Source organism: Gorilla gorilla, chromosome 18, assembly GCF_029281585.2.
Source record: "Gorilla gorilla gorilla isolate KB3781 chromosome 18, NHGRI_mGorGor1-v2.1_pri, whole genome shotgun sequence".
NCBI classification, from domain to species: domain Eukaryota; kingdom Metazoa; phylum Chordata; class Mammalia; order Primates; family Hominidae; genus Gorilla; species Gorilla gorilla.
This window is the reverse complement of record NC_073242.2, coordinates 86,891,591-86,961,144: the sequence shown is the minus strand read 5'-3', so window position 1 is coordinate 86,961,144 and position 69,554 is coordinate 86,891,591. Positions and strand designations below refer to the sequence as shown.

Below are 69,554 nucleotides of genomic sequence, written 5' to 3'. Positions count from 1 at the left end.
GATTTGTGGAAACTGCCCTGGGTGAACCTTGTTCAGGTGAATGGGCCAGCGGGTCAGCCAGGGCCCTCAGCTGTCTGGCCTCAGCCCTCACCACGTCTCCGCAGCCGGCAGTGGCCTTGGACGTAGAGCCAACCAGACACTGAGATGTGGCCTGTGGCCATGGCCCAAGGGAAGCTACTGGCTGCCAAGTCACTGAAGTGAGACCCTGAGCTCGCTGATGCCAGGCTCCCACCAGCCACAGGCTGTTCACGGCTTTGCTTCCTTTTAGCTTTTCTCTTGTGGGATTGCTTTAGTCTGATGCGGACCCTGAATGAGAAATGACGGGGTCCATGCTTTCTGCACGCTCCTTTCCTGAAGTGACTCTTGTCACCTGAGTCCTTATTGGCAGCTGGCATAAAATATTAAAGCCTAACTGAGCGTGTGAGCTGCAGAGCCTTCCTAGCAGGCTCTGGTTTCACAGTCCCAAGGCAGCAGCTGCAGGGAGGGTCTGCAGCAGGCCCCAGTGTCCCAGCGCAGCACCGTGTGGAGCAGCCCCAGACGCACTTCTGCTCAGCAGCCACATTCTGGGAGTCCGAGGTCCAGAGTATGACCACGGTGAGAGGTATGTACTCTAGTGGCAGAATATGATCAGGAATCTGACTTTTGGAATCAGAACTGAACTCCACTGTGTGTCTCAGAAGAACAAACTGGCAGCTTCCTCTGTGATGACCAAATCAAAACACTTACGCACACAGGGAAGTGATGGTCGGATACAATTTTCATGCACCTGTTCTCTTCCTCTCTACCAAGACTTCTTAATGTGCCATCTATGAGCCTCCCTCTAGTAACTGAATGCAAAATCATCACATAGTTTATTTTGTTTTGTTTTGTTTGTTTCTCGAGAAAGAACTGGTATTTTACATGAAATTTTCAAAAGAGTGGTGGTTCCCAACCCAATATTTTTTAATGTTTAAATTTAAATTTAAACATTTAAAAACACTAGCAGTTCCACTTTTAGGAATAGTCACTACCACCTTTAATGAGATAAAAGATCTAGGTACAAGGACATTCTTGGAAGTATGGTGGTCACAAAAGACTAGAAATAACTCAATTACCGGTTAATAGGGAACTGGTTCAATCAGTTGGGTCCACTCTTTGAAAAAAGTACAACCATAGAAGGACAAGTGTGTATGCATGATGTGGAGAGCTTTCCAACAGGGTGAAGTGTGAAAAGCAAAGCACAGGATAGCATGTGAACTGTGCTCTGGACTCCCATGGTGGGGGAAGCGGGCATTTTGGGGTGTGGGCTTGTATGTGGGGACTATTCTGGGGAAGGACCCTCCAGCCACTGGTGGCAATGATTCCCTCAGAGGAGGGAGGCAGAGGACGGAGGTTAAGGGTGAGAGGGAGACTTACTTTTCACCATAGTTTGCACTGTTTGAACATATATGGCTTAAAAACAGTTAAACAAGAAAACAAGCCAGGTGCAATGGCTCATGCCTGTAATCCCAGCACTTTGGGAGACCAAGGTGGGTGGATTGATAGCTTGAGTCCAGGAGTTCGAGACCAGCCTGAGCAACATGGCAAAACTTTTCTCTACAAAAATTGAAAAAATTAGCCAGTCATGGTGGTGCACACCTGTACTCCCCCAGCTACTCAGGAGGCTGAGAGGTGGAAGGATTGTTTGAGACTGGGAGGTCAAGGCTGCAGTGAGCTGAGATCATGTCACTGCACTCCAGCCTGGGCGACAGAGTGAGACCTTGTCTCAAAACAAAACAAAAACAAACAAACAAACAAAAAACAAAAAAGAAAAGAAAACAACCTCGGAATTGTTTTCCAAAGAACCTAAGTAGATAGAGGCATTTGAACAGCAGAGCTGAGGCTGAACCTGGGGCAGCTAATTTGGGTGGGCAGCTGCCACTCTAAATTAGGAAGGCGGCCAAGGTCAAAGCCTGACTCACAGCTGGCCCCACAGTGGCCTCAGGGGTTGAATGGAGTGGCGTCCTCCTGGCATGGTGTTTAACAGCCTGCTGCATCCAAGCTTATATCCTTGTTATAATCACACGTATCTATGCTTTCATGAATGGAGCCAAAAGTCCATGTGCAAACCCCATTTTCCCTTTGAGGCTGGGGTCAAGCCAGAGACTTGCTTTAGCGCAGAAGCTTGGCATTTGTTGGGGAGGGACAAAGAGAAGGAGCCTGGCCAGTGACTCATGAGGACTGATGGTGGTGCCTCTCCTCCACCTTACTTAGGTGTGGGACTCGCTGCTTAGCAGGTAACAGGAGGCAAGTCCCTCAAGAGGTCATCTGTGTTGCAGAGCAGCCTGGGATTCCCCAAGGGCTGGGCAATCTACTTGCTAGGAGGGCTGGGCCGGGGTGAGTTGTGCTGTAGGCCACATTCCTTGGTTGTGAAGTGCCCTGTTGACATCCATCCATCCATCTCATTGGTTCTGGCCGCAGTGATATCTGAGTAGGCTTGGGAGGCAGGTTAACTATTTGATGAGAGAGGGCCTGGTCGAGAGGTGCCAATGGTGCTGGCTCAGATTGGTCATCCCAGCACTTTGGGAGGCCAAGATGGGAGGATTGCTTGAGGCCAGGAGATCGAGACCAACCTGGGAATAGAGCGAGACCCCATCTCTACGAAAAATGCTTAGAGAAAGGTACCAGGGGTGCAGGGCTGGCCTCCCCACCTTGTTCATTGCACCTACAGGGCCTTAGTAGTGATTTCAGGCAAAGGGCTACATGGAATCTTTTGTTTTTCTGTTTTTGTTTTTGTTTTTCTTTGAGACAGGGTCTTGCTCTGTCATCCAGGGTAGAGTGCAGGGGCACCATCTTGGTTCACTGCAACCTCCGCCTCCTGTGCTCAGGCAATCTTCCCATCTCAGTCTCCCAAGTAGCTTGAACTACAGGCATGCACCACCACGCCTGCCTAATTTTTGTATTTTTTGTAGGGACAGGGTTTCATTATGTTTCCCAGGCTGGTTATGAACTCTTGACCTGAAGTGATCCACCTGCCTTGGCCTCCCAAAGTGCTGGGATTACAGGTGTGAGCCACTGCACCCAGCCCTACTTGGAATCTTGTTCTCTGCAGTGAACATCTCATTTTGCCAGAAAGCCACTGGCCCAGCTCTTGCTGGGTGGGCTGAGATGTCCAGTCTGCCCTCAGCCTACCCACTACAAGCCTGCCTCTGGCTGGTGGTGCAGACTCAGTGGCTCCCCCAAGGCAGGGAGCCTCACTGGACCAACAGAGGTTCCTATGCACCCAGATCTCCATCTACAAAGCTTGCCTGGAATTAGGCTGACCGACCATCCTGGGAGTTTTCCAGCATACAGGACTTTCAGTGCCAAAACCAGGACAACCCCAGGCAAACCTGGACGGTTGATCACCCTCCCTGGAAGCCTGCCACCAGCAAGACGTGCTCTCCCTGCCAGGACTCTGGAAGGGCAGGAACCATGCATTTCTTTCTTTCTTTTTTCTTTCATAATCGCAGACTTTATTCTCGCAATTTTTCTATAGATTCCTCAAGTATTAATAGTTTAGGCTGGGCGTGGTGGCTCACACCTGTAATCCCAGCACTTTGCAAGGCCCAGGCGGGCAGATCATTTGAGGTCAGGAGTTTGAGGCCAGCCTGGCCAACGTGGTGAAACACCGTCTCTACTAAAAAAACACACACACACACACACACACACACACACACACACACAAAGTAGCCGGGTGTGGTGGTGCACACCTGTAACCCCTACTCAGGAGGCTGAGACAGGAGAATCGCTGGAACCTGGGGGGTGGAGGTTGCAGTGAGCCAAGACCACACCACTGCACTCCAGCCTGGGCAACAGAGTGAGACCCTTGCCTCTGAAATTGTTTAAGAGTACAGTACATACATAATGCCTCTTAACCCTTGAATACTTCACTGTATGTTTCCTAAAAACAAGAAATTCTCTTTTATAACTGTGAACCCAAAGTATCTGAGACAGGTCTCAATCGATTTAGAAAGTTTATTTTGCCAAGGTTAAGGACATGCCCATGACACAGCCTCAGGAGAAGTGCCCAAGGTAGTCAGGGCACAGCTTGCTTGTATACATTTTAGGGAGACATAATACATCAATCCATACATATAAGATTTATGTTGGTTCCATCTGGAAGAGTGGTGCAACTCAAAGCAGGGGCTTCCAGGTCATAGGTTGATTTAAAATTTTTCTGCTTGGTAATTGGTTGAAAGAGTTATTATCAATAGGAAGAAATGTCTGGGTTATGATAAGGGGTTGTAGAGACCATGGTTTTATCATGCAGATGAAGAAGAGATTGTAAAGGTTTCTTATTAGACTTAAGGTCTGTGTTGATGTTAATGCTGGTCGACTTTTGAATTCCAAAAGGGAGGAAAGTATAATGAGGCTTGTCCAAACCCTCTTCCATCATAGTCTAAACCAGTTTTTCAAGTTAACGTTAGAATGCCCTTGGCCGAGAGGAGGGGTTTATTCAGATGGTTGGGGGGACCTTAGAATTTAATTTTTGGTTTACATAACCAATATACAATGATCAGAATCAGGAAATTAACATTGAAACAACACTGCTACCTAATAATCTACAGACTGTATTGGGATTTTGTCAATTGCTCCAAGAATGTCTTTCATGGCAAAAGGAAATCCAAGCTCTGTGTTGCCTTCAATCTGGAACAGTCTCTGAGTTTTTCTTTGTATTTCATGACACTGGCATTTTATTTATTTTATTATTTTATTTTATTTTATTTATTTTTTGAGATGGAGTCTTGCTCTGTCGCCCAGGCTGGAGTGCAATGGTGTGATCTCGGCTCACTGCAACCTCCACCTCCTGGGTTCAAGCCATTCTCCTGCCTCAGCCTCCTGAGTAGCTGGGATTACAGGTGCCCGCTGCCACACCCGGCTACTTTTTGTATTTTTAGTAGGGACGGGGTTTCACCATGTTGGGCAGGCTGGTCTTGAACTCCTCAAGTGATCCGCCCGCCTCAGCCTCCCAAAGTGTTAGGATTACAGGTGTGAGCCACTGCGCCCAGCCACATTGGCATTTTAAAAGAGGACAGGCCAGTTATTTTGTAGAATGAAAGGCCCTCCAGCAGGGAGTGCTCCCATGTATTGAGCAGCTACTGTGTTCCAGGATCTTCCTGTACATGATCTCATTCATCTCTTCAACAACCCTTTGAGGGACAAGTGATTACTTTTGCACAGAAGGAAACAGGCTCAGAGAGGTTAAGAGGCTTGCCTGAGGGTGCTCAGCCCCGAGAGGTGCTCCAAGCTTAACTCCAGATCCCATTTTCTTAACCACATGGGCATTGTATCTTGGGGAATTTTCTTGTTTTACTTGCAGTTTTTTGTTTTTGTTTTTGTTTTTATTTTTGAGACAGGGTCTCACTCTGTCACCCAGGCTGAGTGCAGTGGCTCCATCACAGCTCACTGCAGCCTTGATCTCCCAGGCTCAAGTGATCCTTTCACCTCAGCCTCCTGAATAGTTGGGACCACAGGCATACACCACCATGCCAGGCTAATCTTTATTTTTGGTAGAGACGGGTCTCACTCTGTCATGTAGACTGGAGTGCAGTGGTGGGAACAAGACTCACTGCCACCTCGTACTCCTGGGCTCAAGTCATCCTCCCACCTCAGCCTCCCAAAGTGCTGGGACTATAGGCATGAGCCACCATGCCCACACAGATTTTTTTTTGTTTTTTTAACTTCTGGAATTCTGAGGTTAGCAAAGTGTTGTTATGGTGCTCAGCTATCTCCTACCTATAATAGCACCCCTCCCCGACCATGTACCAGTAGAGATAAGAAGGTTGACCTTTATACTTTCCCCAGGCCTACAAGAAACAGCGGGGGCAATTAGTCTTCAGCACTTAGGAAAGATTGCCAGCAAATGGGCACAGAGGATTGTAGGATGAAAGTTCACCTTTGAGTCTAGAAATCACTGCTTCCTAATTCAAGTCCTCGTTATAGGTTGGGGCAGAAGATGGACTAATAAACTCTTCCCTGTTCTGGTCTCTCTGGTGGTAGCTGTAGCTAAAGCAGCAGAGAGTTACCTGGTTTTCCTTCTTCCTTCCTGTCCCTGCGCAAAGCTACAGCCAGAGACAGAACATCCTTTTGCAAGGTCTGGTCATTCTCCTCCAGGAAGTCCTCTTGGCTTGATGCCCAGCCACCCCTCTTCGCTCTCCCAATATTTCCCCAGCTTGTACCTGGGTCTGCATCTCCCAGACCACTCTCCTTGTCATACCCAATGGTCAGCCCAGTCTTTTGCCGCCAGGCTTTGGGTTATTTATCTGTGACTCCGTAGTCCTCCCTTTTTTTTTTTTTTTTTTTTTTTTTTTTTAATACAGAGGCTTGCTGTGTCACTCAGGCTGGAGTGCAATGGTGTAATCTTCGCTCACTGCAGCCTCGAACTTCTGCTTCAAGGGATCCTCCTGCCTCAGTCTCCTGAGTAGCTGGGACTATAGGTGTGTGCTACCTCACCTGGCTAATTTTTTAAATAAACATTTTTTTTTGTAGATGCAGAGTCTTGCTGTGTTGTCCAGGCTGGTCTCAAACTCCTGGGCTCAAGTGATACTGCTGCCTCAGCCTCCCATAGTGCTGGGATAATAGGCATGAGCCACTGCACCTTACCTGTATTCTCTATTGAATTCATTCATTTATTCATTCAACAAATATCCACTGAAGACCTATGTGGAAGCACTGTGCTAAGTGCTGGAGTCAGCAGGGAACAAGACAAAGTCCTTGCCTCTCGTCTTTCTCTTGAGAGAAAGACGATTAAGAAGCAAATGATAAATAAACAGGGTAATCATAGGTTTTGCTAAGTGCAATGAAGGAAATAAACCAGGAGGTTAAGGTAGAGAATAACTGGGAGCCATCAACTCTAAGATCACTCTGGGCTGGGCACAGCGGTTCACACCCATAATGCCAGCACTTGGAAGGCTGAGGTGGGAGGATCACTTGAGTTCAGGAGTTCAAGACAAGCCTGGGCAACAAAACACAGTGAGGCCTCATCTCTACAAAGAATAAAAAAATTAGCTGAGTGTTATGGCGTGCACCTATAGCCCCAGCTACTCAGAAGGCTGAGGTGGGGGAATTGCTTGAGCCCAGGGATTCGAGGCTGCAGTGAGCTATGATCACACCACTGCACTGCACTCCAGCCTGGGTGACAAAGTGAGATCCTGTCTCTCAAAAAATAAAAAATAAAGTCACTCTGAAAAGTGGACAGCTGAGCTGCATGGAGTTCAAGGAATGGCATCCCAGGCAGAGGAAACAGCGAGTGCAAAGGCCTGGTGCCACATTTTAAAGTCAGAAGGTAGCCGGGTGCAATGGCTCATGCCTGTAATCCCAGCACTTTGGCAGGCAAATCACCTGAGGTCAGGAGTTCGAGACCAGCCTGGCCAACATAGTGAAACCCCATCTCTACTAAAAATACAAAAAATTAGCCAGGCATGGTGCTGGCGCCTGTAATCCCAGCTATTCAGGAGACTGAGGCAGGAATATCGTTTGAACCCAGGAGGCGGAGGTTGGAGTGAGCCGAGATGGTGCCATTGCACTCTAGCCTGGGCAACAAGAATGAAACTCCATCTCAATAAATAAATAAAATAAAAATAAAAGGGCCGGGCACGGTGGCTCACGCCTGTAATCCCAGCACTTTGGGAGGCTGAGGCAGGCGGATCATGAGGTCAGGAGTTCGAGACCAGCCTGACCAACATGGTGAAACCCTGTCTCTACTAAAAATACAAAAATTTGCCGGGTGCAGTGTCAGGTGCCTGCAATCCCAGCTACTCAGGAGGCTGAGGCAGGAGGATCGCTTGAACCTGGGAGGCGGAGGCTGCAGTGAGCGGAGATCACGCCATTGCACTCCAGCCTGGGTGACAGAGCGAGACTCCATCTCAAAAAATAAATAAATAAATAAAATTTAAAAAAATAAAAAATAAATACAAATAAAATAAAGTTTGAAGGTGACAATCTCTCCTTTATATGTTAAGACTTCTCTGGCTGCTGTGTGCTGGTGTCCAAACAGGAGATATCTCGGAGTCCAATCCTCCTGCTTGCGCCAAGTCAGGTACCCCACTCTTAGGCTCAAGCCGTCCTCTCTCCTTAGCCTCCCAGGTAGCTAGCACTACAGGCACATGATACTGTGCCTGGCCAATATTTTAATTTTTTGTAGAGACAGGGTCTCCCTGTGTTGCCCAGGCTGTTCTTGAGCTCCTAGGCTCAAGTGATCCTCCTGTCTCGGCCTCCCAAAGTACTGGGAGTACATGCGTGAGCCACCATGCCCAGCCAATAGTACGGATTTTGTGGGACCCTTGTGAGCATTCAATGTGAAGACACTGGACCATTCTGGAGCTACGTCTGGGGTGGGGCTGACAGTGGGGCTGTGCCTGTATCTCGTCCCTTCTTGGCTGGGAGCAACTGGAGGAACAGCACCTGCCACACCTGCTACTGTCTCCCCAGACTCCGTGGCTCAGCTGTGAGCTGTGAGGGCCCCCTGGATTCTTGGATTTTCTCCACATTGTCACTGCTCAAATAGCTGGCCTTGCTGCTGGCAGAGAACAGACAGGGGATGAGGAGCTGATATTTGAGGAGGTAAATTTAAGCAGCAGGCTTATAATATGTTTTATGAGCTTGGCAGGTGTAGCTGAAGTGGGTGTTATCAGTAAACACAGCAATGGCATTGACCACGCTGGGCAAATAGCCTCGAGGGGCTTACAAAGCCTTGGAATGTTCCCACGAGGTCTCCATTTGGAGCCTACATAGTGCAGTATACTGGATCTGGGGTCAAAAGACCTGCCACTCAGCCGGGCTGGTGGTTCACACCTATAATCCCAGCACTTTGGGAGGCCGAGGCAGGAGGATCCCTTGAGCCCAGGAGTTTGAGACCAGACTGGGCAACATAGTGAGATCCGGTCTCTACAAAAAAGTAAATTAGCTGGGCTTGGTAGCACACACCTATAATCCCCGCTATTGGAGAGGCTGAGGTGGGAGGATCACTTGAGCCTGGGAGGTCAACACTGCAGTGAGCTGTGATTGTGCCACTGTACTCCAGCCTGGGTGACAGAGGGATATCCTTTCTCAAAAGAAAACCAAAAAGACCTTCCTCTTGTTAGCTATATGACCATGGATACGTTAATTAATGGAGCCCACTGTTTCCTTACCAACTGTTTCCCAAGCCCCTCAAGGTTGTGTTGGCAAGAAGAAAATGTAACAATAGACCAGGCATGGTGGCTCATGCCTGTAATCCCAGCACTTTGGGAAGCTGAGGTAGGCAGACCACTTGGGGTCAGGAGTTCGAGACCAGCCTGGCCAACATGGTGAAATTCCATCTCTACTAAAGATAGAGGTGGAGGGTGCAGTGAGCAGAGATCACGCCACTGCACTCCAGCCTGGGCAAAAAAGCGAGACTCCGTCTCAAAACATAAAAAAGAACAAAAAAAAAAAAGAAAGAAAGAAAATGTGACAATGGCCAGGAGAAGCTTTGTAAGTGATGAAATGCTAAGCTTCTGTGAGGAGATGGTGATGATGATGATGGTGATGGGTGAGACAGTGTAGTGTGGATTGTAGAATCAGAGGCTGGGTGATTTCTGGCAAGTTGCTTAACCTCTCTGAGCCTCTTATCTGTAAGATGAGGATAAAAGCAATATCAGTCTTATTAAGAAGATTACACATGGTATATTGAGTTGAATAATGTTCCCCCAAATTTATATCCACCTGGAACCCTGGGAATATGACCTTATTTGGAACCTTTTTGGGCCTTTGCAGAGGTATGCAGAGGTCATACTGGATTAGCGTAGGCCTTAAGTCCAATATGACTGGTGTCCTCCTAAGAAGAGGGAGATTTGGACACAGAGACATAGATAAACAGAGAGAACACCATGTGCAGGTGGAAAGAGACTGGTGTGACATGCCCATAAGCTGAGGTGCACTGAAGATCGCCCGCCTCCAGCAGAAGCTGGAAGAGGAAAAGAAGGATTCTCTCCTAGGCCTTCAGGAGGAGTGTGGCCCCACCGACACCATGAGTTTGGATTTCTGGCCTCTAGAGCTGTAAGAGAATACAGTCCTTTTTCTTTTTCTTTTCTTTCTTCTCCTTTTTTTTTTTTTTCTGTTGAGACAGAGTCTCTCTCTGTCACCCAGGCTGGAGTGCAATGGTGCGATCTCAGCTTATTGCAACCTCTACCTCCTGGGTTCAAACAATTCTCCTGCCTCAGCCTCCTGAGTAGCTGGGACTACAGGCTCCTACCACCATGCCCGGCTAATTTCTGTATTTTTAGTAGAGACAGGGTTTCGCCATGTTGGCCAGGCTGCTCTCAAACTCCTGACCTCAGGTTATCTGCCTGCCTCAGCCTCCCAAAGTGCTGGGATTACAGGCGTGAGCCACCACGCCTGGCCGAGAGAATATGTTTTTGTTGTTTTAAGCCATGCAGTTTGTGGCAGTTCGCTACGGCAGCCCCAGGAAATGAATGCATGTGATAATTCAGAAGAAGTGCTCCATGCCATGGTGCCCGGCATGTAGTGAGTGTGAAGGGTTAGCCGTGATTATTATTGTTATCATTCTTAGTATTATGGTTCAAGGTCGGTTGTGATGGCCACAGATTTGGTCACAGGGAGACCCCTCCAACCTCCCTGGCCTCAAGTCTTGCTGGGGGTGGGATGGGTTCCCTGGTCTTGGTTTCCCATGAGCTCCTGCCTGGAAGGGGTGGCCGTCCCTGTGGCAGTGGCTGACTTCCACGGATCCCTGAGGGGAGAGTTCTGTTGAGGTTGGTGGGGGTGCCCTCCACGACTCCTGGTTGTGGGGAGGGGTGGAGGCTGCCTGGTGTGACAGCTGCCCAGGGCTGGTTTCTGGAGCACAGCTCAGCAGATGCCTCAGGAACCTGTCTGGCAACAACATTCCTCCGCCACTCAGAGCAGCCAGCTGTCACTCGCAGCCCGTGTGGTTTTGTAAGGCGCAGACAAGGAACGTCAGCTGCTTCCCAGCAGGGCCCGTGAGTCACTTCGGCAGCTCTGAGCCCAGAGTTTCCCCTGTGGTGGCCAAAAGCCTTGTCTCTTGGCCCAGCTTCTGTCCTGCGACCAAAGGCGGGTCTTCTGAGGCCTTCCTCAAGAGGAAGCCAGGAGGGGCAGGCCCCAGGATCCTGAAGACACACGGGAAGACAGATCCCACCGGACTTCCTTACTTCCTCAGGCTTCTGGGTTTGGGGCAAGGAGTGTCGTGATTTGGGTTGACACTTTCCGGGCCTCGGTTTTCTCACCTGTGAATGGGGATGTTGTGAGAACTTGATGAACTATTAGAAGTGGGAGCACCCTCCCCTTTCCTCTCCCCAACAGCTCAGGTAGCAGGTCAAATGGTTCAGAGCCACTGGTAAGAGGATTTGACCACATCCTTCCTGTGGGTACGTGGATGGCCACTCACTAACATCAGGACCAAGGAGGCCTCAGGAGGAAAAGGGACAGCACTCCTGAAGACCCTCACCCCAGGTGAAGTTCAAGAATGTAAAAGCCTGTTTGTAGCAGGGGTGACCCAGCCGAGTTCATCCTCGAATGGACCCCGGGGTATCCAGGCAGCACTCGCCACAGGGCACAGACTTAACTCAGGCACCAAGCACTGCATGTGTGCCTGAGGTGGGGAGTGGCAGGAAAGGAGTCTGGGGGTGTTTGGAGGTGTGTGTGTAGAGTCAGAAGAACTTGGTGATCCCACGGACCCAGGCAACTTGGCCGTGGGACAAGCCATGGCTGGGTGGAGTTGAGGGGGTAGACAGACATTTGCTCCCCTTCTCCCAGGCCCCGAGTGGAGTGTTTAGCAGGAATAGCCACTTCACTTATGTTTTTGGAGCCTCCGTTTCCAACATCAGGTGCAGCAGCCATGTGGGGGCACCCCCAGCCTCCCTGGTGAGGGTGACTAAGGCATCAGTGTTGGTCTTGGAGGGCATCCTGGTAGAAGGGTCAGGCCAGGTGCTGATGTGGTCCCAGATCAGCCAGGTTGGGGGTGATGGGCAGAGTCTTGTAAGCAGCCCCTGGGGCTTTGGAAAATGCTTGGAGGGGATCCTAGAAAACACATGGCGGTGGTGGGGTGCGGTGTGGATCGCTAAGCACAGAGATGTACCTGTGGCCTTGAGCTAACAGAAGCAACCCGGAGCTACTCTGGTTACAAATGAGCACAATTCTGCCTCCAGTCAGCCTCCCAGGACCCCCACAGCCTTGGGCACCATTTATCCAGGTGGCTTGTTTGCCACCGGGCTCTGTGCATTGCAGGACTTGTTTGGGCAGAGTCTGTTTCTGTGGGTAGAGACAGGGCTGATGTGAGAAGCAAAAGGAGGTCACCCCAAGTCCCCAGCCACAACAGACTGCCAGCATCAGCCTCCAAAGATGGTATCACCCCAGCCTGGACAGGGCCAGGCCTGCGTGTTCTAGAGCATGTGCAGAACTCTGTTTCTGAAATTCCTTCCTACCTAAGGCTGGTTCCAGTTCCAGCCATATTTGAATTTTGCTGAGTTTGAGTGTCTGCTGTGCACTAGGTTTTGTAGCAGACAAAAGAATGGCAATAATAGGCCAGGCATGGTGGCTCACACCTGTAATCCTAGCACTTTGGGAGGCCGAGGTTCGTGGATTGCTTGAGCTCAGGAGTTCAAGATCAGCCTGGGCAACATGGTGAAACCCCATCTCTACTAAAATACAAACAATTGGGTGTGTTGGTGCATGCCTGTAGTCCCAGCTACTTGGGATGCTGAGACACGAGAATTGCTTGAACCTGGGAGGCAGAGGTTGCAGTGAGCTGAGATCGCACCACTGCACTCCAGCCTGGGTGACAGAGCATTTGTCTCCAAAAAAAAAAAAAAGAATGATAGTAATGATAATGATGGTAGTCCTAATGACAGTGACAGTTTCTTCATCTGTAACATGGGATAATTATAGTGCCTGCCTCATAGGTGCTGTAAGGATTAAATGGGATAGTGCATGTAGAGTACTTAGCACATAGTACCTGGCACATAGTACGTGCTCAATAAATATTACCTGTTAATGAAGCAACTGAGGCTCAGAGACTTACCCTAAGTCACACAGCATGGGAGCCTGAATCAGGGACCTCCAATCTAATGTAGGAGACTGACAGTCCCCCACAGTTGTGAATCCAGTGCTAGGTGAGCTAAGGGAAGGGGAGGTGGTCCTGGGGGACTTCTGACTAGGTGGTTTCAGGAGTCCCCATGGAGGAGGTGATGCTTCCATTGGGCCTCACAGGCAAACGGCTGCAGGTGGGGATATTGGGGTGTGGGCAGAGCATATGAAAAACTCAAAGACCAGAAAGAGGGTGCCTTGCGGGGTCAGTGGGAGAGAAGGCTGGGCAGGGCAGCTGGAGGCAGATGGTGAAGAGCCCTGAGTGCATGCTGAGGAATGACCCACAATGACAAGGGCCCCATTGACTGTGCCCTTGAGAGGCAGTGTGGTGCAGTGGTTCAAGACTTGGACTCTGCAGCCAGCCTGCCCCAGTCAAATCTATAGCATGGAGACAGTAGCGGGATATACAGGAAGAATAAGCAGGAGTGACTGCACAGCCCCTACCCCGTGCCAGGGTAGATCCCTTCACCTCTGCCTACCTGTCTACCAGGGACCGCATGGCTTTTATGTCCAGGAGAGCATGGGGTTCTGTCTTCAGGCTGTGACTCTGGAGATGCCTTGAGTCTCCCGAGTCCCCGGGTCTCTTCCCTCTGAAGGCACGTGCTGCAGAGGCTGTGAGGATGCCAAGCCCACCTGCGTGAGTGGTGGCCGGGTGCAGGGAGTTGCTGGACACACGCAGGATGCCAGGTGGGAGGTTTGCTTCAGAGCATAGGAAATCCTAATTATTGTCATGCAGGCACTCGGCAGGCATGCAGGTTTGACCCCAGGGCTGGGATTCTCAGAAGGTGGTTAGAGTCTCCATTTGTTCACTTAAGACAGGGGCATCCAGTGCCATTTACCCCAGGAGGTGGGCATGAAGAGCATAGGACAGGGAGGCGTGGAGGGGGTGGAGTGGCGTGGGGGCAGTGCGTGCTTTCTGGGCTATCTGGAGATTTAGACAGGGACACTGTGCCTCCAAGATCCTCTGGGTTCTCCTTTTCCTTTCATTTATTTATTTATTTATTTATTTTATTTTGCGACAAGGCCTTGCTTTGTTGCCCAGGCTGGAGTGCAGTGGCACAATCTCGGCTCACTGCAACCTCCGCATCCCGAGTTCAAGCGATTCGCCTGCCTCAGCCTCCCAAGTAGCTGGGATCACAGGCGTGCACCACTACGCCCGACTAATTTTTGTATTTTCAGTAGAGATGGAGTTTCGCCATGTTGAGCAGGCTGGTCTCGAACTCTTGACCTCAGGTGATCCACTAGCTTCGGTCTCCCAAAGTGCTGGGATTAAAGGTGTGAGCCACTGTGCCCGGCCAGGTTCTCCTTTTTCAACAGCAAGTTGCCCAAACAGTACAAGTGGAATGAGTTCCTGCCTCTTATTGGCCAGTTTAGCCCTCGTGATGGATCCCTTGCACCTGTGCCCCTGGCTCAGCGTTAGGTCTAGTCTGGGGTTGCCTCTTGGGCAGCTGCATCTGCCTGTGCCCCACGACTGCCAAGCAGACATGGCTGGACCAGTTCGGGGGAGCCCCTCAGGGGCAGCAGGTATTCCTTACTCATACTTTCCGGAGTGTTAAGATGTTTCCAGGCAACTGAGAGCGCCCTGGCCAGCCCGGTGTTTCGGTGTTTCCAGTCCAGGCTTTGTTTCCAGGCCCTCCCTGTCTGAGCAACACCTCATCTCACCCTGACTCATGGGGTCTCTCCTGCTCCACCTCCAGCCGTTTTCTTGCCACCCTCCCCACATTCCTTCAGGTCCACACACACCTGCCCTTTGATTCATGGCTCTTTCCGCTCTGAGGAGGGCAAGCACCAAAGGCCAGGGCCCCATCACACTCGGTCAGCAGCTGGGGCCACCGCCTGCCACTGGGTGTCTTCACACACACCTTTCCTGGACTCTGGAGTGAGGCTGCTTAGAGGGGGATGATTGCAGAGGGGCTGGGTGCTGAGGGCCCTATTCCTAGAAGGCAAATCCCAAAGGCAGCTCTGGCCTGACCTCTTTTTTTTTTTTTTTTAAGAGATGGGGGGCTGGGCGCAGTGGCTCACGCCTGTAATCCCAGCACTTTGGGAGGCCGAGGCGGGCAGATCACGAGGTCAGGAGATCGAGACCAGCCTGGCTAACACGGTGAAGCCCCATCTCTACTAAAAATACAAAAAATTAGCCGGGCGAGGTGGCGGGCGCCTGTAGTCCCAGCTACTCGGTAGGCTGAGGCAGGAGAATGGCGTGAACCCTAGGGGATGGAGCCTCCCGTGAGCCGAGATCGCGCCACTGCACTCCAGACTGGGTGACAGCGAGACTCCGTCTCAAAAAAAAAAACAAAAGAGAGACGGGGTCTCGCTCTGTCACCTAGGCTGTAGTGCAGTGGTGTGATCATAGCTCACTGCAGCCTTGAACTCCTGGGCTCAAGTGATTCTCTGGCCTCAATCTTCTTTTTTTTTTTTTTTTGAGACGGAGTCTTGCTGTCACCTAGGCTAGAGTGCAGTGGCACAATCACAATCTCGGCTCACTGCAACCTCTGCCTCCCAGGTTCAAGTGATTCTCCGCCTCAGCCTCCCAAGTAGCTGGGTTTACAAGCTTATGCCACCATGCCCGGCTAATTTTTGTATTTTTAGTAGAGACAGGGTTTCACCATGTTGGCCAGGCTGGTCTCGAACTCCTGACCTCAAATGATCCACCTGCCTCAGCCTCCCAAAGTGCTAGGATTACAGGTGTGAGCCACTCCGCTTGGCCCCATGCCTCAGGCCTTCTAAGTAGCTGGGACCATAGGTATGCACTCCACACCCCGCTAATTTTTAAATGTTTTTGTAGAAATGGGGTCTTGCTATGTTGCCCAGGCTGGTCTCAAACTCCTGGCCTCAAGTGATCCTCCCTGCTCTGCCTCCCAAACTGCTGAGATTATAGGCGTGAGCCATCGCGCTTGGCCTGACCTCTGTGTAGGTCTCTTTCTCTCCTGTCCTCCCTCCTTCCTTCCTCCTTTCTCTCTAAAACGGCTTTATTGAGATATAATTATCATACCATAACATTCCCTGTTTAAAGTGTACAATCCAATAGTTTTTAGTATATTTACAGAGTTGTACACTGTCACCATAAACTAACTTTAGGACATTTTATCACGCCCCAAAGAAGCCCCATTCATAGTCACTCCTCATTCTCCCTCCCAGGCCCTGGCAACCACTCAACTACTTTCTTTAGTGAAGTTCCTTGGAGAAGCAACTGTGAACAGTGAAGCCAACCCCAGGTACTGAGGTGGGATGCTCCTGCCCTTGGATCAGGCTTTCAGCAAGCAGAATCCCAGAATGAGGAGCATCCCTTCCAGCTGGCCCACTCACTTCCTTGTGGCTGTAGCCCTGAGAAGGTCACCAGTCCATCCTCCTCCTTTACCCAGGGAGGGGCATGAGACCCAGAACAGGGAGGAAATCTGACCAAGGTCACATCGTGTGTTGGAGACACAGCTCCTGCTGGCGGTACCCACCGTCTCCGGCACTCCAAGCTGCCTTCCCACAGCAGCCCCTACACATCCATAGGCCTTGCACTGGCCTCAGTCTCTCCATCTGTCCAATGGGAATAATAACACCTACCACACATGTTGTTGCAGGGATTGAATGAAAGCAAAGGCAATCCTGTGTGTAAAGAGTTTTTCCCTTTGCCTGGCATGAAGCTGTCCCTCAGCCCATTGCTGAAGTTGAATTAGATTAAATTCCCATCCTGGCATTCAGGGCCCTGCACATTCTGGTTGTCTGGGGTGGATGGAAGTTTGTCCCTCTCCTCCCTTGGAAGGTGGCAGATGGAAGCCACTGGAACCGCAGGATCCTTGCTGCTGCTTCTCGGTCACCTGGAAGCTGGTGGTGTCAGCGGGGCGGGCGGGAGGTTGACACTGGTGGCGATGACTAAGCATTGAGAGCTGTGGGAGTCTAGTTAATCAGCAGCGTCAAAACTTCCTGTTGCTGTTTGCAAACAAGGGCCACCCCCAGAGGAGGAGGACCAGAGCTAGGGGAGAGGCTGCGCACCACAGAACCTCAGCAAAGCGAAGCTACAGTTTAAAGGCAGCAGCAGCAGTGGTGCTAAGAGTTCAGCAGGTGGTCAGGGGCTGTGGCTATGGCTTTCCAGGAGCACATGGCTTCCCTTATGGCCCCTGTCCCCATCTCCCCACCCAGGAGGAATTTTTTTTTTCCCCCAGGAGTAGCTGATTGACTTATTGCAAGGAGCCCCAGTGAAGTGCCAGGGTGTGAGAGCAGGAATCATGGTGGTGGCACCAGATGAGACTCATCCGTCTAGGATGGGCCAGAGTGTTGGACCGAGGGGTACTGAGGCGTTCCAGGACTGACCTCGGAAGATCTCTGAGGGCTTAACAGCAGGCAGGGATTGGGAGCACTGAGTCAGTGCTCTCAGCCCCACCTGGCCTGGCCCAGCATACAGAAACACTCCCGGCCTGAGCACCTGGCAGAAGAACCAGATACGCCCCTCTGGTGACAGCCATCGCTCAGATATCTTTATATATGCCTCATGCCTCCCAGGAGAACCAGCCAGGGCAAGAATTCCAGATCCAAGAGAAAAACTGTAAATTAGCGTGAAAAGTAGTTCTCGTCAAAAAATGCTGCCAACGACAGTGTAAATTTGGTACAGGCCTTCTGAGGGGCAATCTGGCAACATGTTTAGAAAGTGAAAAAAAAAATGCTCAGACTCTTTATTCAGAAAGATTTTTTATGAAATTGACAACCTCTCTTCTCCCTTCCCTCCCCACACCAGGGAATGAACGGGCTGTGTGGGTGGCAATGGTGACAGCAATGCTGTTTATAAAAGTGACAAAAATGGGAGCTACTCAAATATCAGACCCTATGGAATGGCCAGCTCAGTCAGGGCACAGGCTCTCAGTGGAATATTATGCAGCCATTTAAAATAGTTTTTTGCTGGGTGCAGTGGCTCACAGCTGTAGTTCCAGTACACGGGAGGCTGAGGTGGGAGGACTGCTTCAACTCAGGAGTTTAAGGCTGCAGTGAGCTCTGATCATGCCACCTCACTCCAGCCTGGGTGAGAGAGCGAGACCCCAACTCTAAATAAGTGAATAAATAAAATACTTTTCAGCCATTTTTATTGAGTGCTAGGTGCGCCCCAGACACTGGAACCTCCATTCTGAATGTGACCTTGGCTTTATCCTATGATGTCTGCACTTCAGAAAAATGTAGGCATTAGTAGGAAAAAGTGACATGGAAAATGCTTATTATAATAATTAAAAAAAAATTTAGAGATGGGAGTCTTGCTATGTTGGCCAGGCTGACCAACTCCTGGGCTTAAGCGAGCCTCCCACCTCTGCCTTCCAAGAAGCTGGGACTACAGGCATGAGCCACCACACCCAGCACTTACATGATTCAAAGTAAGAAAAGGCAGAGTAAAAAATTCTATCCAGTCTTTGCCTCCCACTATAACTGCAGCTTGTGTTTGCAGAAACGCCAATTGTGTGCCAGATGCTGGGCTGAGGGTGCTATGTGCTTGCTCCAATTTACATCTCACCATAACTCAATGGGTTAGACACTAGCCCTACTCTCATTTTCACAGGAGGAAACTGAGGCACAGCGGAAGTGACTGAGCCAGTGAATGAGCTCAAACCCAGGTCTGCCTGGCCTCAGAACCACCTTTAGCCATCTCTCTATACTGTCTCTCCTTAACACAGAAATGACATCAGCTCAAGGTCAGACACTGGAAAGAAAAATCTGGGCCAATGACAATAAGTGAAGGGTGGTGGGATTTGGTGTTTTAGTTTTTGTGTTTTTCCTCTCTCTCTTGATTTCTATTAGATTTGTGCAGAAAAAAAAAAATTTAAGTTCAAAAACAAAAACTGCCACCTAGAATTTGCAGCAGGTGGGGAGAAGTGAATGAGGAAGTGGGGAAAAATGCGAAGGATGTTAATAACGCATGTGCTGGTTTAGAACCCGGAGCTAGAACAATTTAGGAGCAAGGAGAGAAGCGGCAGACCACTTAGCAAGGAGGAGGCCGGCGGCTTCTGGAGGATAGTGGGAGGATCCTCGGGCTGGGAGGCGGGCCGGGGGCGGGGCTTATTTGGCCCATGCTACTCTCAGGGCGGTTATTGCTAAATCTTTTTATTACCTGGTGCTTACGTCCATTATCTCCTCAATGTTTGCATTCCTCTCATTTTTTTAAGACTACAGGAAATGATAAAAGGGGGAAAAAAAACTCACAAAGCCTTGGTTTGCTTTTAGCCTTGGAGTGCTAGGAGGGAGGGAATCTCTGCCAAATTCCTCCTTGAGTCATAAAGAGGTTTTAGGTTCCCCTAAACTGAGAGTTAGGGGAGAACTGTCGAGTTCAGTCTTTTTGGCCAATGCAGAAAGGCAGCCACCATTTGGATTTTAAAGCAAGGTGGTTTCCTTTTTATTTTCTAGTCCTTTTAGAAGGTTTTTTTTTTTTTTTTTTTTTTTTTTTAAGACAGGATCTTGCTCTGTTGCCCAGGCTGGAGTACAGTGACATGATCATAGCTTACTGCAGCCTCAAACTCCTGGGCCCACGCCATCCTCCCGCCTCAGCCTCCTGAGTAGCTGGGACCACAGGCCTGTGCCACCGCGCCCGGCTTGTTGTTTTGTAGAGACAGGGTCTCAGTATGTTGTTCAGGCTGGTCTAGAACTCCTGGCCTCAAGCGATCCTCCTGTCTCATGAGCCACTCTGTGCCTGGCCGGCAAGGTGATTTTCTTGGGGGAAAGATTGCCTTGGTTCTCTGAAAATGGGAGAACTGTTTTCCCTTGTTAATACAGCTTCTAGAAAGGAAGGGACACAGGGAGCAGGAAGGTGAGAGGGAGAGAAAAGAGTGAGAAAAGTACCATTAGTTTAAATATCACTTGAACACCTAATGCCTGCTGAGCTGGGTCTAGAGCAGACAAGGATGAGAGGAATTTACAGTCCAGTCAAGGGACATCCAAGACCACCACCTCTCCATGCCCACTGAGGAGCCTGGCTTCCTGAGAGCTTGCAGCTGTGAGCCTTGTGCCAGACCCCCTGAGGTGCTCAGATTGAGTCACGTGCCCAAGACCTGCAGTTGGTGACATGCAAAGCTGGAAACCAAATTCATGCTTATGGGGCTGGGTGCAGTGCCAGGTTCTTCGCCTCCAAGAGCTCTTCCACAGGGATTTTTTTTTTTTTTTTTTTTTTAGACAAAGTCTTGCTCTGTTGCCCAGGCTGGAGTGCAGTGGCATGATCTTTGCTCACTGCAACCTCCACCTCCTGGATTCAAGCAATTCTCCTGCCTCAGCCTCCTGAGTAGCTGGGATTACAGGCGCCCACCAGCACATCGGGTAATTTTTGTATTTTTAATAGAGATGGGGTTTAGCCATGTTGGCCAGGCTGGTCTCGAACTGCTGACCTCAGGTGATTGCCCGCCTCAGCCTCCCAAAGTGCTGGGATTACAGGCGTGAGCCACCGCGTCCAGCCTCCTCCGTAGTTCTTTCTGCGGTGCTCATGATGAATGATTTCAGAGGGATTGGAAGATTGGAAGATGTGGATTCAAAAAAGCAGCTAATTGGGTCAGGATTACTTAATATGCGGCTCACTCCAGAATGAGTTTCTCCAACTTCAATAAATGTTCTGTTACCCAGAAGCATGAAAGGACACACTTTTCACAGCTGCAGGGCACTCCTTCCTGACCACATGGAAATAATTGCTAAGGAGCCTTCTCTTACTTCCTTTTGGTAGAAATTATCATTACTTCACATGGGAAGAAAGTCTGTTTGGGTACATTTCACGCACCTGTTCTTCCCTTCCGAATTCTATGGGATCTATGGATTTATTCAATGAACATGTCTGTGATACCAGGCCCTGAGCTGGGGTCAGCTGAGGATTTCCCTGTGATCAAGTAACGAAAGGGTCCTGTCCTGAAGGAGCAGATGGTATACACAGGAACGCCATCATGATCCAGGGTCGGGGATGCTGCAGGGGGTGAGTTGAGCCCGCCTGCTGGTGCCTGGGAGGGTCAAAGAAGGTGACCTCTAAACTTGAAGGAGGGACAAGCAGGTATGGAATTGGCCAGGTTAGGGTTAGTGGAGGCAGATGAGAATGGGGTGAAGGAGAGGGGCTTTCCAGGCAGGGAGGACAACATTTGCAAAGGCTCGGAGAAGACTTGATCTCAGGTTAAATCATTTAAAATGGGAAAATCATGTAAATCTTATCTGTGCTTTACTCTGGGTTGCTATGAGAATCAGATTAAACACAATCTGACTTTTCATTCCCCTTCTTTCCTTCCCTTTGGGGAGCAGAACTCTCAGGCTCTTGGCCACTTCTCTGACGAATGCCTGAGCAGTAAGGGGTTTCAGGCCCTTTGAACACAAAGATGGGCCAGGCGTGGTGGCTCATGCTTGTAATCCCAGCACTTTGGGAGGCTGAGGCGGGCAGATCACCTGAGGTCAGGAGTTCGCAAGCAGCCTGGCCAACATGGCAAAACCCCGTCTCTACTAAAAATACAAAAATTAGCTGGGCGTGGTGGTGCATGCCTGTAATCCCAGCCACTTGGGAGGCTGAGGCAGGAGAATCGCTTGAACCCAGGAGGCAGAGATTTCAGTGAGCTGAGATTGCGCCACTGCACTCCAGCCTGGGCAACAGAGTGACACTCTGTCTCAAAAAAAAAAAAAAAAAAAAGTCTATGGGCATACCACTGTGAACACACCTGATCTTGTCTGAACACAAAGATGGCGCTGCTAGTCCCTGCCTGGGGATGGGGTGGATGTGGGCGTGGAATTGCAGTGTTCTGGACACTGTCTTCTGTCTGGCCCTCCCTGAGACAGCTGTGCCTCTGCCAGAGTTCGGCAGGAAGGGTCAAGGCTGAGGCTGAACCCAAGAGTCCTCCCTCAAGGGTTTAGGACTTCAGTGTTGGGATGGCCAGGTTTCAGCAAAACTTGCACCTTTCCTGGGGCCAGGAGAGTTGGCAGCCTCCTACGCAAATCATCAGCGAAGTTTCTGGGTTAGAAATGACCTTGGAGTTGGTATGTAGTTCCTGATGACATTGTACATTCTTAAATTCCAACAACTGGGATGGGCATGGTATGGTGGCTCATGCAAATAGTCCCAGCACTTTGGGAGGCTGAAGCAGGATGATCGCTTGAGGCTAAGATTCTGAGACCAGCCAGGGCGACAGAGCTAGACCCCGACTCCACAAAATATTCTTTTTAAAAAACTGAGTCATGCTGGGCACGGTGGCTCACGCCTGCAATCCCAACATTTTGGGAGGCCGAGGCGGGGGGATCACTTGAGGTCAGGAGTTCGAAACCAGCCTGTCCAACATGGTGAAACCCTGTCTCTACCAAAAATATAAAAAATTAGCTGGGTGTGGTGGTGTGCGCCTGTAATCCTGCTGCACTCCAGCTTGGGTGACAGAGCGAGCCCCCGTCTCAAAAAAAAAAAAAAAAAAAAATTGAGTCAGGCACAGTGATTCACATCTTCGCATCTGTAATCCCAGGACTTTGGAAAGCCAAGGTAGAAGGATCCCTTGAGCCCAGGAGTTTGAGACCAGCCTGGGCAACATAGTGAGACACCCCCATCTCTACTTAAAAAAAAAAAATTAGCTAGGCACAGTGGTGTGTGCCTGTAGTCCCAGCTACTCAGGAGGCTCAGGTGGGAGGATCACTTGATCCCAGGAGTTCGGGGCTATAGTGAGCTATGATTGCATCACTGCACTCCAGCCTGGGCAACAGATCAAGATCTTGTCTCAAAAATGCAACAACCATGAAACAAGTAGTTTTTACATTTCAAATCGGAGTTTTGCTAGAATTCCAAAAATACAACCTTCTTACACTTCAATTTTCTTTTTCCTTCGCTGGTGCTTTGATCTTAATAAGTTGTTATACCCATATGCATCTGATAGTACTGTGTGAGTACCTATTGGAGTCATAGCTCTATCACAACTGCATTTGTGAACAAACTTTCTGAGGCTCAGTTTCCTTTCCTGAAACACGGGAATATGACAGTACTGGTGTTCATAGGGTGTTCAGGGTTAAATGGGATTTTGTTTATAAAGAGCTTAGTGCTGTGCCTGACATAGTGTTAGCTTCAATAATGGCATCTATTATGTACACAGAAAAAAAAAGACTTCTAAAGTGTTGGCAGCATTTATCTCCAGTGTGTGGGATATGGTTACAATGAACATCTATTACTTTTGTAATCAAAGCAAAAGAACAATAAATGTTATTATTAATTTAAAAATCTGGCTTTGGCTTTGGTGGGAAGGACCTACAGTTAATGTCAACGTACTCAATCCCTGAGTAAGAAAAAGTCTCCAGTTTTGAACCAGGACTTTAAAGACATTCTGCCCTCCCCATCCCCCGCCCCATCAACTCATAGGGACTATAATCAAGGGAGATAGATACTAAATCAGAATTCTAGAGACATTTTGCCTTCATCCACCCTTGCGGTCCCCTGGATCACTGCTGTTTGGAGGGCAGGCAGAGGAATTCAGAGATCATAACTCCCCAAATAAGGCTTTCTCTCCCATTGGAAGGGTTCTCCGGTGTGGTGTTCAGCTGGAAATCTAACTCTCTAGGGAATGATTCCAGGAGCATTACATTCACCCTCTATCAGGACTTCACTGAGGAATCTCAGTTGGCAAATAAAGCATGCACTAGGCTGCTTCCAGCTGGGGGACTGTGACTGTCCTGCTCTGGCGTCCAGAACAATCTGAGGCCCAGGCCCTTGGCTCCGTCGCTGGTCGAGATTCTTGACTGGCAGCCCAGCGCCTGGGCCGCAGCAGGAGATAGAACCCACCTGGAGTTGCCCGACCCCCTCCAGTCCTCTCCTTGATCTTCTTGGGCCATCCCCTGACAAGCAGGAAGGGGCAGAGTACCCGCCCTCCTGGGATTATCTGCAGAACCGTCAGCCTGCATGGGCTGGCTTCAGAGTGACTTGCTTTCTCCTCTTCCGCACCCGGGGGTGTGGAGAGTGAGGGAGAATATTGCTGCTGGCTCTGGAATAAAATGCTGCCTCTGTTTGGGAGACAAAGAACAGAGTGGCTCCTCCAGGTCAGCTGTCTCTCCCGGCTGGCAGGCCCCCTGGCCTCCCCCAGGCCTCTTCTGAGGCTCTAGGTGCCCCAGTAGCAGGGCCTTCTGCAGCAAGGCCGGGGACTGCTGCACCATTGGTGTGTTTTCACTGGAACCTGAAGGAATGTTTTACCTTAAGGGACTCCAGGCAGCTTCCTTGCTGGGAAGATATTCATTTGCTGGGGTGGGGCTGGGGTGCAGAGGTAGGAAGTGCTGTGGCTAGGAGGCGGCCTGGCCAGCGAGTAGGTGGTGGAGCGAGTGAGAGCGTGTGCGCTGTAAAACAGTGTGAGTGCATGTGCGCCAGCGCGTGCAAGGACACGGTAAGGGATGTACATGTATTGTCTCGTGAGTAAGAGCTTGTGTGTGTGTTGGGATGGGAAGACACGTACTGGTATGAGAGCCCGCGTGAGAACTGTATGTGTGAGTACTCGCGTGGAAGTTTTGCACTCGGGTTTGAGGCTGTGCAAAAGTACGCATGGCTCACCAGGTGTGGGGCTGTGTGGGCTGCCTCGTGTGTGCCAGCCCGTGTGCAGGCATGTTTTGTGAGAGCCTTCAGGGAACGCATGAGCACGTGTGCCAGTGCGAGTGCGGGACGCGGGGAGGCGGGAGAGCCCGAGTGGGAGGCCCCGCGAAGGAGTGGGAGTGGGAGGGGGAGTGCCGGCGGGAGACCTGCGGGGGCGCGCCCGGGCTGACGCGTGCGCGCCAGTGCGCGTGAGTGCGGGCGCGCGCCGCCGCCCCCCGCCGGGGTCGGAGCCGGTTGCCATGGGAACGCGCCGCGGCCCGAGTTAATCATTTCCTGTGGAAAGTGTGCGGGAGGGGCGCGAGCGGGCTGGCCGAGGAGGAGGCGGCGGCGTGGAGCTGCCTCCTGCCGGCGGGCCGGGCCGGGCCGAGCCCCGGGCGCTGCGGCGACGCCTGGATCCTGCCTCCGCCAGGCCGGTGAGTGGGGGGCCCGGGCGGGCTGGGTGCGAGCGGGGCGCTGGGCTCCGCCCGGCCCGCCGTTCGGGGCGCCGCGTCCGGGCCGGCCCCGCCCTCGGGACCCCTCTGCCCGGACCCGCTAGGGGCGCGGGGAGGGAAAGGCCCGGGAGACCCAGCCCTGCGAGGTCCCCTCCAGCGCCGTTCAGCCCGAGTCGAGGACCTTGCTGGGAGCTGGGCACGGGGGCGGCGTGTCCCACGGGATCCGAGCAGCCTCGGGACCCCGTTTGGATTTTATTGAACGAGAAGAGCGCAGACCCTACCCGGGATGGGCTTGTCAATCGGCGCCGCCCTCTCCCCTTCCTGGCGTCTTCCCCACCCCCAGGGCTCCCTGGAAGGCTGCCTTTGGGTCCCTCCCACCACGTCCCTTGGGGAGTTCGCTTTTTCCCTGGCAGGGCCTGGGGCGGGGTGCGCCCGCCCAAAGGTTAGGAAGAAGGGCCTTGGCCGGTGCCCTCCGGGCAGTGAGGAATCGGGCCATTGACAGCCGCAGCAGTTGTGAGGGTCTCAGCAGGGAGGGCGATCCCAGGACCACCCCTTTAAGCCCCGCACTGCTAGTTAGAGCAGAACTCTGGCTGGTGCAGTGAAGGGCCTGGTCCTGGGAGATATTAAAGAGGAAGCTGTGTTTAATAACATTCTGGAGTACCATTTACTGCTACCCAGCCCCCACCTCCATACCCCAACACTGTCTCAAGATTGCGGGATGTGGCTACCCCTGGTCTTTCACCTTCCCCGGCTTTTCCTCTGCCTGAATGGGGTGAGCACCCATTCTTTCCCAGACGTGTATTCCCCATGCCCTTGTTAAAGTAGCCGTCTCCTTGACCAGGGAGAGTCATTTGCTAGGAATGCAGTCTCAGAATGGGGCCCTGCATTTGCAGTGACTGGACTTTAGGGGCACAGGGTGGTGAGTTCTGCTGTTCATAGGGGCACCAGGGAGCAGAGGGTTTGAAATCTGGGTTGCCCTGGAAAGCCCAGGATAGATGATGGTGTGCAGGGAGGTGGCATTCCCTGTACAACTTCCTTGACCTTCTGCCTGCTCTCCCAGGGGGACCAAGCCCTGCTTGCTGCAGTCTCTGAGCAGCTGTCCAGCCTGTCCCCCCAATCTTTGCAATGTCCCTGATCTAGGGCAGGGGGAGTATTGCAGCTCTGCTGTCCTGGTCTAAACCCAGAGAGGCGGAGACCCTCTTCCCCAGCCAGGCCCTCTGCATTCACCCACCACTGGAGCAAAGTAACTGAAACATAAAATTTTGGAGCTCTTTGTATATGCCAGTATTGTTCTGAACACTTGGCCTTGTCTAATCTTTAGAGCAACCCTATAAGGTGGTGTTCTCCCCATTTTATAGATGGAGATAATGAAGTACGGAGAGGCAAAGTAATTCTCCCAAGGTCAGACATCTAGTAAACAGGGGAGCCGGGTTCTGAACCAGTCCCACTGCCCTCCCCCACGAATCCTAGGTTGGTAGAAGTTCCCGGACACCACGTTTCATCTCAGATGCCCATGTAAATGAGAGAGGGTGCTGCTTTCTTGGCCCAGAACCCTGGGCTTAAGATTCCTTGATACTTTTGACCTTCACACCCCTGAGGCTGCTAAATTCAGCTGCTTTTTCCTCTTCGGGATCTAGCACACGCCCTTCCTCTTTCTTCCCGATATCTTCCTGGCTGCCTCCTCCACTTCCCTTCCTGATAACGGCAGAAACGCTATCTCCTCCTGTCCCTGCCCCTCAGACTGAGCTGAGCTGATCTCCCTGAAAGTCTTCTCTGTCCACTGTGGAGTCAGCCTCCAATGCCCTGCACTGTCTCACCTTCCCAGCAGCCGAGACTACAGATGGACCTGCCTTGCTCCTTCCCTTGCCCATTGGACAGCTGGTCTGCAGGGTTGGTTGTGTGCCCAGCTCTGTGCCAAGCAGCCTGGAGAAGAGGACATTTGGCTGCTCCCCTTGGTTTCTTCCATGCCACACTGGTCCATCTCAGTTTCCTCAGTGGAGCTGGCCCACGTATTTAGATCAGCCTCTGCCCTGTCCTTTGGCCCACATTCCCATCCCCTTCCCAGTAAGACTGAACCCAGGAGCCTCCTAGTTCTCAGTCAAGGAAGGAAGAGACCATGGCTTCCTCACCAGGTGCCTGGCATTCTTCCAGGGTTGGGCTCTGCAAACATCAGACACCAGATCTTCAGGCCCCTAACCCCTGGACCCTTTACTTTATTATTTATTTATTTATTTATTTATTTATTTTTGCCTCTCAATGCTTTAGTCACTCCTGTCTCTGTCTCCCCAATATGCTCAACTCTCCCCCTATTCTAGACACCACATCCTCTCCTTCCCATCCTAGCCAAACACTCCCAAGGAGAAGGAAGTGGCTGCTTCCTCCCCCAGCTCCCGCCCCACTCTTTGAGCCTTCCCAAGTTTGCCATCTGCCCTTCTCCCTCCACAGGCTCAGGCTTTCTGCCTGTCTGGGCTTTCAGTCCTCCACGTCTCTTTGGCATGATGCACTGGGCACTGACCAACCTCTCCTTCCCACTTACACTTCAGTCACTTCTGAAAACTCTATACTTGCCTGGAGCTCCTGTCCCTCTCTCACCTTCCTTCTGCAGCTTTCCACCCCCCAGTGAGCCCTGTTATCACATGGCTGTCTCCTCTTGCTCAAGCTTTGATGATTGCCTCCTCACCTGTGGCATTGGTGGCCCTGTTTAGCTCTGAGTCTGTGTCCAGCCCTGACCTCTCTTCCAGGCTTCAGTTCAAGCTTTTGTGTGTGTTCATTTCAGAACGTTCACCCCACAAGCCATCCCAGAGTGCTTAGTGTGGGTGCAGCTGCAGGCTGGGTGCAGTGGGGCTGCAAACATGAATGTGTATGGGCCCATAGTGGGTCAGGGGAGGTGGACACCCTTCAAATAACTATCTTCACTTCCTGGCAGGAAGTGGCCACTGCAGTGAGGGATGGGGAGAGTAGTCGACAGCCCAGGAAGCTCCACTAGGAAGTCCTTCAGTTACCCCCACCTCAATCTTAAAACCCCATGTTGCCTCTCCAAGCTGACTTCGCTTCTTCTGTAAATGACATTACTGTCTGAGTCTGGGACTGTAGCATGATCACCTTAAATGTCCTCAAGGTTGCTTTGCACACAGTAGGTGCTCAATAAAGACTTCTGCAGGGAATACCTGAGCTCTGTTCATTTGTTCAGTTCATGAGGGACCTATCCCTGACTGAAGCTTTCTATCCCTGACCAATGCTCTCTGCCCCCCTCCATTCCCCACACCACCGGGTGCCTGGCCTGCACCTGCTGCCTCCAGTAGCCTGCTCAGACTGTGAGGGTTTTTTTGAAGTGTTTATCTCCCTTCTGACTGGGATTTTTCAGGCCTCATCTCTTCTGATCCAAAAGGACCCCTGGCAGATGCCTGTCACCCAGTAGGCATTATTAAATGAAGACTGAATGAATCTTTTTATCTCAACACCTATACGGTGCCTGCCACATGCTAGGCACAGAGCGCAGGCTAGTCGAATACATGAATGAGAACTTGCTGTATATAGACTTCACTTGTCATTGGCCACAGTCAGGGCCCTTTTGAGTCTCTCCTCAGTGAAATGTTAATATTCAGAGCATTCACTGCTCTGCTGACAGGCCTTAGGCAGAGCAGCCTGAAGCCTAAGGGTTAAGCATGTGGTTAAGTGCAATTAGAAAATTAGATGTCTTGGAGGAAAAGGATTAGACTTACGGAGATGCTGCTGACTCGCGGTGCCTCCTCTGTGTGGGGCTAGGACCTGGCTTGTCCTCAGGCTCCAGGCTCAGCTGGGAAGGGCTCAGGTGTGGGGTCTCAGGCACAGCTGACATGCTCCTTTCGCACTTCGGAGCCTCCGTATTCGGAAACAAATACCCCCAAAAGGCAGCAGGCCCCATTTCATCCTGCGAGCCCTAGGGTCTTTGGGGGACAGTGCAGTTGGAGCTGCTGCGCTGGGTAACCAGCGACCGGTGGGGCGTAGACCCTTCCAGATGGCTGGCTCTGCCCGAGGTGCAGTTGTGCTGGTCCACGGTCTTCAAGCTTATCTCCCCTTGTTCTCTCCGCAGGCTGCCTGGTGCCCCGAGGAGGCTGCTGAGCCCCAGGCCATGGTCCCCTCTCGCAGGACGTGGAACCTGGGAGCCACGCCCTCGCTGCGGGGCCTGTGGAGAGTGGGCCGGGCCCCGGAGCCCGAGCGGGGGATGGCTCGCCCCGCCCCAGCCCCAGCCAGCCCGGCCGCCCGCCCTTTCCCACACACCGGCCCGGGGAGGTTGAGAACTGGTGAGTCCGCATTTTTAAAATGCCTCTTTATTTCCCTTCCTTCCTCCAGATACCAGAGATGAGACTGAGGTTTCTCACCGGTTCCTAAGCCCAGTCAGAGCTGTCAGGTAATTACAGGGTAACCGACAGCCCAGAGCCGGGCGGGCGTGGAGCCGGAGCGTCAGTCTCGCCGGGCGCTCCTTCCCTGCGCCCCTGTCTGGAAAAGAGGAGACCTGGAAGCCGGGTTAAACTTTAACACGGGTCGGGCACAGAGCAGGGGGAATCAGCTGCATTCCCTCTGGCCAAGCTGGTCAGAGCTCTGCGGGCTGCCGTCCTTGGCCAAGAGCGTGTGGGCTAGCTCCGGTCTCTGCCCAGGCTGGTAAACAAGGTAGGTGAAGTGGCTGCCTGGGCACCAAGCGCCGCTGACACTTGATCCTGCCTGGGCTGGCCCCTGGACGGCGTTGGGAGTGGACCGAGGCTGCTCGGGAACGTGGCCTGGCGGGGCTTGGGGGCCATGTGCTCATTTCAGGTGCTTCTGTAGAGACCCTGACAGCAGGTGGGCAGAGGTCCCAGAGTCTTGGCCCCCACTGTACCCCCCGGGAAGCTGTCAGTGCCAGCTCGCCTTTCTGGGTCATGTCCCCCGGTGCCGCGAAAGTCAAGAAGTGAGCGGCTTCTCTGATTCAGGGCCGGGACTGGATTGGCGGGGCTGGGGAGCTGTCCATGACCCTCTCCCGAGGCGTGGGCAGGTCGCCCTGGTAGTGTGGGGGAGAGAGGACTCTCCAGGCAAGGTGCCTTCAGGGGTCTGCTCCCTGTCCCTCGTGACCTACAGGAACAGGGTCTAGACTGCCAGCCTGTGAGAGCTAGCAGAGTCCCTCTGGGCCATCAGGTCCGAGCCCCTTGGTGCACAGAAGGGGAAACTGAGGCCCAGAGAGGGCACACAGCAAACTCCTGTTCACGCCTCTCTCCCACCACATTTGTGCTGTCAGTGGCAGCTGGACTGATGCCTTCCGAGGTCTCTCTGCTTCTATGGTTGTCTGGGGCTGGCTGCTCCCAAGCAGCACAGCCAGGCTGGGGATGACCCAGGGGCCTGGGGAAAAGCCTGGGCTTTTGGGCCAGGTAGCCCAGTTGTCTGAAAGGGGCAGAGGATGGCCTCTACCCCATAAGGTTGTCCTAAGTATTACAAATGTAATATGAATGAGTATTGCTTTTCCGGTAAAACAAGAACATTTTCCCTTAGAAAACTTAAAACACATAGAAAAATATCAAAAAGGAAATAAAAATCACAAGCTAGTCGCTGAACATTTTATGTAGTGCCTTCTAGTCGTGTGTGTCTGTGTGTGTGTGTGCATGCATATAGGTCTTTGAAATATTGTGTTATCTCAGCTTTCTAACCTGAAGGAAAAAATTGGGTATTATGAAGATTATATGACCATACAGACTTTTATCCACTTAAAAAATTTAAGACAAAGGTCAGATGAAATCCTGTGTGTGAAATGCAAGCGCCGTGCCTGCCACTGGGCCTCAGCCAGCTCAGCTGCCCCAGGCCCCTCTGAGTCCCCCGACCAACCCCCATATTGCCACCCTGAGAATTGGCTGGCAGAGGGTTGATTAGCACATGGGATTTGAATCCTGGCTCCCTGTGACCCTGGGCACATTGTTAACCCTTCCGGGCTTCCGGTTCTTTGCCTGTCAGGTGGAGAGAATGCCCCCCACCTCCCTGGGGAGTTTCGAGGAGCTGATGGCTACTGTAGTCCTATTGGCCTGTACTGTGGGCCCTTTCTGTGTGCCTGGCACTACATGGGCACCACGTGTATTTCATCCCATTTGATCCTTATCACAGGGCTGTGAAGTTGTCCCCATTTTATTGACAAGCAAACTGAGGATCAAGAAGGTGTGTAAAGGCTGGGTGCTGTGGCTCACGCCTGTAATCCTAGCACTTTGGGAGGCCAAGGCGGGCAGATCACTTGAGGTTAGGAGTTCAAGACCAGCCTGGCCAACATGGTGAAACTCTGTGTCTGCTAAAAATACAAAAATTAGTTGGGCTGGTGGTGCACACCTGTAATCCCAGCTACTCGGGAGGCTGAGGTATAAGAATTGCTTGAACCCGGGAGGTGGAGGTTGCAGTGAGCCAAGATCGCACCACTGCACTCCAGCCTGGGCAACAGAGAGAGGCCCTGTCTCAAAAAAAAAAAAAAAAAAAAAAAAAAAAAAACCCAAAAAAACAGAATGTGTGTAAGGCCTGAAAAGCACTTGGCCCAGTGGCTGGCACTCGGGATATTGTTATGCCCCAGGGTAGTGGCTCTGCAGTGTGCCTCATGACTCGTGAGGCTGGCCCCCATCCCACCCTGTTCAGCCCTGCAGGTGGAGGTGGGTGGCTGGGGCATTGCTGCCACAGCCCGCCCTCTCTCCCATGGGTGAGGGAGGCAGTGTGTCAGAGGCACAAGGGGATGCACGTTAGCTGGTTCTGAATACGCTTGGGGAGGCAACGGAGGCTGGGCCACCTGGTTTGGATTTGGTCTTAATTAAGAAGTCAGGGAAGAAATTGCCACCTAGAGGCAGCCGGGGTAATAAAGCCATAGCCCCTGTGCAAGTCCCCAAAGCTTCATGCAGGCTGGCTGGCATTGGCTTCCTTCCGCTGCCCTGCTGAGCAGATGCCTGCCCCAAAAGCCACTGTGGGGATAGGGGAGCCTCCGGTGGGGTATTGGGCCCCTTCCAGAAGAGAATCTTTGGGCGGCTTTTGGTAAGGAAGGAGCGTAGCCACTGCCCCGAGCCAGGCCTTCCCCTCTGCAGGGCAGGCGTGTAAGGGTGTGTGAGCCCCTCCTGGCCACATCTGGACCAGCCAGGGATGTGTGAAAGCTGAGCTCAGCTGCGGCCCTGGCCAGTGGTCCATGGCTAGCAGTCTTCGGCCAGTGGTCGGAGTGTCTCACCTATCTCTCTGTCCTGGGACAGGGCGTGGAAAAGATACCCCAGTCTGCGGTGACGAGGACTCCAGTGCCCGAAGTGCAGCTCGCCCAGCCCTAGCTCAGTGCCGAGCCCTTAGCGTGGACTGGGCTGGCCCCGGAAGCCCCCACGGGCTCTACCTGACCCTGCAGGTAAGCACTGGGGCCTTCCAGGCTGCATGTGCCTTGGCTCTCTGAGCTCCAGTGGCTGGGTTCCTGCCAGGCTTCTGGGGGTAGGAAGCACCTGGGGAGAGCCGGGGACCCACCTCGCACCTCTCTGTTGGGCCCCTCATGACCCCTCTGCCTGGGAGCCTGCTTTATTAAGTCAGACGGGAAATCTCATAGGAGCTGACAGGAGCTTTTCAGCCATGCCCTGGCTGAGGTGTTAAAATGGGAAGCATGGGGCCTTAGCTGAGATGGGCAGAGCTTGGAGAAGGTATTGGGAAACAGGCAGGTTTGGGGTAGTTGATTATTCTGAAACATGGTTATGTGAGTATTTCCTTGTATTTCCTTGGGAATATTTCCTTGTTTGAAGTGAGAATTCAAAGCTAGATGGAGGATTCACTAAAACTTGGGGTCTTCTCCCTTGCAGTTATCACCAAGTGACTTTAAAATGACAAAGTAAGGCTAGGCGCGGTGGCTCAGGCCTGTAATCTCACCACTTTGGGAGGCTGAGATAGGAGGATCGCTTGAGCCCAGGAGTTCACGACCAGCCTGCACAATATAGTGAGACCCCATCTCTACAAAAAGAAAAATAAAAAATTAGCTGGGCGTGGTGGTTCCTATAGTCCCAGCTACTCAGGAGGCTGGGGTGGGAGGATTGCTTGAGCCCAGGAGGTTGAGGCTGCAGTGACTGCACCACTGCACTCCAGCCTGCGTGACAGAGTGAGACCCTGTCTCAAAAAAAAAAAAAAAAAAAGAAAAGAAAAAAGATAAACTTTACATATGTATGTATATTTGGCTATAGAAATAATACATAATGATAATAGTAATAAGAGCTACTGTTTATCAAACACGGACTCTGTGCCAGGCATTAAAAGATCTCATGTTAGTCCTCATCATACTCATAACAATCTCAGGATACAGTATTTGATCTGAGCTTTAGAGATGAGGATGTGGAGGCTCAGAGAGGTTAAGTTACTCGCTGCTGGTCACATATTCGACCATTCAACACAACTAGCCTTGTAACAGGGCAGAGATACAGTTATCCAGAAACTGCCTCTCGTAGTCCTCTATCTTTGAGAAATCCACTATTAAGTATTTGGTGTTTATTTATTTAACTTTCCTATATAGAACCACTTAATTAAATTTATATGATTTTTATTTTTGAGATGGAGTCTCGTTCACTCTGTTGCCCAGGCTGGAGTGCAGTGGCGTGATCTTAGCTGTAATATCCGCCTCCCGGGTTCAAGTGATTCTCCTACCTCAGCCTCCTGAGTAGCTGGGATTACAGGTGTGCATCACCACACCTGGCTAATTTTTGTATTTTTAGTAGAGATAAGGTTTCACCATTTCACCATGTTGGCCAGGCTGGTCTTGAACTCTTTTTTTTTTTTTTTTGAGACAGAGTCTCACTCTGTCACCCAGGCTGGAGTGCAATGGCATGATCTCAGCTCACTGCAACCTCCGCCTCCCGGTTTCAAGTGATTCTCCTGTCTCAGCCTCCCAAGTAGCTGGGATTACAGGCGTGTGCCACCATGCCCAGCTAATGTTTGTATTTTTAGTAGAGACAGGGTTTCATCATGTTGGCCAGGCTGGTCTTGAACTCCTAACCTCGAGTGATCTGCCCGCCCCAGCCTCCCGAAGTGCTGGGATTACAGGTGTGAGCCAGTGCACCCAGCCATATTTATATGATTTTTTTTTTTTTTTTGAGACAGAGTCTCGCTCTGTTGCCCAGGTTGGAGTGCAGTGGCATGATCGCAGCCCACTGCAACCTTCACCTCCCAGGTTCAAGCGATTCTCATGCCTCAGCCTCCCGAATAGCTGGGACTACAGGCATGTGCCACCACACCCGGCTAATTTTTGTATTTTTAGTAGAGATGGGGTTTCACCATGTTGGCCAGGCTGGTCTTGAGCTCCTTACCTCAAGTGATCTACCCACCTCAACCTCCCAAAGTGCTGGGATTACAGGCATGAGCCACAGTTCCCAGTGCATATTTACATGATTTTTATTATTTATTTTACATGTTATTCTGTCACTAGCTCTTTCCCTCAAGTAAGTCCTGGTAATCTCTTCATGTTCATCAACACATACAGAACTACCCTTTTTTTTTCTTCTTTTCTTTTGAGCAAGGTCTGGCTCTGTTGCCCAGGCTGGAATGCAGTGGTACAATCTCACTGCAACCTCCAGCCAAGTCATCTCACCTCAGCCTCCTGAGTAGCTGGGACTACAGGCATGTGCCACCACACCTGGCTAATTTTTGTAATTTTTGTAGAGACGGAGGTTTCATCATGTTGCCCAGGCTGGTCCCGAACTTGTGGGCTCTGCCTTGGCTTCCCAAAGTGCTGGGATTACAGATGTGAGCCATTATGCCTGGCCCTACCTCTTTCTTTTACACGGCTGCATAATAGTCTACTTCAGGGCTTACCATAAATTATTTATAACAGATCCTCTGTATTGTTTCTGATTGCAGTGAGCTCCTTAAACAAATATCTGTGCTGTGTTCATGCAGTGATAGCTTTGAGTATTTTCAGGGCAGTACAAGCTCTGCCCATTTTTAATTAATGCATTTGTTCAACAGATTATTTAGAATGTGCCAGTCTGTGCTAGGGTCAGAGGTACAGTGCAGAAAGAGACAAGAGAGTCTAGCAGAGGCGCCAGAGAGTGACCAAATAATCACGAAGGGATGAAGGCAAACCAGGCAGGGGCCAAGAAGGCAGTGGCAGAGGATTGACACCAGGGCTATCTGGGGATGCTGCCAAGGCCCACCCCCCAAGAAAGCCGGTGCACGAGAGGGCCCACCACCCCCCCATGTTCTCCTGACCATCCACATACACTGATTCTGCCCTTTCTGGAAGCCACATTTTCACAGAGCCTTGAAGGAATATGTACAAATGGTGGGCAGGATGGAGTGTGGGAAACACATACCCTTCAAGGGGACGTGTCCTTCCTGGTACAAATGGATGTCCTGGCCCGGGTAGCTTGTTGTCCCAGCCCCTGATCTGAACATGGGTGCAGGGGTTGATGTTGCTTCAGGGACAGTCTTGTGTTTTGAGGTGTTTCTTGTCCCTTCTTAGGTGATTCATCTGAAAACTGAACCAAAAGTTTCTTCTTTTATCTGTTCAAATCTGCTAGAAAAGCAGGTCTGGTGAGAGAACAGTTAAAGAAACCTGAGGACCCGCTCTTTACTCTGTCTTGAGCCATCTGTAGTTAAATTGGAAGGCGGCAGTCAGAAACCCACAGCCTCGAGTTGGGTGGTGTCTCTGTTCTTGAGCTTTGATTATGGGGTGCTGAGTTGTGGTTACAGCTGAGTCCTGGGGTCAGCAGATCTACTGAAGATCTCTGGGACGCTGGCACCAGCAACTAGCTTCCACGTTCACATCCTGGCGGGCCCCCACAAAGCTCCATTACGTGGTAGGTGCTTCAGGGTCGAAAATGTGGGGCCAGAGTGGGTCCCAAGCACAGTGTAGCAACCTGGTAGGCTTAGTGACACGCCCTCCCTAGCCTCTGTCCAGCAGTTAAAACCTGAGATGCACCCCACAGAGGCGCTGCAGAAATTCCCAACCCCCCAGGGCCCCGTCTGTCCTTCCTGTGGCTTGGCCAACAGGCCAGAAATAGTGTAACCTTTACCCTGGCTGGCAAATGGAAACTTCCAGCTGCTGTCCTTGCCGCCGTGGCTCACAAGCCTGCTCACGATGGTGTGGCAGTTGGTCACAGGGTGGGGTCAAAATTAAGTTGGAGGGAATTTTCTATTTTCTTTTTGAGACAGAGTCTTGAGTTGTCACCCAGGCTGGATTACAGTGGTGCAATCTCAGCTCACTGCAACCTCCACCTCCTGGGTTCAAGTGATTCTTCTGCCTCAGCTTCCCAAGTATCTGCAATTACAGGTGCCTGCCACCACGCCCGGCTAATTTTTTTTCCATTTTTTTGTAGAGACAGGGTTTCACCATGCTGGCCATGCTGGTCTCGAAGTCCTGACCTCAGGTGATCCACCCGCCTCAGCCTCTCAAAGTGCTGGGATTACAGGTGTGAGCCACTGCGCCCAGCAGGAATATTCCTAAATATAAGAGGTGTGTCCCCCACCCGCCCTTCTCAAGTGGAGCTCTGGGTCGAGAGAGGGAGGGGGTGAATTTTGGGCTAAGGAGCCTGCTGATGTCACTTTTCTTGTCTTTTCAATTATCTGTATTGGCTTTTTGATTGTCAAAGTAAAAAAATGTGAAGATTACAGGAATCATGTCCTGATAATAGCTACCTCATATCAAGCCCTCACTATGTGCCAGGCACCTTCTGGGGACTTGGCTGCAGTTGTCTGTTACTCTTCACACAAGCTCAGTGAGGCGGTCCTGTTATTACCATTTTTATTTTAAGAATGAGGAGAATGCAGCTTCAAGAAGGTAAGCAACTTGCCCACCGTCACACAGCTTAGCCGAGGAAGAGCCAGGCTTCACACACGGGCCTTGCCGCCTCTAGACTACGTGTTTATCTTTTAGACTGAGCACTTTTTTTTGTTTTGAATTTAAAGGTCACAAAGACACACAGAAATTGTTTGCTATCTCTCTTCCAAGATAACCTCTGTTGATATGAAAAAGAAAAAAAAAAGCTGGGCATGGTGGCTCGTGCTTGTAGTCCTGACACTTTGGGAGGCTGAGGCAGGAGGATCGCTTGAGCCCAGGAGTTTGAGACCAGACTGGGAAACATGGCAAAACCCCATCTCTACACAAAAAATACAAAAATCAGCCAGTCATGGTGGTGTGTACCTGTAGTCTCTGCTACTCGGGAGGCTGAGGCAGGGGGATTGCTTGAGCCCAGGAAGTCAAGGTTGCAGTGAGCTGCGATTGTGCTATTGCCCTCCAGCCTGGGCCACAGAGTGAAACTCTGTCTTTAAAAAAAAAAAAAAAAGAGAGAGAAAGAAAGAAAGAAAGAAAAAGAAAGCAAAAAAAATGGCCAGGTGCAGTGGCTCATGCCTGTAATCCCAGCACTTTGAGAGGTTGAGGCAGGTGGATCACTTGAAGTCAGGAGTTCGAGACCAGCCTGGCCAACGTGGTGAAACCCCATCTCTATTAAAAATACAAAAATTAGCCAGGTGTGATGGTGCACATCTGTAACCCCAGCTACTTGGGAGGCTGAGGCAGGAGAATCGCTTGAACCTGGGAGGCAGAGATTGCAGTGAGCCGAGATCACACCACTGCACTCCAGCCTGGGTGACAGAGTGAGACTCTATTTAAAAAAAGAAAAGAAAACAAAACAAAACAAAAAAACACAGTCAGTGTTTATAAGGTTAACAATTCAAATGCCGAAGAGGTTCAACATGAAATGTAAGGCCACCTCCTTTCCCCTCTTCTCACGTTCTCTCTGTTGTGAACTTTCTTTTTATTCCCCCAAAATTGAAATGATGCTTCTTTCTACTGTCAGCCACTACACCATCCCCCCAATCCTCCAGAGAGGATCACTGTCTATATAGTTCTCTAGATTTGTCTCTATGCCTGTTTTATTTTCATGATCCTCAAATGGGATCACTCTTTGCATGTGGCCCTGCCGCCTGCCTTGGGCATCTTTCTGTGTGAGCAGCAGGTGACGTTCTCTGGATGAAACACCTCTTCGTGCCTCCCCTCTCTCTCCCTGTGCCTGTGCACTGGCTCTCTTTGTCTCGAGTCCTTTGCCTGTGTTCCCCCTGGAAGAGGAGACGGCTTCCCATGGCCTCTCGATAGTCCTGTGGGGCGGAGAGAGTGAAGGAGGCAGGGCTGTGGCCCTTCCCCTGCTCGGACGGACTCCTGCGCAGCCTCCTTGGCAGTCCTGGGGGTCCCATCTGGAGATGCGGGGCTGTGTGCCTGGGGTGGCAGCAGCTGGCATGGGAGCAGTTGCCCTGAGGTTGATATGTGTGTGGTGGGGCTGGACGGTTGCCTGTGGGGTGTGCGCACCGGAAGCAAGCCAGCCTCTGTGCTGGTGACTCTCAGACCCTGCAGGGATGGCATGAGCTTCACCTGAGGACTTGAAGTACCTAAGAACCTTCTTTGCTGGTGCAGAAGACCAGCTGCTGAGGGAGGCCAGGAGAAGGCACTGCCACTGTCTTGCTGTGGGACCTGGCACATCCTCTTCCAGATCCTGGACCTCAACGTCCCCACCCACCCACAAAGGGAGGGACTGGACCCGCTGGGCCCTGGGATCCTTGCCAGCTCCAGGAGCGCACCATCCTCTGGCTCGAGGGTCCTTCCCTGGCGCAGTCTCCTTCATGTGAGGATTCTGGTTGTGTCTTGGCAGCAGGCCCTGCAGGACAAGGGGTGCAAGAGCCAGAGTCAGGGGACGAAAGAAGAGAAGCTTTGGAAGAGACAGGCGCCGGCCCCCAGGCGGGCCCGGGAGGCCCGGGAAGCTGGTGGCACCATGAATGTAGAGAATACAGGTAAAGCAGGCCTGCCCGCCGAACCGGCACTCCCCAGTGAAGCCAGCACAGGAGGGAGGCTCTTGTGCAGTTGGTGCTATCCCCATTCCCTGTCCTCCCCGGCTGGAGGTGGCCTAGACAGACTCCAGCTGCCTGATCCGCAGCTGCAATCCCCCAGCCTGCTTCTCCTGGATTCAGGGACAGTGGTGTGTATAGAACCTTCATCTCACCCATGCCTCCCACAGCATCCAGGCCCCACCCAGTGATAAGAGTCCTTGGCCAGCGTGGGCTGGGGTTGAATTTCCCTGCTTTTTGTTTTTTCCCAGTGCCTGTCTAAAGCAGGGCGAGGGTGGCAGCCTCACAGACGCCACCACCTGCAGAGAGAGACTCGGCCTTCTCCCTCCTATCCGTGGGCCCCCAGGGTCTGGAGGCTCCTAGGACAGGACTTTGATTCTCCTGGCCAGAGGCTGAGATAAAGGAGCCAGTGGCTCAGCTCTTCTCTGGCAGGGCCTGCCATGGTGCCCAGGGCTGGCTGGTTCTGGAAGATTCTGCAGGCCCCCCTTGTAGTCTTACGGGTCTATGCCGGGGGTCCCTCGCAGTAAGCGAGAGCCTGGTGATAATGGGGAAGCAGCATCTTCTAGGAGCCCGGAAGGAAGAGAGCGTGTGACGGAAAAAGGAGCTGGCCTTTCTGTCATCTTCCTCCTCCATTGCCAAAAGGTTAACTTGTGTGTCTGAACTTGCCATGTGGTGGAAGGAGCCACTCCCTTCTCTGAGGCTGTCCCAGAGCCCTGTTCTGGGGTTCTGGCCTGTCTGGGCCTAGGCACTCCTCTGCAGCGAGTGGCAGGGGTTGGGGTCTGGCTGAGTGTGGGCAGGCCAGCCTCGGGCAGGGGACATCATCTTGCTGATTGTGCACTGAGAAGAGGAAGGCCGATTCCAGGAACAGCAAGGGTTATCTGGTCAGTGGGTCCAGGCCACGCCTGCATCGCATCTTTGAGCCCTGAGTGCAGCCTCCCCAGCACAAGGGCCCCTTTGATCTCACCTTGTCCTCCCGTCCTCCCCTTCCTGGGACCTCCGTGAGCTTCTTGGAGATCTTTTCTCCACAAGCACTCTCCTGGCCCCCTTCCCACTGCCCTGCCGCAGTGCCGAGACCCGGCGAGCCCCTGCAGGGGTGACATCCTGTGGCGTGAGCAGTGTTCTGGATGAGCTGGGCTCTCCGAGGCCTCATTTCTGCCCCATGGCCTGTTGTGTAACAGCCACCCACGCCTGTGCATGTCCACGGTGCTGGGCTCCTTTCGGGCAAGGCTCCTTGTCCCCATTTCTCCTAGGAAGCTCCTGCTGGGCCCCTCCCACACGTCTCTCGAATGGCAGAACCAGCTCTTGGGCCAGGAGTCCAGTGTGTTCCCTGCCTCACTGCAGCAGCTTGCAAAGGGCTGAGGGCCACGCTGGTCACGTGCTGCTCATGCTGCCCCGTGTGCAGGCCTGGAAGCATCCGTCTGATCTCACTCACTCTAGAACAGATCGCGGGAGCTTGGCCAGCTCTGTGTGACATGCATGCTGCATCACGTGCAGGCCACACAGCCAGGGTCACCACCCAACTGGGGATGCCCAGCTCCAGCTCTCTGGAGTGCTCGGGTGGAGGAGGGAAGAGCCGACCTGTGCGTGCCCCTCCTGCTCTCCTAGAGTGGGTTGGGGGGGCCTCTAGCTATCTGCCCCTCCTCCTGGGGCTGTGCTGAGATGTCCCCGCTCAGCTGCAAGCTGCACCCTCCCCACTTCCCTGTCCAGCTGAGTCCATTTGGCTTCCCTCAGGCCAGGCTGTCAGAGGGGTGTGTGACTTCAGGTGCAAGTGGCTTCCTTCCCAGAGTCTAAGATCCCCCCAACCCCAGCCTGCCGAGGCCTGGGTTTCCTGGGGACTAATGTGGGAACACCTAGAGCCCCAGGCTCCGAGGTGGAGGGCAGCACTCTCTGGCCAGCAGATGCCCTCTTCACCCTTCACTCTGCCACACTCTGTCACATCCCACTTGGTGCTCCCTGAGGGGAGGAGGCAAACCCCCCATCCCTCCTCCCTAGCCCCCCATTCTTCTCTCTCTCCCCCAAACTCTTTGCTCCCTACCTGCAAAGACCATGGCCATTCTTGGCGCCCTGGAAGCAAGCTGTAACAAGCATCCCAGGCCCCGTGCACAGGTCACGGGCCCTGATTCTGTGTTCTTGTCCTTCATCCATCTGTCCATCTCTCTCGTTCCTGGTGACAGGACAGTGGGAGGCCTTTGGAGGAGGAGGACTCAGGCAGAGCTTCCGCCCAGCCGGGTGTTTCCCTCTCTCTTGCCTGGGAGGTCCCTGCACTTCATCCTTGCTAGGTGCCGGCTGGCTGAGTTCTTGCTCAATGTGTGGGGCTGGCTTTGTGTCCTGGTCTGTCTGTCCCTCGCACATACACACGGCTCCCCTGGCTCCCCTCTTTCTGCACAGTTGACCACTTGCCACAGGGGCAGGCTGGGAAGCCCCACTCTTCTCTTCTGTACTCTTGAGAGGGTTTGAGACTTAAAGAAATAACGTTCCTACAAGAATAGAGTTTTCTAGGGTGAGAATCCCTTGTCTTTCCCAGCTGCGATTCCTTGCAGCCTGGCCATGGAGAGAGGCTGGCCCATCAGACCTAGAACATGTGCTTTGAGAGCCGTATTCAGTGAAAATTGCTTTCTTAAGTCCTGATCCAGGTAATTTCATCCCCCAGATGCTGCCTGGGGAAGTGTCTTCTTCTGGGACAGGCCCTGGAGGCCCCAACTAACCTATGCCGCTGCTGCCCCAGCCCTCACCTGGTTGCCCACCCCCTCTGCTTGCACCCCTATCATCCCTGGTGGCCTGTCTTGCTGTGATGGACCCCCTCCTCTGCCAGCGTGGGACCTCTGCTGCCCTCTCATCAGCCACTACTTTGCTCGTAGGTGGGCGTCTCTTTGGCAGCAGGAGGTGCTCGAGCTTGTCGGGGCCACCAGGTGCAGCCCCCATGGTGCTTAGGATGGTGGAGGCCATGTCCCAGCTCCAGGAGGAGAAGGCCCAGCTACAGGAGGAGCTGGTGGTCCTACAGGAGAGGCTGGCCCTCCGCGACAGTGACCAGCAGGCCACGTCCGCCCAGCTGCAGAACCAGGTACCTGGGGAGGCTGGGATGGGCAGAGGCCACTGCCCACTATGGAGCACGTCAGAGGACATCACCTGGGCACCTGACCCCACCAGGCTACTGGTGTAAGAGGAGATAGCTGGGGTCTCGTTTCCTGGAATACACTGGAGGGTAGGGTGGTGAGAGTCAGAGGCCTCCCATCCTGGAGGATGCGCTTTTGAGATGCAGCATTTCTTTCAGCTTGCAGAGGCCTCCCATCCTGGTCCTCCTTGTGCCCCATCTCCTTGCGGTTACCAGGGGCCAGGACCTTCCCCACTAGGAGGTGACGTAGACGTGAGTGGAGCAGGAAGGTGTGGGGTGCTTCCCACCCTGAGTCCACCCCATCTTCGACGGTGCCCTGCACTGGGCAGCCTGAGCGGACAAAACTCATCAGATGGTCACCCCACAGGAGATTGGCATGACGTTTCTTGTTCTTTTGATTTCTCGTTAAAGGTGGATGCTAGTTTGAGTGCATGTTGGGGAAGGGATCTCTCAACCTCTGGAAGCCAGGGAGAGCCAGGGTTCATGCAGGTCAGCGTTGTCTCCTTCATTGGCTGGGCAGGACATTTGGGTACCATTGGCTCATGAGCTGCACGTCCCATGGGGCTGACCACCGGCCGTCTTCTGTGTGTGTGACTGCGTCACCTTCTTCTCCTTCTGCATCTCCATATGGGCTCCCAGGCCTCTTTCCCCACTCTCATCCTCAGTGTCTGTCTCTGTGGCTGTATCTGAGCCTCGCCCACTTCCCCAAGGTCTCCAAGCCTGTCTGCCACATCATCCCCACTTCTGATCCAGTGCCCTGGCCTGGCTGTTGGGCCTCTGAGCTCTGGGCCCAGCACTCTCTGTTGACAGACTGGCCTTCAGGTAGAGCTAAGTTCTTTCTGGGTCCCATGAGCCAGCAAAGAGATGGCCTGGACATGCTGACGTCTGCCTATTGCGCATCATGTGTGCTGTGACTTGTTCTCTCAGTTCTGGGGGCAGCATATTGTGCGCGCTTTTGAAATGCAGCATTTCTTCCAGCTTACAGGTGTGTCCTCTTCTCAAGAATGGCCTGGCCTGCCCATCTGCCCCTTGCTGAGTCGGGTGGGCCTCCTTGGGGCGCCCCTCATGCTTTGTGTCTTCCTCTTACACACTTACCCCACAGCTTGACTATCTGGGCCTGCCTTCCCCACTAACTGGGGACTCCTCTAGGCTAGCCCTGTATCCTCTTGCCTGCTGCATGCCCGCCTGCTCCCTTGGGTATTTGTGCACGCCCCTTTTGTACTGGCAGTGAGCTGGGCACGGGGGATACCCCAGTGGACAGCAGGCTCCCACCTGGTGGAGGCTCTGCCTGGGGGAAAACGGACATTTGCTTCACACACCCACAGAAAGTGGGAAGGGCTCACTGGGATGGGCACACACATGGCCTCGAGGGCTTGTCCCTGGGCGTCTTGAGCTGAGCTCTGGGACAGAGCAGAGGAAAGTGTACTCTGAGCTGAGGCCTAGCCAGTGCAAAGGGACTTGTGGTAGGAGAGGTGTGGCTTAAGCGCCCTGGGGGGTTGCAGGGGGTCCAGGGCCCACCCTGAAGGACACGTGTCTGGCCTCAGGCAAAGGCTGAGCAGCCCCTCTTCCTTCCCTGACCTTCCCCAGTTAGGCTTTTCAGACACTTCATTTTGCAAATAAGTGTTTTTTAAAGGGCTTTGTGGGCTGGGCGTGGTAGCTCACGCCTGTAATCCCAGCATTTTGGGAAGCAGAGGTGAGTGGATCGCCTGAGGTCGGGAGTTCAAGACCAGCCTGGCCAACATAGTGAAACCCCGTCTCTACTAAAAATACAAAAATTAGCTGGGTGTGGTGGTGGGCGCCTGTAATCCTAACTACTTGGGAGGCTGAGGCAGGAGAATTGCTTGAACCCGGGAGGGAAAGGTTGCAGTGAGCTGAGATCACGCCACTGCACTCCAGCCTGGGCAACAAGAGCGAAACTCTGTCTCAAAAAAAAAAAAAAGAAAAGAAAAGAAAATGGGCTTTGTGGAGATATAATTCACATGCCATAAAATTCTCCCCTTGAAGGTGTACAATTCGGTGGTCGGTGGTAAGTATATTAAGGTGGCAATGCACCCATCACCAGTGTCTCATTGCCAAACATCTTCATCACTCCAACAGGCCTATTGATGGTCACTCCCCATGCTCCTTGCCCCACAGCCCCTGGCAACCTTTAATCTGCTTTCTGTTTTTATGGCTTTGTCTTTTCTGAACATTTCATAGAAGTGAAATCGTAGTGTCTAACCTTTTGTGACTTTAAAGAGGTTTTTGAAAACACTTTTTCCTTTAATTAACAAAATCAACTTACTTTTTAAGAAGGGAAAGTGAGAAGGAAACATCCCAGCCTTTTTAGTTCTTTGAGCCCCAGCTCTCTAGCCTCTCTTAGGAGAACCCCTGAGCCTACCCCACTCCCACAAGTGACTTAGGAATTCAGAATGGTTCCTGGTCTTTGTTCTCATTTTGTCCTTGAACGTTGTTTTTCTTTTTCTTTTTCTTTTTTGAGATGGAGTTTCGCTCTTGTTGCCCAGGCTGGAATGCAATGGCGCGATCTCGGCTCACTGCAATCTCCACCTCCCAGGTTCAATCGATTCTCCTGCTTCAGCCTCCTGAGGAGCTAGGATTACAGGCATTCACTACCATGCCTGGCTAATTGTTTGTATTTTTTAGTAGAGACGGGGTTTCACCATGTTGTTTAGGCTGGTCTCGACCTCCTGACCTCAGGTGATCCACCAGCCTCAGCCTCCCAAGGTGCTGGGATTACAGGCGTGAGCCACCGCGCCCAGCCTGTCCTTGAACTTTCTGACTGCAGCTCTTTTCTGGAAATTTCTCAGGGGATGTATCTGAAGCTCCAGGTCTCTGAGATACTCTGGAGGGCCCGAACTTGTGGAGATGTGGCCAACCACATGGGCCTGGAGCTGGGTTCAAACCCTGACTTTGGCACTACTTATTAGCTGTGTGACCTTGGGACAGTTAATTACCACTCTGCAGGTCAGTTTCCTCATCTGTGAAATGGATGTAATAATAGGGCGTGATGAGATGATCCCTAGTGAGTCATTGGTGTTGCTGTGGCCACCACCATTGTTGTTACTGGGAGAGTTTTGGATTTGGAATCCCGTGAGCAGGATTCTATTCTGGCTGTGCCATGTGCAGCTGGGCAGCTGTAGGAAGTCACTTCCTCTCTGAGCCTTCACTTCCCAGTCTCTAAACTGGGGCTCACAAATGTCGCATTGCAGTTTGGGGGTGGATCTGTTGTAAGAATGGACAGAAAAAAGATGGTCAACTGTAATGTGTGGTGCATCGTGAGCTGTCACTCCTGCATGCCCTGGTCTCCTGCTGGCCTCACTGTGGTTTGACTCAGACTTGGACTTTCCTGGAATTCTGAACTTTGCCTCTCTAAGCAAAGCCCACCAGGGGGTACACTCTGCCTTGTTTTCCATGGTGCTGTGTTTCCAGCCCTGTCCACACTGGCTTCTGATTGGCTGCTTTCTCACACTGCTGTTCCTGCAAGGCTGTGTGGCCCCATGGTTAAGGGTGAGGGTTCTGCAAGGGTCAGTCAGATGCGAGTTCCGGTCCTAGGTCCACCACTTACTGGTCAGGTGACCTCAAGTAAGTTGCCTAACCAAGGCTTAACCTCTTAGGAGCTCAGTTTTTCTTCCTGTAAAATGGGGATAATAATAGTACCTACCTCAGGGGAATAGGGGATAAAAAATGGTCTTATGAAATCCCCCTGCCCTACTGGCAAAGCCAACTCAGTTAACGGGGCTCCATCATCACTGTTGGGACCTGGGCTTGTGGGAGCTCAGAAGTCTTCTCAGACCTCCCCATTGCTGTGCCAGGTGGAGGAGGTGTTTGTATTTACTGAGAGCAATTGGGCCAACGGCCCATACTCCTTGAGCACCTAGCTGACCCAGGCCACAGAGGCCGCTCATCTTGGTCTGGTGACCACAGGAGGCTGTGGCTGTTGGGATGATCCTCCCCAGTGTTGTTAACAACAGTCCCAGGCCATGTCCTGCTGGCCTTGAGTTCCCCTGTCCTCTTGTGGATGTCCCTAGAGCCATGGCCTCAAGGTTCCTGAAGTTCCCAATAATGTGACATGCTGCCCAGACCTCACTACACTCCTTTTTTATTTTGAGGCAGGGTCTCACTCTGTCACCCAGGCTGGAGTGCAGGGGCGTGATCACAGCTCACTGTAGCCCCTGCCTCCCGGGCTCAAGCCATCCTCCCACCGAAGCCTCCTGAATAACTAGGACCACAGGTGTCCACCACACCTGGCCCACTTTTGTATTTTCTGTCCAGACGGAGTCTTGCTATATTGCCCAGGCAGGTCTCAAACTCCTGGGCTCAAGAGATCTGACTGCCTCAGCCTCCCAAAGTGCTGGGATTACAGGCATGAGCCACTGTGCCCAGCACTCACGGCACTCCCTACCTGCCCCCTGCACCTCAAGAGTGAAACTTAAAAAATTGTTTTCAGGCCAGGTGTGGTGGCTCACACCTGTAATCCCAGCACTTTGGGAGGCCGAGGTGGGCAGATCTTCTGAGGTCAGGAGTTCGAGACCAGCCTGGCCAACATGGTGAAACCCCATCTCTACTAAAAATACAAAAATTAGCCGGGCATGGTGGTGCACACCTGTAAGTCCAGCTACTAGGGAGGCTGAGGCAGGAGAATTGCTTGAACCCAGGAGGTGGAGGTTGCAGTGAGCTAAGATTGCGCCACTGCACTCCAGCCTGGGTGACAGAGCAAGACTCCATCTCAAAAAAAAAAAAAGAAAAAAAAAAAATTTGTCTTCAGAGACCACAGGCTGGAAAACTAGATTTTGCCCTCAAATGTGTCTTGTTTGGCTGCTGCCTCCTTCTTCTTCTTTTTTTTTTAATCATTTTAAAAATAGACATAACATAAAATTTACCATCTTAAGCATTTTTTTTTTTTTTCTTGAGAGAGAATCTTGCTTTGTCGCCCAGGCTGGAGTGAAGTGGCACGATCTCGGCTCACTGCAACCTCTGCCTCCTGAGTTCAAGGAATTCTCCCACTTCAGCCTCCTGAGTAGCTGGGACTACAGGTTCACACCACCACACCTGGCTAATTTTTGTATTTTTAGTAGAGATGGGGTTTCACCATGTTGGCCAGGCTGGTCTTAAATTCCTGACCTCAGGTGATCCACCTGCTTAAGCCTCCCAAAGTGCTGGGATTATAGGCGTGAGCCACCACGCCCGGCTGATCTGAAGCATTTTTGAGAGTAACGTTCAGCAGCAGTACATTCTCATTGTGCAACAACCATCACCATCTGATATAGTTTGGCTCTGTGTCCCCACCCAAATTTCATCTCGAATTGTAATCCCCACATGTCAAGGGAGGGACCTGGTGAGAGGTGAACGGATCATGGGGTGGTTTCCTCCATGCAGTTCTTGTGATAGTGAGTTCTCATGAGGTCTCATGGTTTAAAAGTGGCAGTTTGCCCTTCATGTGCTCACTGTCTCTCTCCTGCCGCCATGGAAGACATGCTTTGTGTCTCCTTCTCCTTCTGCCAGGATTGTAAGTTTCCTGAGGCCTCCCCAGCCATGTGGAACTGTGAGTCAATTAAACCTCTTTTATTTATCTATCTACTCATTTATTTATTTATGTATTTTTATTTTTTGAGATGGAGTCTCTGTCTCCCAGGCTGGAGTACAGTGGCACAATCTCAGCTCACTGCAACTTCCGCCTCCTGGGTTCAAGTGATTCTCCTGTCTCTGGCTCCCGCATAGCTGGGACTACAGGTGTACGCCACCACACCCGGCTTTTGTATTTTTAGTAGAGACAGGGTTTCACCATGTTGGCCAGGCTGGTCTTAGACTCCTGACCTCAAGTGATCCACCTGCCTCGGCCTCCCAAAGTGCTGGGATTACCGGTGTGAGCCACCATGTCTGATGAAACCTCTTTTCTTTATAAATTACCCAGTCTCAGGTATTTCTTTATAGCAGTGTGAAAACTGACTAATACACCATCCATCTCCAGAACTCTTTTCATCTTCCCTACTGAAATTTGGGCCTCATTAAAGAATAACTCCTCATTCGCCATCTGTCTCCGTGGGTTTGACTACTCATGTAAGTGGAATCATCCAATATTTGTCCTTCTGTGACTGGCTTATTTCACTTAGTATAATGTCCTCAAAGTTCATCTATGTAGCATGCGTCAGAATTTTCTTCCTTTTTAAGGCTGAGTAACATTGCATTGTATGGATATACCACGTTTTGTTTGTTTTGTTTTTCCATTCATCCAACCATGGGCTGCTTCCACCTTTTGGTTACTGTGAATAATGCTGCTATAAACATGAGTGTACAAGTATCTCTTTGAACCCCTCCTTTAAGTTATTTTGGGTATATACCCAGAAATGGAATTGCTGGATCATATGATAGTTCTATTTTTAATTTTTTGAGGAACCATCATACTGTTTTCCATAGTGGCCGCATCATTTTACATTCCCACTAACAGTGCACACGGGTTCCAGTTTCTCCATATCCTTATCAGCACTTGTTTTTCATTTTCTTTATTTATTTGTAGAGATGAGGTCTCGCTATGTTGCCCAGGCTAGAGTGCAGTGGCCGTTCATGGTCGTAGCTCACTGCAGCCTCTGAACTCCTGGCCTCAGGCAATCTTTGTGCCTCAGCCTCCTGGAGTAGCTGGGACTCGCTCCTGCTTATTTTCATTTTTGTAACAGCCATCCTAATAGGTGTGCAGTGGTATCTCATAGTGGTTTTGATTTGCATTTCCCTAATGCCAGTGATATTAAATATCTTTTCATGTGTGTTTTAGTTATTTGTATGTCTTCTCTGGAGAAACTGCTATTCAAGTTCTTTGCTCATTCTTAAATTGGGTTTGTTGTTGTTGAGTTATAGTTCTTTATATATCCAGGATAATAACTCCTTATCAGATAAATGATTTGCGAGTATTTTCCACGTGTTGCCTTTTCACTCTGTTGATAGTGTCCTTTGTTATACAAAAGTTTTTAATTTTGATAAAGTCTGACTTACCTATTTTTTCTTTTATTGCCTCTACTTTTGGTGTTATATCCAAGAAGTCATTGCCAAATTTAATGTCATGACATTTGCTCCTCTATTTTCTTCTGAGAGTTTTATAGTTTTAGCTCTCACGTTTAGGTCCTTGGGGTTTTTTGTTTTTTGTTTTGACACAAGATCTTGCTGTATTGCCCAGGCTGCAGTGTGGTGGGATAGTCATGGCTCACTGTGGCCTTGGCCTCCTGGGCTCAAGTGATCCACCCGCCTCAGCCTCCCTAGTAGCTGGTACCACAGGCGTGTGCCACCGTGCCCAGCTGATTTTGGTTACTTGTTGTAGAGACAGGGTTTCCCTATGTTGCCCAGGCTGGTCTTGAACTCCTGGGCTTGAGCACTCCTCCTACCTTGGCCTCCCAAAGTGCTGGGATTACACCGCGCCTGGCCCTCTTTGATCTATTTTGAGTTAATTTTTGTGTATGGTATAAGGTAAGGATCCAACTCCATTCTTTTGCCTGTGGATATCCAGTTTTCTCAGCACCATTTGTTGAAAAGATTATCCTTTCCCACATTAAATGATCTTGGCAACCTTGTCAAAAATCATTTAACCATATATGCGAGGGTTTATTTCTGGACTCTGTATTCCATTCCATTGGTCTTTATGTCTGTTTTAATGTCAGTACCACACTGCTTTGATTGCTGTAGCTTTTTTTTTTTTTAATTTTTTTTTAAATTTGAGATGGAGTCTTGCTCTGCTGCCCCGTCAGGAGTGCAGTGGTGCGATCTCAGCTCACTGCGACCTCTGCCTCTCGGGTTCAAGCGATTCTCCTGCCTCAGCCTCCTGAGTAGCTGGGATTACAGGCGCCTGCCATGAGGCCCGGCTAATTTTTGTATTTTTAGTAGAGATGGGGTTTCGTCACGTTGGCCAGGGTGGCCTCAAACTTCTGACCTCAGGTGATCTGCCTGCCTCGGCCTCCCAAAGTGCTGGGATTACAGGCATGAGCCTCCGCGCCTGGCCAATTGCTGTAGCTTTTTAGTGAGTTTTGAAATCAGGAAGTGTGAGACCTTCAGTCTTTCAAGACTGTTTTAGCTATGTGGTGTCCCTTGATATGGATTTTTCTATTTCTTTAGAAAATGTTATTGGGATTTTGTTAGGCATTGCATTGAATCTGTAGATCACTTTGGGTAGTACTGACACCTTATCAATATTAAATCTTCTAATCCATGAACGTGGAATGTCTTTCCATTTATTGGTGTCATCTTTAATTTCTTTCACCAATATCTTGTAGTTTTTAGCATACAATATTTAACCTTTGTTAAGTTTATTCCTCAGTACTTTATTCTTTTTGATGCTATTGTAAATGGAATTATTTTCTTAATTTCCTTTTTGGATTGTTTATTGTTAGTTGTAGAAATGTAACTGATTTTTGTGTGTTCATTTTGTATCCTTCAACTTTGCTGAATTTATTAGTTCTAATTGCCCTGCTTTTAAAATCAAATTAATTCCAACATTCAAATCTTAATTAAATTCACATAAAACTCTAGACTTCCTTTTTGTCATAAAATATTGGAAGATGTGGCATCTCTGAGCTGACATTCCCACATGGCACCCACCGCTTGAGGTCTAGTGGCAGCTCCTGCCTTTGGTGGAGATGACCATCCTTTAGCACATTCCAGCCCCACCACCCTTTCTGTCTCTGCTTACCAACCTCATCCACAAGTTCTGCTCTGGCTGGCCCCTCATGCATTCAGCATTCTTCCTACAGGTACTTACTGAACACCTACTGTGTACCAGGCACTGTTCCAGGCACTGGGAGTACAGTGCTGAACACAACAGACAAAAATCCCTGCCTTCGCATATATCATCTCGTTTAATCCTCGAGACAGCCTCCATGAGGTAGCCTCATTATACAAATAAGGAAACTAAGAGACATAGAGAACTTAAGAGACTTGTCCAAGGTTACCCAGCAGGTAAGGGGATGTCTGGATTAGAACCTGGGCAGCCTGGCTTTAGAATTCGAATTGTCAGCTGCTATTACTGCCCATCAGTGGCGGAAGGACCCAGAGGTGAAGACTTGGCAACAGAGGCAGGGTGGCATGGACAGGGGACAGATAGGCCTGGCCGGTGGTCATACAGCCAGGATCAGGCCTTCTGTGGGCTCCACAGGGTGTGCTCCCAGGGCCGCCCCGCTGGCCTCTGTGCTGAGTTTCCTTGAGGTTGTCTGGATCCCAGACCCTCTGGCCTTCCCAGCTCAGCAGCTTCAGCCTGGGAGAGCCCGCTTTTCCTCAGCAGACAGCTGATGATCGTTGACTGGGCTTGGTGGGAGGTAAGGAGGTAACCAGCAGGTTTTCTTTCTGTGATGTTAAGAGGCCGCCTTGGAAGCAGACAGCTGAGAAAACACAAAGACCTGGGCTGGCCGGCCCCACCCTCGGTCGAGCCGCTTCTGCCTGTGAAGTGTAAATGCAGGTGGTGTCAAGCCGGCAGACAGGCCCAGCTCCCTCTTCCCCTTGAGCAGGCAGGGCGACGCCCCCTGCAGCGGGCCCGTGATTCAGTTGCTCTGGCTGATGAGGAGCTTGGGCCCAGGAGGAGTGTCGCACAGCCCCAGCCTGGTCCGTCCTCAGCCCTGGATTGACGTCCATGCTGTCCTGGGACCGTCTCAGCGGCCTAGTGGGGAGTCTGCTTTCTCCTCCGTCCTGTGTCTTGGGCTCAGGCATGTGCCCGCTGCCCCTTTGTGGCCACAAGTATGTATCGGGCCCAGGGTGGTGCTCGGGACCCTCCCCTGTTGGGCTTAGAGACACGGATGGCCCTTGCTGGCTGGAAGCTGCGGTGAGTGAAGGCCCTGCCCTCTGGCCCTGCCTGCTCTTGGCTCTCACTGCTCCCAGGCCATCTCCCATCCGCTTTCCCCAGGTGCCTCCGTTTCTCTCTGACTTCTTGCCTGTTTTCCCTAACTCTGAGAGATTGCCTGCCTTCAAGTGCAGGAGAAAGCAGACATCTTCCCTACAAGCCCGAGACCTAGCCCCCAGTAGAGCTGGCCAACCACCTGCCACGGAGCAGGCCACTGGTGCCTTGGCCAGAGTGCTCGTGGTGCCAGTCTGCTGCGTCTCAGTCACATTCCCCCTGCTTTGCTGCCTTCAAGAAGCCAGAGATGACCTAGTGTCTGACACCTCTGAACAAAGGGGCCTTTTATAGCCCCTTCCTCAACTCCCTCACCATCCCCTATGCTCCCCAGCCTGCCCCGGTTGCGGCCACTTCCTTCTGGGTGCCCCTCTGAGATTCCAGACAGAGCCCAGGAGCCCCCAGGTTCCCATTGTGATGCAAGGACAGAACAGAACCCTGGGCCGCAGGCAGGTGGCTGGTGGGTATCCCGCCTCCCACCCCCAGCAAACACTGGCAAACCCCACTCTCCCTGCATCGGGGTCTGAGTGCCTGGCAGTGGCGGCAGTGGAGATGATCAAGGTTAGCACGCCCAGCCCCATGCTGAGGCAGCAGCCTGTCTGGGGAGGGAGGGGGCGTGGAAGGAGACTTCAACCTTTTGAAAAGGAAGTCAGTTCACTTATGTCAGGGTAGGGAGAGTAGGAATTACGTATTCTTTGAGACTGAAAAATTACTGGCCGGGCACAGGGGCTCACAACGGTAATCCCAGCACTTTGGGAGGCTGAGGCAGGAAGACTGCTTGAGGCCAGGAATTCAAGGCCAGCTTGGGCAAAATGGCAAGACCCTTCTATACATTTAAAAAAAAAAAAAATTAGCCGGGCATGATGGTATGTGCTTGCAGTCCCAGCTACTCGGGAGGCTGAGATGGGAGGATGGCTTGAGTCCAGGAGGTCTAGGCTGCAGTGAGCCTAGATCGAGGCACTGCACTCCAGCCTGGGTGACAGAGTGAGACCCTGTCTCAAAAAGAAAAAAAAAATTACTGAAAAGCATAAAGATTTTGTCAACTATAATTCCACAGCCCAGAGACCCCCACTTTTTAGTGCTGTACACTCAATGGTTTTTCAGATGTTTCTTGGACTTAATATGTTGATGAGCCTTTCCCCATGACATTTAAAACTCCTGATAAACATGAATGTAATGATGACAGAATAGTCTATGTACTATATATACACATTGTAATTCACCTGCCCACTCCTCTAAGGGTGCTTATTCAGGGTATTCTCAATTTTAGGACGAAAGCAGAAAGGCTGCCTCATGCAAACTGTCCCTACTCCCACCCAGAGGCCAAAGGACTTGAGCCGTCCTCTCATCGGGCACTGAGCGGGCAGAGAAGTGGCACAAGCTCTGCCTCCCTGCCTGGCCCGTGGCCCAGCGTGTTGCTAGGAAGGAATGTGTTTGTGCAGGTGGCGGCAGAGCTGACCTCCAGGGGTCTGGCCCTTGGGTCACCTGCTTGTCCCCCAGGAGGCCTGGCTAGGCCCCCAGCCTTTCACCTGGGTCTTGCATCTTGGAATCCCCCTGCCCCACCAAGAGCAGGCAGTGCCAGCTCCCTGGCCTTTTCCTCAGAGGTGGGGGTGGATCCCTTGGTCCACTTCCTCCCTGACCGCTCAGAGCTGGCCTAGCTGCTGTGAGTCAGCCGTTCTCCCCTGCCCTGGGAGACAGGGACCTCCGAGGCCGAACACTACCTTGTTTGATGACACAGACTTGTTTGATGACATCTCAACCATGTAAAGTAGGGAGATTTTACACACACCCCCAAAATCCAGATGTCTGGCCTGTCTTAACTATGGCTGATGCATGCTGCTGAGTGCTAAGGGGGCGGACTCTAAGCCTCTATTTTTATTTTATTTTTTTTAGACAGCCTCGCTCTGTCACCCTGGGGTACAGTGATGCTATCATAGCTTACTGCAGCTTCAAACTCCTGGGCTCAGGTGATCCTCCCACCTAACCCCCCGGATTACAGCTGGGATTATAAGCGTGCACTGGTGCACTCGGCTGAGTTTTGAAACTTTTTGTAGAGATGGGGTCTTGCTGTGTTGCTCAGGCTGGCCTAGGCCTCTCTTGAAAGATGAGAATTTTGGCGATGCTGGGTGTGCGTTCTCACCTCCTGTGGTCCGAGGAGAGTACGTGGTGGCCGCCTTCTTAGAGGGTTCTTGGGAGCCAAGCCCTGCACAGCCCCTCACCTGCCTTACCTGGCTGTCCCCTGTAATCAGTGGACGTTGTTGCCTATCATTTAGTAATGAGAACCCAGCTGTGTAAACCTCCTAAACCACCACATAGGAATCTGGCTCTTAGCGCACCTTTCCCGAGGTGGGGGGTGCTCACCACAGGACGTTCTGCAAGAAAAGTCCTAAACATGCCCTGACGGAAGCTGGAGCCAAAGTCTGTGTCTGTGGATTGTTTCCTGAGAGAGGTTTCTGGGGGTGGGCTGATGTGAGACCAGGGTCTAGGGCCTTCGGAGGGGATGGCTGGCTGGAGGACAGCGCCGGGGAAGGGTTGCTCCCCTGGGATCTGCCCTCATGGGACTGGCACCATGATGGTGTCCCCTCTTCTGGGGTCCGGATAAGCTAGGTAACCGTGGCTTCCTCATGGGGTGCACACCCCCTTCCCCCTCTAACAGCCTTGGCTGCCACAGCTTTCCTGCGAGGCAGATTGGGAGCAGGGGTGGACACAGGTTCTGAGTGTGCCCTGGCCACTGGCAGACCCATCTCCACAGGCTGACTTGCCAGAGACCACCCCAAGTGGAAAATTCTGGGGGCTGGGCCAGGGTGGATCTAGGGCTCGGAGGACCTGGAGTATGTACAATCTGGGGGCCCCTTTAAAGAGAGAGAACATAAAATTACATAGACACAGGCAGGTACAGGACTTTGGGAGGGGCTCGTGTAGTGAGGGGTCCTGAGGGTGGGCTGGTGTTGGGTGGGCCCAGGGGGCATTGGGGTGGCCTTGGTTGCACTTGCTCTCTGGGCTTTCCTGAAGAGCTGGGGTTGGCTCTGTCCTGTGGAGGGAGAGGGTGCGGGAGGCTGTCAGCACCAGCCCAGGTTTCTCTCACCTGAAGTCCCAGGTGTGATGGGATGCTTGAACATAGGGGAACCTAAGGCCACAGCCTTAGAAGAAGCCACGGCCACATCAGTCATCCCTGGTGCTGGGTAGGAGGCCTGGGCGTAGGCTGGAGCTGAGGACTGAGGCTCACCTTGCTCCTGACTCTGTGCCCACAGGTAGAACACCTGAAGGAGAAGCTCATTAGCCAGGCCCAGGAAGTGAGCCGACTGCGATCTGAGCTGGTGAGGCCACAAGGCTGTCCTGGGGTAGCGCAGGGGGCTGGCCTGCCTTGTGCAGATGGGCCCTGCCAGGGGCAGGGGGTGCGACCCTCTCTCTCCTGAGCCCGCACATCCCACCCTGTCTCAGAAACACGCCGAGAGCCTTATCCCCACCTCCTAGTACCCCTCAGAGGCCTTGTGGCTCCAGGGGGTGGGAGGTTCCTTCTCTGTTGCTGACATTAAACGGGAGTGTGAACCCTGGTATAAATATATCTCTCCTTGTGACCTTCACACTCAGAATAGGGTGGGGGCAGCAGGGAGAGCAGGCTCTGGGTCACCACCCTTCTCAACTCTGCCCTCCACTGTCTTTCTCTTGGTTTCTCTCTTGAGCTTGTTCCCTCCTCTCTTGCCCTTGCCTTTTTCTTTTTCTTTTTCTCCTTCCCTCTGCCTTTCTCCACACCTCTCCTCTCTTCCCTGCCCTTTTGCCATCTCCACGGGCCTCTCTTCTTTCCCCCGTCATCTGCCCTCACCACATGCGCCCCCTCGGCCCTGGCTCTCTGCAGGGGGGCACCGACTTGGAGAAGCACCGGGACCTGCTGATGGTAGAGAATGAGCGACTGAGGCAGGAGATGCGGCGCTGTGAGGCCGAGCTGCAAGAGCTGCGCACAAAGCCAGCAGGTCCCTGCCCAGGTTGTGAGCACAGCCAGGTGAGCAGAATGGCCGCGGTCCCCATGCTGGTCCTGGAGGGCCACCCCAGCTCCTCACAGTGAGCCTGTCCCTTGCACTCATCCAGTGCCTCCCAATGGCTGCAGGAGAGCGCCCAGCTCCGTGACAAGCTGTCCCAGCTGCAGCTGGAGATGGCGGAAAGCAAAGGCATGCTGTCAGAGCTGAACCTAGAGGTGCAGCAGAAGACCGACCGGCTGGCTGAGGTGGAGCTGCGGCTCAAGGACTGCCTGGCTGAGAAGGCACAGGAGGAGGAGCGGCTCAGTCGGCGCCTGCGTGACAGCCACGAGACCATTGCCAGCCTGCGGGCCCAGTCCCCACCTGTCAAGGTGAGCCCTGGCCCACCTGATCTGTGCCTCAGCCCAAGGCCCCTGGCACCTGGGGCAGGGCCAGCCCATAAGGGGGGCTTGTCCTGGTGAATAGGTAGGTGTGTGTGGGTGGAAGAATCATTCCAGTTCTGTGCTTGGTCCTGCCCCTTCCCCTTCCTGTATCCAGGGCCAGGCACCGAGTAGGTATCCAACAGCTGAGCTGCCAGGCACAGATGCAGCGCAGCCCCTGGATTCTGCCCCCGTCTTTTTGCCTTTCTTGTTTGTACCCAGGATGGGGCCCCAGCCAGGCTCATAGTAGCCTCTTGTTAAGCTGAGAAGGTTCCAGGAGACCCCGCCAGCTTTCTGGAAAGCCAGGACCTCAAGGCTCCTCTAGTTTTTTTCTGGTTTCTGAGTGGGATGTTCCCGAGAGTTCCTTCCCCTGGCCGGCTGCGTCTCAGGCTCTTGGGTGAGGTCCGGTGCCCGCTGGCTCCACGTGCCATTCCTCCCTCACCCTGCAGTATGTCATCAAGACAGTGGAGGTGGAGTCGTCCAAGACCAAGCAGGCCCTCAGCGAGTCCCAGGCCCGGAACCAGCACCTGCAGGAGCAGGTGGCTATGCAGAGGCAGGTGCTGAAGGAGATGGAACAGCAGCTGCAGAGCTCACACCAGCTGACCGCGCGGCTCCGGGCGCAGGTACCCAGGCTGTGTGGGGGCACATGCCCAGCCAGGAAGCCAGAGGCAGGCCCTTGGGCCAATGCATCGGTTAAACATTTGGGTACCCCACAGACACGGGGTCCAGTCCCTCCTCTCCCCGATGGCCACGGGACCCAGGGCAAGTTTTGTCTGGTTTCCTTTTCCTCATCTATTATAACACGATCTGGTCCCAGAACCCACCTCACAGTGGGGACTCAGGAACGTGATCCCAAGAAGCTTTGTGCCCACGGCCCAGCACACAGGCTGTGCTCAGTAAGCTCTACGTGGCACTTGTCACTGTCATCACAGAGGCCCTCTCCTACCTTCCTGAGGGCACGTGGCTTGGGCACCTGATGTGTGCTCAGCACTGGGTTGGTGTTGGGGCCAATGCCCAGAGCTCACAGCCCTGTAGGGGGAGGGAGACAAGGCCATTCTACCCCTCTGGGTGTGCACATGTGTGTGTGCATGTGTGTTCATGTGCATGGGAGGTGACCAGTTTCTTTCTCGGTGTGGCACCTGCCCCTCTCCCTCCCGCACTTCGAGGTACTGAGCCTTTTCCTGGTCTGGCCAGATTGCCATGTACGAGTCAGAGCTGGAGCGGGCCCATGGGCAGATGCTGGAGGAGATGCAGTCCCTGGAAGAGGACAAGAACCGGGCCATTGAGGAGGCCTTTGCCAGAGCCCAGGTGGAGATGAAGGCTGTGCACGAGAATCTAGCAGGTGAGCTGACCAGCTGGGCCCTGTCTGCCCCACGCTGCGGCCCCTCATCCCCTCCCGCCTCACAGCTCGAGTGTCCCCATAGGCGTCCGGACCAACTTGCTGACCTTGCAGCCGGCACTGCGGACCCTCACCAACGACTACAATGGGCTCAAGCGGCAGGTGCGCGGCTTCCCACTGCTGCTGCAGGAGGCCCTCAGGAGCGTCAAGGCCGAGGTGAGCGAGGGCAGTGGGTGGGAGGGTCCAGGCTAAGGGGGTGCACTGGGAGAGGCACGACATCCACTCAGGGCGTCCCTCCAAAGCTCAGACAAAGCCCCTCAGACAGCAGCCCCTGCCCCACCCACCGTAACACTTACTGCTGCCCTTATAGGCCCTGTTTGAAACTAGACTGCTCAGGGCAGGCATTCGGCTGTTTGTCTTACTATGATTGTTTAAACCAAACATGTTACAGATAACTTCATATTTCAAACATGCAGGCCAGGCGTGGTGGCTCACACCTGTAATTCCAACACTTTGGGAGGCCGAGGCAGGCGGATCACTTGAGGTCAGGAGTTTGAGACCAGCCTGGACAACAAGGCGAAACTTCGTCTCTACTAAAATTACAAAAATTAGCTGGGCATGGGTGGCAGGTGCCTGTTAATTCCAGCTACTTGGGAGGCTGAGGCAGGAGAATCACTTGAACCCAGAAGGCGGAGGTTGCGGTGAACCAAGATCGTGCCACTGCACTTCAGCCTGTGTGACAGCGAGACTTTATCTCAAAAACAAACAAAAAACATGCTACATACGTATTTTTTTAAAAAATTATTTATTAGAGACAGGGTTCATTATGTTGCCCAGGCTGGTCTTGAACTCCTGGCTTCAAGCAGTCCTCCTGCCTTGGCCTCCCGCAGTGCTGAGATTATTGGTGTGAGCCACCATGACTGACCGATACAGTCTTACCTCTGTTAGGTTTAACTTAATTCTTTCAAGCTGTACTTGTACATATGAGAATAACCAGCGCCTCTTAAGTGCCTCCTACATGTCGAGCTGTTTATAGCCGTTAGCTCCTTGAATTTGTATGATAGCTTTGCAAAGACTAATATATTTTGGGAACAGAATATAGTTCTTCTCCTTTAAAAGACTATATCAGTAATACATGCACGTGGTGAAAAGTCAAACTCCATAGCAGGGCATCAGGTGAATAGGAAAGGCCTCTCTGCCACCCACCCAACTCCTCCAATGTGGCCTCTCAGCATTTCCCCCGACTGTTCTGAGCATGCTTAAGCCAATTGCGTGTGTGTGTGTGTGTGTGTGTGTGAATATATGGTAGGCCCTTCCCCCATCCACAGGTTCTGCATTCCCAGATTCAAACAACCACAGATCAAAAATATTTGAAAAAAATTAACAGTACAACAATTAGAAATAATAGAAATAAAAAATAACATATAACAACTATTTACACAGCATTTTTTTTTTTTTTTTGAGACAGTGTTTCGCTCTTGTTGCCCAGGCTGGAGTGCAATGGCGGGATCTCAGCTTACTGCAACCCCCACCTCCCGGGTTGAAGCGACTCTCCTGCCTCAGCCTCCTGGGTAGCTGGGATTACAGGCATGCCACCATGCCGGGCTAGTTTTGTTTGTTTGTTTGTTTGTTTGTTTTGTATTTTTAATAGAGGCTGGGCTTCACCATGTTGGCCAGGCTGGTTTTGAACTCCTGACCTCAGGTGATCCACCCACCTCCGCCTCCCAAAGTGCTGGCATTACAGGCATGAGCCACCGCACCCAGCTCCTACCCAGCATTTTCATTGTATTAGATATTATAAGTAACCTGGAGATGATTTAAAGTACACGGGAGGGGCTGGGCACAGTGGCTCACACCTGTAATCCCAACACTTTGGGAGGCTGAGGCAGGAGGAGCACTTGAGCCCAGGAGTTCAAGACCAGCCTCGGCAACATAGTGGGACCCCATCTCTACAAAAAAATATAAAAAAACGAGCTGAGTGCGGTGGCCTGCACCTGTAGTCCCAGCTACTCTGGAGGCTGAGGTGGGGGGATTGCTTGGGTCTGGGAGGTCGAGGCTGCAGTGAGCCAAGATAACACCACTCACAGTGAGTTTCCACCACATCCATGGAGCTGTGATTGCACTTCCAGCCTGGGCAACAGAGCAAGACCCTGTCTCAAAAAAAATAAAGTATATGGGAGGATGTGTGTAGGTTACAGGCAAACACTATATCATTTTATATCAGGGGCTTGAGCATCTGTGGATTTTTATATCCTCCACGGTTACTAAGGGAAGACTGTATACACTGTATACACTTCCCTTCTACTCCAGAAAGGGGATGTGTGATTTGTGTACAGTGTGATACTGTATGTGTGATTTTGCATCTTTTTTCCACCTGTGAAATGTAACTGGGAGATCTTTACCGATTCATGAGTTAGATGGTATTATCCCTGCTTTCCAGATGAGAAAATTGAGGCTTAAAGACATTGAGCCAGTGGTCTCAGGTCCCCAGCTACTCAGGGGCAGAGGTGGAATTTGAGTCTGGCTGAATCACATAGTCAAGCACTAGTGCTGTGGTGTGGAGGGCTGAGTCCTGGCTCTATGCTTATTAGCAGAGCAGCCTCAAGCTGTCAGCTTCGTGTCTCTGGGGCTCAGTTTCATCATCTGTAAAATGGGGATGGTAGCACTACCTACCCAGAGGGGTGACTGGGACAGTCTGACATGTGACAGCGTGTGTCAGGTACTCAGCCAGGGGCAGGAGGCAGTGAGCAACCCTCAGGGGTGGGCAGTCAGGCCGGTAAGGCTGATGGAGCCGGCCCCCTGACAGTGGTGTGCACCCCCCACCAGATAGGCCAGGCCATCGAGGAGGTCAACAGCAACAACCAGGAGCTGCTGCGCAAGTACCGCCGCGAGCTGCAGCTGCGTAAGAAGTGCCACAATGAGCTCGTGCGGCTGAAAGGTGACTGCAGGAGGGCTGGGGGTGGGCGCTGGCCTCGGGGTCCTCGACCTGGCTTGGCAGTCATGCTTGGAGCTCACCCCACCATTGAGGCACTATTCTAATCCTATCTCTGTAGATAAGGAAACAGAGGCACAGAGAAGGCAGGGAACTTGCTCAAAGCCACATGGATATTAAATGGTCTGCCTTGGATTTGAACTTGAGTCTGTCCAGCTCAGAAGCCCTGGCCCCAGTGCCTGGGCAGGTGACTCCCCAGGCCCTGGATAGCCGAGGGGTGTGGTGTTGTAGCATTGGGTTGGTGGCAGCTGGAAAGCCGCTTATTCTGACCTGGGGCCTGCCTGGTCAAGCTTGAGACTCTACCATTCACTGCATGGAGCTCTAGAGTGCCTGCTCTGTGCCAGGTGCCGTTCCAGCCCGAGGCTATGGTCATGGCCCCACAGACTGCCTCCTGGTGCACACTTTAGTGTGAGAATCAACAATGATGATTGTCAGGGAACCCCAACCCTGCCCCCTTCCAGGGCTGTGACAGGCTTTCCTGGGTATGGGACAGGCAAGTGTGTTGAGGGGCTTCCCAGAGAAGGCAAAGTTAGAGCTGAGACCTGGACAGTGAGCTGGAACGGATGGGTGAGAAGGGAGGGCAGGTGGGCCCTGCTGGCAGTGGGGGGTGTTTCCTCTTCATTCCAAGAGCACAGGGATCCCAACAAAGGCTGGAAGTAGATGGTGGCATGACCAGCTCATGCTGCCAGATACCCCTGTGGCTGCCCCACTATCTGGGCCCTCAGATACACCACCAGTCATCACCTGCTGCCTGGGGCTATATGCCCATCTGATTCCTAAGCCCTGTCCTGCCATTCAGGACAAGGCTCTTTGCTCATTGGGGCCCAAGCCCCTCATTGTCTGGTTGAAGAAACTGAAGTCCAGGGAGAAAAAGAGTGTCCGTTCTGGTGTCTCACCCTGACGGGGTGCAGTGCCTGAGCCCCACAACTGACCTTTCCTCCCCATCCCCAAGGCAGAGCTCCACCCCAGTCAACTGGTCTGTTCAAGAAGAAATGTACTAAGTGACTTCATACTATAGTGTGAATGACGGATAACAGCTTTGTGGGCCCCCTTCCCCTAGGGGGCTGTGCTTAAAAGTCAGGGGACTCCTAGGTCAACTAGTCTGCCTGGGACACCAGTGGACCAGAATGGAGACTGGTCTTGACATGGCCTGGACCCATTTCCCCATCCCCAACCAATCCAGGGAACATCCGAGTGATTGCTCGTGTCCGGCCAGTCACCAAAGAGGATGGGGAAGGACCTGAGGCCACCAACGCTGTGACTTTCGATGCCGACGACGACTCCATCATCCACCTGCTGCACAAGGGCAAGCCTGTGTCCTTCGAGCTGGACAAGGTCTTCTCCCCACAGGCCTCGCAGCAGGACGTGAGTGTGGCCCCATGCGGGAAAGGGAAAGCAATGGAGAGAGGGAAAGACGGACTCACAGGGAGCGGGGGCGCTGGGCAAGAAGAAGCGTTAAGAGTGGGGGCTGCAGGAATCAGAAGTGGGGAGCCAGGGTCCTGCTCCTTCCTCTGGAGGACAGAAGAGGGTGGGAAGTTAAGACTGAAGGCCTTGAAAGCCTCCTTAGGAAGGAGAGATCCAGACACAGCCCATCCCCTCCCATGGCTGTGGTTCCTCCCGTCCCCAAGGCCCCTTCTACCGTGTGGCCCCGCCCACCCTTGAGGCCCTTCCCACTATCGTAACTCATTCCATTCTCTCAGCTGTGGCTCCTCCCACCATGTGGCCCCTCCTATATCCACAGCCCCTCCCACCACCATGGCTTTGGGTCCTCCCATTCAGGTGGCCCCTTCCACTGCATGGCCCTGCCCACTCTCAAGGCCCCTCCTACCATCACAGCCCATCCCACCCTCATGCTGTGGCTCCTCCCATCTGCATGGCCCCACCCACCCTCAGGCCCCTCCCATCTTCCCACCATGTGGCCTCACCCACTTTCAGGCCCCTCCCACCATCACAGCCCCTCCCACCCCCATGGCTGTGACTGCCCACCCACATGGCCCCATCCATCTTCATGACCCTGCCCATCTTCCCCATCTGGGAATACCCTCCTGTATCAGTGCCCTGGGCCTTCCTAGGAATCCCCCAACCCCCTGAGGCTGTATGAGAACCATGTGTTCTCAGTGTCCACTCTTCCCTTATCTCTGCCCAGACCAACCTGCCAGCCCTGCCAGGCCTGTGCCCTCCTGTTCTCATGTCTGGTTCTATCTTTGCCCCCATCCTCTGACAGCTGGCAGGCAGGCCCAGGCCAGAGAGGCCCCAGGCATGTGCTGGCCTCCACCTTCCTTGTGCTGAGCACTCTTTGAGAGAGAGCAGGAGGAGCTGGGGGAAGGGCAGCAGGCACTGGCCTGTCTTCCCTGCAGTTTTTGGGCGGCCCGGTTGCCCACTGATGTCTAATGTATGACTCATGAGTCACGAATCACTGTGAGCTGAGTGACTGCAGTAACACGTGATGTGGTGTTGCTGAAGGACAGTATGGTTGGGGAGGTGGCTGGACTTGTAGCTGGTGGTCCCAGCGGCCCTGGAAGCCCCCCACCAGCCTCCCTCCCACTACCCTCCCAGGTGTTCCAGGAGGTGCAGGCCCTGGTCACCTCTTGCATTGATGGCTTCAATGTCTGCATCTTTGCGTACGGCCAGACGGGCGCCGGCAAGACATACACGATGGAGGTGGGTGCTGCCCAATGGGGTGGGGGTTCACAGTGAAGCATGAAGGGAATGCGGGCTCCCTCATTGGTCTTGGGGTATTGTGCAGTGTGTGTTTTGCCTCATTTCGTCCTCATAACCCAGGAGCAGAGGCTGTAGTTATCTGTGTTAGCCCCGAGGCACCAGGCCTTAAGAGGGGGCCCCCTTGCCCAAGGGCACCCACAATGGGCCCAGCAGGACTGGGAGAGAGGCAAGGGGGGACTGTCATCACAGGGATCTTGGCTTGGGGACAGAGTCCGGGGCAGGCCACCCACCTCTCTCAGGACCAGGGCTGCATTTCACCTTGAGTGTGCACTGCACACTCCTGCTTTACCGCTGCCTCGGGCCGGGCCTGGGGGATCTGGGATGAGTGGCAGGTCTCAGTCCTCAAGGAGATCCCAGGGCAAGACTGGCATATGAAGGCTGTTACGGGGAGCCCAGCTCTTGCCGGTGGTCCCTGGGGCCAGGCCAAGGCTTCCTCTCCCTGCTCGTCACCGGCACCCTCCCAGGTGTGTGGAGCAGGTGGCAGGCCAGGGAGAGGGGCGTTGAGACTAGGAAGGATCTTGACTGTGGGCAGAGGGCAGTGGAAAGCTAGCCCTGGCTCTGAGGGGTGCTGTGGGATTGATTCCCTAGGTCAGGAGGAGGCCAGGTGGTGTGGCGTCTGGACAGGGGAAGGGGCTAGCCAGGCCTGCTGGGCGGCCCTCTATTTCCCATCTGGACTCTGCTGTTCCCTCGATTCTGGGACTGGTGAGACTAGTTAGTGGGGGCAGGCCAGGCCAGGCCAGGCAGGAGGAGGAAGGGGATGTGTGCGGCATCCTCTGGGCTCCCCGCTCTGCTTTGGGATTGCTTAGTGTTGAGGTGACACCAGGAACATCAGAGCGTTCGTCCTCAAGTGTATCTGCTGATGCATAAGGTGTATCAGGCATCGTGCCAGGCACAGCTGTGACCCAAACAGTCCCTGCCCCCACAGAGGGCCCTCCCCACAGGGCCAACCTGGCTGTGGGGAGACAGCAGGGTCCACACAAATCAGCAAGTGTCCTGTCAGGCCAGGGAGAAAAATAAAGCCAGGGATGCGGAACTGACTAGGGGGAGGGACGGCATTTGGGGGTGCTGGGCGAAGGAGCAGCCTCCCTGAGGGGGCATCTTGGGAGCAGCCTCCCTGAGGGAGATGACGGAGCCGGCCAAGGGGCGGTCAGAGGAGTACCCGGGGCAGAGGGAGCTGCAGGGCTGAGGCCAAGAGGCCAGAGCATGCCAGGGGCACCTGAGGCCCAGCCAGGAGGCCCCTGCGGCCGGAATAGAGAGTGAGTGAGAGGTGCTATCAGAAGAGGGGTGAGGGCCAGGCTCCCAGGGCCTCGAGGTCCCGGGTGGGGACTCCAGGTTTCCTTCTAGAAAGGCCGGCCCACCCGTCCTGCCCCAGGACACTGGCCCCGCTCCTCCTTGTGCCTCCTCTCTACCACTCACAGAGCCCAGGTCTCAGCCTCCCTGAGACTGAGCCCCTTTCTGGGCAGTGGCAGGGTCATTCATTTCCAGTGCCCCTCCCAGGTGGCCCCACAGGGCCAGGCATGCATCTGGCCCTCAGCTGCCCTGTGTGGGGCCTGGGCCAGACCCCTCATCCCACTGCTGCACTATAAGTCTCAGGGTAGTCCTGGCAGGGCGATGCCATTTTAATGGTGGGGAAATAGAGGTGCAGTTGCCTGCAGCTGGTGGAGGGCATTTTGGGGGACAGTGGCAGGTAGGTAAGAGCTTTGGGCAAGGCGGCTTGCTTGTGAGGGGTAGTCAAGGGGCTTTGGGGACAGACACCACACGAGTGTCTTTGGGGACAGGCCTGGCTTACTGGGGCCTTTCCTTCTGTCCCCAGGGGACCGCTGAGAACCCAGGTATCAACCAGCGGGCCCTGCAGCTGCTCTTCTCCGAGGTGCAGGAGAAGGCGTCTGACTGGGAGTACACCATCACCGTCAGCGCTGCGGAGATCTACAATGAGGTCCTCAGGTGGGTGCCCCAGGGTGTGTGGAGCAGGCCTCAGGGGCAGCTTTGGGGTCCTCCGGGGTGGTGCTGGAACGAGGTCCTCAGGTGGGACCCCCAGTATGTGGGAAGCAGGCCTCAGGGGCAGCTTTGGGATCCTCAGGGGTGGTGCTGGAGCAATGGGGGATAGGAAGTGGGGTCTTCCTGAAGGGAGTGTAGGGACCAGATGAGGCCGTCAAGGGACCTGGCCGCAAGTCCTGACTCAGCCCAGTGGGTTGGGTGGTCCTGGGGGGAGGAGGGGCTCTCTCTGAGACCCAGGCAATCCTTGCCCCTACCTGTGGGCTACACCAGGTGGCCACGGGTGAGAGTGGGCAGCTAGGGGCCCGGCCAACAGGGGCTCATTGTATTGTGGAGTGAGATCTCCACGTCTTCAGCTGAATGCGGTGGAGGAGCTGGAGGAGGAGAGATGCACTCAGCTGATGGCTGGAGAAGGCTTCCTGGGTTGGGGGAACATTCCTGGCTGGGGGGCTGGGTGCAGTGCAAACAGCAGCTGGAAATGGGAGGAGGGGGTGACTGTCTCACCTGCCCCTCCAGGGACCTGCTAGGGAAAGAGCCTCAGGAAAAACTGGAGATCCGGCTGTGCCCAGACGGCAGTGGGCAGCTGTATGTACCAGGGCTGACTGAGTTCCAAGTGCAGAGCGTGGACGACATCAACAAGGTGTGGAGGAGGGAGCCCCTGACCACAGCCACTGCTCTAGAGGACACAACTGGGTTTGAATGTAGGCTCTGCTGTGTCCTAAGCACGCACCCTTGGGCAAGTCCCCACGCCTCTCTGAGCCTCAGTTTCCTCATCTAAACTGTGGAGGGTGGTGCCACTCCTCATGGGTGCTTGGGGCCAGGTGACTCTGAGGACCCCATTCTCAACGCTGTGCCTCTGCCCTCCTCCCAATCCCCCAGGTGTTTGAGTTTGGCCACACTAATCGCACGACCGAGTTCACCAACCTGAACGAGCACAGCTCCCGCTCGCATGCGCTGCTCATCGTGACGGTGCGAGGCGTGGACTGCAGCACAGGCCTCCGCACCACGGGTGAGAGTGGCAGGCAGCCTGGCCTGAGGATCCCCACAACCCCAAGGGGCAGGGCAGGCCTGATCTGCTGGGTGCCTTCCCTGCAGGGAAGCTGAACCTGGTGGACTTGGCTGGCTCGGAGCGCGTGGGCAAGTCGGGGGCCGAGGGCAGCCGCCTGCGGGAGGCGCAGCACATCAACAAGTCGCTGTCGGCTCTGGGGGACGTCATTGCTGCCCTGCGCTCCCGCCAGGGCCACGTGCCCTTCCGCAACTCCAAGCTCACCTACCTGCTGCAGGATTCGCTTAGTGGTGACAGCAAGACCCTCATGGTGGTACAGGTGAGGACCTTGGGTTAGGGCGGGCCAGTCCCTAGCATGTAGGGGCTACGCTAGCAGTGAGACCCAGTCACCCCAGGCTGTGCAAATGGACCTCCCCGCCTCTAGACCTGGCCACACACACCCTGTGTAACTCCCAGTCCCTCCTCTCCACCTTTGACCACACCACCTCTGCCATGTTGCCTGCCCTCCCACCCCATCCCTCAGGCCTCTCCAGGAAGCCTTCTGACGGCCCCAGCTGTGAGCTCCCTCTCGTGACCCTGCTGCCCCTCCAGCTGGCCCGGGTGGGCAGTGAGCTCTCGTGTCCCCTAGGTGTCCCCTGTGGAGAAGAACACTAGCGAGACGCTCTATTCCCTCAAGTTTGCTGAGAGGGTGCGCTCTGTGGAGCTGGGGCCTGGGCTACGCAGGGCAGAGCTTGGGTCCTGGTCAAGCCAGGAGCATCTAGAGGTACGGGGACTGTCACAGGCCTGGCTCAGGTGGCCCTGGGTCAGAGACTTTGGGTCATGGCAGGAGCAGGGAGCTGGGCGGGGACGTCCTGAAGCAGTGGGGGCGGGGAAGCTGCCGGAGGTGGGTGGAGCTACGGCTGGAACCCACAGCCAGGAGCCTCTTCAGTACAGGTATTTCTTCTTGGCCTGGGAGGTTCCTGTGGGGTGACGAGCTGGCCGTGGGGGTGGCACATAGTAGATGCTCAGTGGTAACTAGTTGACTTCTTTACATGAATTATCTCATTTAATTCTTGCCATAACTGAGGCTGGGGCACGAGCATCATGCCCATTTTGCAGATGAGGAAACTGGGTGTTAGGAGGTTAGGAGGCAGGGCAGGGGAGTAGAGAGAAGCACAGCAGGGTGGGGAGCCAGGGCAGCTGTGGCCCCCGCCCATCCGCCCTTCCCTGCTCACAGTGGGAGCCGGCTTGTCAGACGCCACAGCCCTCGGCACGGGCCCACTCAGCCCCCAGCTCTGGGACCAGTAGCCGCCCTGGATCCATCCGGAGGAAGCTGCAGCCCTCAGGTGAGCCTGGAGTGGCAGTGTGGGTGGGGAGTCTCCCCAGGGTAATAGTCAGCAGGCTGCCCTTACCTGGATGGGCTTTCTCTTTTCTTTCCTTTTTAAAAAGTTCTTACACCTTCTCCAGAACCTGTTTTACAACCTCCCCTGCCCCCAGGCAGTAGTCAGGGCAGACAGTGCTGTGTCCGTTCTGCAGGTGGGGAAATGGAAGGTCTGTGGGAAGGGGGCAGTGTAAGGAGACCCCAGCCTCTCAGCCGGGGGTGCTGACTCTACCCTGGGACCCTGCTCTCTGAGCGTGGGCTGGCTGAGCCTGTGCAGTAAGCCCCCTCCAGAGCAGACCCTGCAGCCCTCTCCCTGTGCCTCAGCTGCCCCGGGGGTAGAAAGGGCCGGGCTTGCCTACCTCCTAGGTGAGGAGTGAGCCCCGCCACAGGACCGGGACCCAGGGCTCCAGCCCCTGTTTAGCCCAGATCATGGGAGGGCCTGGCCCATCCTTGAGTCCAAAGGGGTAGCAGCAGCAGGGTCTTGTGGGGTACTGGCCCAAGGCAAGCCCACCAGTGAGACGCCTGTCACTTTGATTTCAGCCTGACGGCTGGGGCTGCAGAGTCTCTAGGTGAGTGTGGGGCCTGTGGCCCAGGGCTGCCCGCCTGCCCGCCCGCAGTGGGTTGCAGGGCTGCGCTGGGACGTTCTGCTGTTCAGAGCTGGGCCTAGCCCCTGCTGTCGCTTGTCTGTGTGCTTTTGCTGGGTTCCCTCCTGCTCTCGGTGCCAACTGCTGTGGGCTGCCGGTGGGTAAGTGGACAAGAGGCTGATGATCTCATGCCCCTGCAGGGAAGTCGCGGCCACTGCCTGTGTGACGGATGTGACCCCGCTGGGCCTGAAGCTGGGCCCTGAGGTCTCACTGGCCTGTTCCTGCTGCAGCGCCAGGACCCCCGGAGGTAGAGGCGAGAGTGGAAGGCGAGAGTGGAGGCTCTTCTTCTGCCCCGTCTCCCCTCAGAGATGAGAAACATGTTCAGAAGGAAACGGTGTCTCTCGGCTGTGGCTCTGAGTGCAAATTGCATGGGCGGGAAGGCGGGGGTGGCTGCTCTTCCTGGCAGGCCTGGGCCATCAGCGAACTGGGCCCCGTGAGGAGGGCGGGAGTGTGGAGGAGGGTGGGCCTCTCACCCAGGCTGCCTCGGCTCCTCTCCTCAGCTTGCAGAGCTGGCCAGCCCCCTCCTTAGGGGGTGGGCGAGGAGCCTCTGGGCAGACCCAAAAACCATGGGGACTGGGGTGGGTTGGTGGCACCAATGGCAGCCCTCCCCGCCCCTCTCCTTCAAGGAGGGTTCCCGCAGCTGGGGGGGTGTGCGGAGGCGCATGGCCTCCCGCCATGGGGCTGTGCCATGTTTATGGCTGGCAGAGGCAGCCAGCGGGTGGGGGATTCTGCTGCTCGCTCACCTGCCTGGCTCGCTGGTCTCTTGAATTTTCTTCCCTCTGAAATCCTATTTAAGAACTTTTGGAAGCTTAGCCATTTTTACTTATTAAAATAAAAGCCTTTTTACACAAGTATGGTCTGAAAAAGTTGGTCTGTGAGCCCCTCTTGGTCTGATTAGGGGGACGGGGCACTGGCAGGTCTTGTGGACTCCCCCGCTGGCTGGTCACCCCACAGCCCTCCAGGATCTGTCCTCTAGGTCAGTTAGGGACATGCGTCCTTAACAAACAACTGGGGGGAGCCTGCGCTGTCCCACCCTGGGTCACTTTCTCTGTTTGTGGTCACAGTCGCCTCATGCGGTACCTACCATGTGCCCACGATAACTGACCTCCCAACAGGGGCATTCCTCCATGTTACTGATGGGAAGGAAACTAAGGCTGGAGAGAGCTTCAAAGGCTATCAAAGCCTTGCCCAAACCATGCTGGGCTTCCAGGTTACTGCTGGGCACCACCCACTGCCCACTCTTTGCCCTGGCCTTTTCTCTCTTCAGTGAACTGGCCAGAGGTCCACGC

The 69,554-nt window shown here is 53.1% G+C and overlaps 1 protein-coding gene across 9 annotated transcripts; it reads left to right on the top strand.

Moving 5' to 3' along the window:
• The first annotated feature begins 24,788 nt into the window (after window positions 1–24,788).
• Window positions 24,789–69,116, top strand: KIFC3 (kinesin family member C3). 9 transcript variants are annotated; one of them, XM_063700249.1, is made up of 23 exons: window positions 24,789–25,014; window positions 29,105–29,315; window positions 32,244–32,386; window positions 38,652–38,790; window positions 41,703–41,905; window positions 42,116–42,445; window positions 55,067–55,132; window positions 55,672–55,815; window positions 55,921–56,160; window positions 56,658–56,831; window positions 57,403–57,550; window positions 57,633–57,763; window positions 60,374–60,485; window positions 61,723–61,904; window positions 63,096–63,200; window positions 65,074–65,204; window positions 65,772–65,895; window positions 66,135–66,264; window positions 66,351–66,580; window positions 66,890–67,024; window positions 67,478–67,586; window positions 68,162–68,190; window positions 68,406–69,116. In XM_063700249.1, exons 2-22 carry the CDS (start codon window positions 29,144–29,146, stop codon window positions 68,164–68,166), a joined length of 3,153 nt encoding a protein of 1,050 aa, XP_063556319.1. In that variant the 5' UTR covers window positions 24,789–25,014; window positions 29,105–29,143; the 3' UTR covers window positions 68,167–68,190; window positions 68,406–69,116. The 9 variants fall into 9 exon arrangements, with proteins under 9 accessions (XP_063556319.1, XP_063556318.1, XP_063556321.1 ...); XM_063700248.1 differs by lacking the exon at window positions 68,162–68,190; XM_063700251.1 differs by lacking the exon at window positions 68,162–68,190 and having other exon boundaries at window positions 24,792–25,014; window positions 38,655–38,790; window positions 42,368–42,445.
• The last annotated feature ends 438 nt before the right edge of the window (window positions 69,117–69,554 follow it).

Coding starts and splice junctions, on each gene's coding strand:
- KIFC3 (XM_063700248.1), top strand. CDS start 29,144: ATGGTCCCCTCTCGCAGGACGTGGAACCTGGGAGCCACGCCCTCGCTG. Junction 32,387..38,651: donor GGCTCTACCTGACCCTGCAG/GTAAGCACTGGG, acceptor GTGTCTTGGCAG/CAGGCCCTGCAGGACAAGGG. Junction 38,791..41,702: donor CATGAATGTAGAGAATACAG/GTAAAGCAGGCC, acceptor CTTTGCTCGTAG/GTGGGCGTCTCTTTGGCAGC.